The sequence below is a fragment of the Rana temporaria genome, chromosome 6 (genome assembly GCF_905171775.1).
Source record: "Rana temporaria chromosome 6, aRanTem1.1, whole genome shotgun sequence".
Taxonomy (NCBI): Eukaryota; Metazoa; Chordata; class Amphibia; order Anura; family Ranidae; genus Rana; species Rana temporaria.
Window position 1 is genome coordinate 111909588 of NC_053494.1, and position 72089 is coordinate 111981676.

Here is a 72089-nt window from a genome sequence, read left to right on the forward strand (position 1 = left end):
TAATGTGCCACCCAAAACAAATCAGAGGTCCTTCGGGGTAGTGCTACACATAGATGATCATATAATCTCTATTCACAGCTGCATTGGGGGTTTGAAGAGTTGGGGGTTGAGAAACAGTAGTGCAATGATCTTTCAATTAAATGGCTGTTTGGGGGGGGAGGGGGTGTCAGCACAAAAATTTGCCATTGGAGAACAGGCAGGCTGTGCTCCCACTACAGCCAGAAATCTGACCACTCTGAGATGGATGTGATCTCATGCCTAGAGTGGTGATAGGCAAGCAGGGGAACTGGAAGGTAGTTCGCACAAAATTAAGCAATAAAAAGAGAACAGGATAATTTAGAACACAAGTTACCTAGTACAACAGGGTCATAGCAGGAATATGAAATATTGTTGGGATAACATATTCTTTAATGTATCTTTCCTGAGGTGTTTTTTCCTGAAGACCGCAAATCATTGGTTGGTATTTACGTAGAGCCAAATTGACCATAGTTCTCTTAAGAGGGCTATGTATTCCAGGATACTATGGGGATCTCTATCATACTAATGCAGGAATGTTGGTGACAATACTAGAGGGAAATTACTGAAAACACCAGTAAAATAAAAAGTGCCAGTAGCTACCAGGCAGACAGGAACATCAAGGGCAACTAACCGAGAATAGGAAGGTTCTGGAGGGCTTGCTCATCTAGAAATCTTGACAGGGACATAACAAACTAGGCTGTAGCAGTAGACTTTTAAAATCCGCTTTGCCATGGAAAAGTAAACAGGTGTACAAAAACAAGGTGTACAGAAACAAAGGGTACAAAAGTACTGGAATACCAACTGGGAAAGCAACGAATAGGGTTTGGTATGCTCCAAAGATAGGTACAGATAGGTACACAGGCAGACAGATCGATTGGCAGACAGATTGATTGGCAGACAGACAGATGGACAGCCAGATCGATAGGCAGGCAGATATGTGCACAGACAGACAGATAGGTACACAGACAGATCGATAGGCAGACGGACGGACATATCGATAGACAGACAGATCGCTAGGTACACAGACAGACAGATCGCTAGGTACACAGACAGACAGATCGATAGGTACACGGACAGACAGACAGACAGATTGATAGGTACACAGACAGACAGATCGATAGGCAGGCAGATAGGTACACAGACAGGCAGATCGATAGACAGGCAGATCGATAAACAGACCAATCGATAGACAGACCGATCGATAGGCAGACAGATCGATAGGTACACAGACAGACAGATCGATAGGCAGGCAGACAGGTACATAGACAGACAGACTGATTGATAGATAGATAGACAGAGAGAGCGAGAAGAGAGAGGGGGAGAGATAGATAGAGACCTAGTGATGGTGAGGATACACTGTATACAATGGCTGTAGCAGGACACAGTGCTGGGACCCCTCATGGTATACATACAAGAGATCATGTGTCATGAAATGTTCCTGCAGATTGCTGGTCGGAATGGAGGTTAATTCCTGGGAACAGAAGAAGCAGGGCACCCCTCCACCGTCCGATCACTGATCACAGGGTGAGAACATTACAAGGTATGGGGACGGACAGACACTGACATTGTCAGATAACATTACCTTGATTCCTGCTTCATGGAGCTGACTTCCCAATGGCACAGAAACCGGAAGTGACACCGATGCCTGATGAAAGCACCGCCCAAGTTCTATGGCGGTTGCTAATGGTCAGATAGACAGACAGACAGAAGAATAACCCAATCAGAGTGTAGAGGCACTTAGATTTGTGCCACAAAGCAACACAAAATCCCACAAATATAGCGTCTCACCTGCAATCACGGGATTGCATTGGCATGACGCTTTAATAGGACACTGTGTCCGGCGCCCGAACACAGTGAACTTAAAGAACATTTTAATTTTTTTTTAAAGGGACATTTTTTGGTCATTAGCTTTGAGGGGGCAGAGCTCATTCGCCCCCTATGGATGGGCCGCCACTGCAGCACACCTTTATGCATGCATAAAATAGAGCGAGGTAATACGAGAAAGACAGCTTCAGTGCTTTGCTGCTCTGAGTTGATGCTGACATTGGCATCCAGCCAAGAGGAGGCATCCAGGGATGTATCAAACTTTGATTGCCTTCTAGCAGTAATTCATAACTGAACAGGGAAGAGCATTGCATATTGCAGCTGTAGCCTTTGGAAGTGCTTTGTCACTATCAGGAATTTGTCCCATTTGCACTGAACCTCAGCAGAGTAATCAGGATAAAAATAAACTTTCACTCCATTAAACTGTGTAGGCAGTAAACAGTGTACTAATAAACAGCTTCGAGTATTTCACCTAGGGTAGGTTGTGCAGAATCTTCAGTCATGACAGCCTCATCAGCTTGCACCTTAGACTCCAGCACCACCATAGTATCAGGTTCAGATAGGGAGCCCTGAGCCAATAGTGTTTCATGTGGTATTAGTTGGAGGAGCTCATCATCCCCTGGTGTTAGCTGTCCCGAGAGCTTGGAAGCTTTTGTGTATAAAACATCATGTCCCATGATGCTTCCTTCCCCACAGGGTGGGAGATCCTACCTGCTTTACTCACAGGATCCTTAGGCTTCTCCGTGCCTCATGGTGTACGCTGTGGAAAAGCAGGCTGGGTATCATTTTTGTTTTCCAGGGGCACGGCTTTCTCATTCTTTTTTTCTGTTCATCATTGAGGCAGAGAGTGGTGAAAACCCTCTAGGGAGGATCCAGGACACTGAGTGGAGGTAGAGGTAGATGGTAATGCTGCTGATGGAAGGATCAGTACAAGGATAACTAGTGTGAGGCATGGGGCATTTTTGCTGACTTGCCTAGCTTGGCCATGCCCATATTTGACGATAATCAGATTTTTCCTAAATACAGGATCAGAAAGGTCAGTGGCCTTCACTCAAATGTGTTAAGTTACAGACCTCCTAAATTACCTTCCTTCTTAAATAAGAACTACAAGTTTTTTTTTCTTTTTCTAATTTCAACGATTATACAAGGTTTTAGTAATTAGGTCTACATCAATTTTAATGATCTTTTTGCAGGGAGGACTATATTTTCCATTTTGTAGCAAAAGAAATGTATGATTTAAAATGATGTAACTTTAATAGATACATTTCTCCTTCAAGGTAAAGCAGGGTTTAAAATAAAAATATATATAAAAAATGCTGGTAAAAAAAGTTATAGTGCAATGATGCTTAATAATGCTTAATACCACATGCTAAGTAATTAGCATTTAACATTTGGTAAATGAAAAATTATATGTGATACTGAGCATTAATTAAAACCATTACTAAGTCTTCATCAGTGTTTAATGTTCATTTCAAGAAAGAACAGATTTTGAAATCTATGTTAGTTAATTAAAAAACTGTCCAATGCTGATTATGTATTGTTACAGGATTGAACTGGAAGCTCGATTATATTTTGTCTCTGTTTAATTGAGAAAAACAAAAAAGAACAATATGGGCTGGAATTCATACCGTTTTAGGGCTGGGAGTTTCCAGGTCCCTTTAAAGAAGAACTCCAGCTTTTCACAACCCCAGTGTCAGTTTATGTGTAACTTACCTCCTTTAGCTGTATAACGCAGGTTTCTGTGTCTGTGATCTCACTACTCCTTCTGGCTGAATTTCACAGTTCTCTGGCTTCATGTTTCCTTCCTTTTCCAGTCCTGATACTACATGTCTCATGATCCTTTGAGCCTCTACAGTTTCAGGGCAGGAGTTTTATCAGATTTGGCGACCTGTCAGAATTGGTAACGGAAGTGACGTCCCGTCACCGCCATCTTGCTACACCCCGCACTCCTCCATAGTAAGGATACTCTGAGATAGGGAAAGAAGACATCTTGTTACACCCACCGGGGATTTCCATTGTACACTTATTTTTAACTAGAAAGTGAGTTTATATAGTAAAATACAGTGCTTAGAAGTCCATCTGACTGGTTAGATATTGAATTTTAAAAGCAGCAAACTTTTGTCCGATTAGCAAACCTGTGAGATGAGCAGGCTTGCCGCTGCTTTTAAAATTCAACATCAAAACAGTCAGACTGAGTTCTAAGTACTGGATTTCAGTATATAAACTCACTTTACTGTTTAATATAAGTGTAAAAAACAAGACTCTGATGAATGTAACAAGATATCTGTTTTCCCCTTCTCAGAGTATCCTTACAATGGAGAAGTGCAGGGTGTAGCAAGATGGCGGCAACGTAACGTCACTTACGTTACCAATTCTGACGGGACGCCATATCTGATGAAACATTGGCTATGGCAGTCACTTGTACCAGTTCTGGGAGTTGATGTGGGTGGGTCTAATGCCTTGTACACACGATCTGGCTTTTTCCTAGCCAAATCACATTGGAATTCTGACGGAATTCCATCGGGTAAAATAGAACATGTTCTATATCTAAACTCTGATGGAATTCATCAGAATTTGCGATGAAAAAACTCAGATGGGGCTAAACACGATTGGAAATTCCGATCGTGTGTACGTGGCATAAGAGTTACGGTAGGTGTTTTTGGGCCTTCATGTAGGCGGTAAATGGGGAGGAGTGGAATTGTGTTATCATCGCCCACACTTAATTCCTCTCTGCAGCGAATAGGGAACAAGCAGGAAGTGGAACTTTAGTCAGGAAATTAAAGCGGAGGTCCGTTAAAAAAAAAACACTGTAGCTGCTGACTTTTAATAAGGACACTTACCTGTCCTTGTCGCCAGCGATGTCGGCCCCCGCCAAGGCCGATCCTCCATCCTGTCAGTTCCAAGCGCCGCCATCCACAGTAAGGGAAACAGACAGTGAAGCCGTGCGGCTTCACTGCCCGTTTCCTACTGCGCATGCGCGAGCAGGGTGGCGCTTTGTGAATGGGCCGGCTACTTTCTGGGATAAACACAGTTCCCAGAATGCAGTGCGCCCCATTCACAAGAAGAAACCGAGGAAGAGAATCTACCGCGGAAGATGAAGAGGCAGATTCGGCACTTCCGCATAGCAACAGCTATTTTTGGTGTAAAAAAAAAATTCAGGGTGGAACGCCGCTTTAAAGTGATTCTAAAGGCAACAAAATAACAAACATATTCTACTTACCCGCTCTGTGTTATGGTTTGCAGAGAGCAACCCTGATCCTTCTCTTCCCCCACTGCCGCTTGCTAAGAAGGCACTCATGCATGCTCACGCAACCCGCACAGAAAACGCATGGCAATGCCCACCAAACATGTGTGGCTCTCACTGTGCCATTTAAGCTGGGTTTGTATCTGTGTGTTTCTGAATGCATAGCAACCCACATAAGAAACACATGCTTTACTGTGCATTTATAATATGCGCGGCAATGCATGCAGCACTTTCATTACAATTTAGGCTGCGTTCTCATCTGCGTGTTTCCAAACACATGGCAACCCGCAAGAAAACACACGTTTTGCTGTGTGTTTTGAAAACCCATCACATTTGTGTTACCATTCATTTGCATCTGCCTGTTTCTGAATGCACGGCAACCCGCAATAAAAAATACCTGCTTTGCCGCTTTGTGCATTTCAAAAACACATAGCAACATGTGCGTGGTAACCTGGCCAAAAGCATATTTTGCTGCACATTTTAAAAATGCACATCACACTTGCATTACCATTCATTTGCATCTGCACGTTTCAGAATGCACTGCAACTCGCAAGAAAGGCACATTTTGGTGAACGTTTCAAAAATGCGCATCAAGCTCGCTTGCATAACCATTTGTTTGCATCTACGTGTTTCTGAACGTATGGCAACCTGCAATAAAAAATGCACATTTTGCCATGCGTTTGAAAAACAAGCAGCAATGTGTGTCATGTCAGTGTTAAAAACCATAGAAGACAGTTTGGGACAAGTCCTTTATTAAAAAGAAAAAAAAATGTAATCCTGTCTCAAGCAATCCGGAAAAAAAAAATGTCGCTGGGAATGATTCCGCCTCATAGGAGGCGCACGGTGTGACAGTTCTTTTATAGCTGAGGGCGGGACCATCTGTCACATGTGTGGGTGACCCTGCCCCTCTCTGATGCAAGGAGAAAGCCCGGGGTTAACCAATGATGTGTACGAGTGACTCTGCCTCCCCTGGCGCAACGCGGGTTTCCTGTGACGTGCCAGAGGAGGCGGGGTCACCCGTACACATCATTGGGTAACCCCAGGCTTTCTCCTTGTGTCAGAGAGGGGGCGGGGTCACACGCACATGACAGATGGCCCCGCCCTCATAGCTCTCTTATGAGGCAATATCGTTCCTAGCGGCAGTGTTTTTTTTTCCAGATCACTTGAGACAGGATTACATCGTTGGAATCTTATTTTTATTTATTCATTTTTAATAAAGGACTTGTCCCAAACTGTCTCCTGTGGTTTTTAACATTTTGACACTTTTTTTGTGTGAAATTGTAGAGGTACAATGTACCCTGTTACCAATTCACATAAGGGGGGCCAGGATCTGGTGTTCCCCTTTGTTAAAGGGTTGTGTTGATGAGGCCCTTGTCCCCATCAACATGGGGACATCCTCCCTATGTTGAGGGCATGTGGCCTGGCACGGTTCAGAAGGGGGAAGCTTTCTCGTGCCCCTCTCTTTTCTTGCGGCCTGCCAGGTTGTGTGCTCGGATAAGGGTCTGGTATGGATTTTTTGGGGGAACCCCTTGCAATTTTTTTTTAATTTTGGTTCGGGGTTCCTCTTAATATTCATACCAGACGCAAAGGGTCAGAGTCACAAAAGAGATAAGACGGCGTATCTCCTGATACGCCGTCATATCTCTGTTTCTATCTATGCGACTGATTCATAGAATCAGTTACGCATAGATATCCATAAGATCCGACAGGTGTAATTGTTTTACACTGTCAGGTCTTAGGATGCAGTACCGCGGCCGCCGCTGGGGGGAGTTTGCATCATAAACCAGCGCCGGGTATGCAAATTAGGAGTTACCACGGTCCACGATGGATTTTCGCGTTCGCTACGTCGCCGCTAGTCTAGTTTCCCGTTGCAAAGTTAGTCGTCGTTTTTGGTGCCTTAACTCTACACAGCAATCGTATTGCTGTATAAAGTATGGCCGTCGTTCCCGCGTCGAAATTTAAAAATGAACGTCCGGGAATACAGAATTACGCTACGCGTGTCGCCGTTCGAAAAAATGACGTCACTGCGCGCAAAGCACGACGGGAATTGCGAAACGGAGCATGCGCAGTAGGTCCGGCGCGGGAGCGCGCCTAATTTAAATGGCACACGCCCATTTGAATTGGCCCGCCTTGCGCCGGACGTATTTACGATACACCGCCGCAAGTTTCCAGGTAAGTGCTTTGTGGATCGGGCACTAAAACTGGAAACTGGCGGCAGTGTAACGTAAACGGGTTACGTTACACGGCCGCAAATGTATGTGAATCTGGCCCAAAGGGCCTGGTAATGGACTAAGGGGGGAACCCATGCTGTTTTCTTTCAGTGACTTTTATCTGTATTGCCGGGACCCAGCAATTCATTATAGCCGCAAGTTGTTTTAAATGACCTTTTTTCCTTTAGAAATGTCATTTTGTGCAGGGACTTTTCTAAGCATAGGAAACATGCGCTACTTTACAGGCATACTATAGACATTCCCCAGGTACAAAATTTTAAGGAATATTTCACTTTTATTGTTTCACTTTAAGCATTATTAAAATCACTGCTCCCCGAAAAAAGAAAAGAAAAAAAAATCCATTGATGCATGTCCACTGGGGCAGGACCCGGTTCTCCAAACACTTTTTATGACAATAACTTGCATATTAGCCTTTAAAATTAGCACTTTTGATTTTCATGTTCGTGTCCCATAGACTTTAACGGTGTTCGCATGTTTAAACCGAACAGAGGGGTGTTTTGGCTCATTTCTACTCCTTACGCTTTTGGAAATGTAGACAGATGGAGACCTGTTACTGGGCAACACTGTGTGTGTGTGTGTGGGGGGGGGGGTCATGTAAAGGGAGAAATACTGTATGTTGGGGTGATATGTGAAGGTGGCAATACTGTGTGGGGTGATATGTAAAGGGGCAATACTGTGTGGGGGGTATTTGAAGGGGGCAATACTGTGTGGGGGTGATATGTAAAGGGAGCAATATTGTGTGGGGCAATATGTGAAGAGGGGCAATACTGTGTGGGGCGATATGTGAAGGGGCAATACTGTGTGGGGTGATATGTGTGAGTGAACTCTGTTTCTATCGCATTAAACCGAATTGAATTTGTATTGTTTTAAGTATATTCTTGATTTGAAACGACATTCGTTCTTAAAAACGGGGGGGGGGGGGGCGCAGTTTGCCATCTTCGCCCTGGGCACCAAATGTCCTTGTCCCAGCACTGACCCCAAGGCTTATTCAAAGTTAAGTTTAGGCTTTTAAGTTTCATCCTTACAGCAGTGAAAAGGATCCTTGCTAAAGTTTGGAAATCCTTCACCCTTTCACTCACTAAAGTTAAAGTCACCCAAAATCTAGCGATGCTACTTCCATAACTCATAAATAGGAAGGTGCAGCACTAAGAATAATTGAAATGTATAGAATAGATGGCGCATGCGCGGAGGCACCCGTGATGGCTGCTTGAGCCGGGAGCTCCGCACTGACCCGGTCATTTCGCCACCCTAGCACCGGACACACGGCAGCCGACAGCCCAACTTCAGGCTGACAACGTGGGGGAACCTCACAGCTACAGGCCCATGCAAAATAGCTCGGTCCGAGGGGACCAGGGGACCCGTTTTTCGATGGAGGAGACGCCGGTCGAATCCAAAATGGCGACCGCACCTCAGGTACAAGACGCCAGAGCTGGAGGTGAGACAGACAGCAGACAAGCTGTCATACAGAACCCAGTCTCCTACACTGCCTTGGTTCCACACAGCACTCCTCTCCTCATGACCCTCTCACAAATTACCTCAGAATCTCAGTCAGAGAATCCATTACTGCAGCACCCTATCTCTCCCATGGGAACAGCCCCAGCTCACACTGGCGCTATTTTCACCTCAGGAAGCCCTGAATTCACCATACCCCAAAATACAGGGGAACTTTTCTTAAAATTGTCTGAACTGTTGGAGAAGGGTCTGGCTCATACAGCCAATAAAATCACCACTGATATTAGATCCGACTTCCAGAATCTAGGATCCAGAATGGAAATAATAGAACAAAAATTAGACATCACTGTTTCCAGGGCCAACCAGAATACTGACCACATACAGGCTATGCAGGAGCAATTGGATACTGCTATGAATAGAATTGATGACCTTGAAAACCGTTCAAGGAGAGAGAATTTTAGGGTTCGGGGTATCCCAGAATCCATTTTGGATATACCTGCAGCAGTACAAGACCTCATTAAAACCCTAATACCATCAATAAGCTCTCACAAATTAGAACTGGACAGAGCTCACAGGTCCCTGGGTCCTCTCAGGAAGGACGGCTCTCCTAGAGACATTGTGGTAAAACCGCATTACTATGCAACAAAAGAGGAAGTTATGAAAGCTTCACGCCAACAACCCTCCATTTCGTTTCAAGGATTTAATATCCAAATATTCGCAGACATCTCCCCTTTAACAATTCAAAGGCGCAGAGCCCTTAAACCTCTGCTTACTATCCTGACACAAAAGGAAATCAAGTACTGGTGGGCTTTCCCATTTTCTCTGAAATTTTCACTTAAAGGAAAAACATACTCCTTCACATCTCTTCCAGAGGGGGAGAAAATTCTATTATCCCTGAAACTCCTGACAATGGACCCAGCAATGGATACCTCTAACCCACAAGCAGGATCATCTAAACGACCCACACCCACCAGCCCAATCTCACCGCCTTGGAAATCCAACAAAAGCAGGCGCATAAAGGACTGGGCCACAACCTGAACTATTCACAATAATGGATCCTCTTTCCCTTTTTTTTCTTGTTACCTAGGATGTCATACCTAGGGTAACTCACTTCGGGATCTCCCCGCAGTTTCTTGGAGATCTCAGGACCATACGGTCCCAATTCAACCCAAACATTTTATTTTTTCCTCCCTTTTTCTCTTTTTTTTTTTTCTCTCAGGATCGTTTATTCAATATCCTCTTGTTTGCTATATGGTCAATAGACTCAAACAATCCACGTCAAGAACCTCTCCAGTTTAGAGGGTCAGACCTCAAGCAAGAATCCCTTGGAGCTTTTAGATAACCCCCACACCTATTTTAGGACCGCTTGGGTGTTCTATGTTCAGCCATTAACTCATGGTCCCCAAGTAATGATAAGATTATAGATTTTTGCATTGCATATTTTTATTTTTTATTTTCTAAAATGGTTCCATTTTTGACTTATGGGCTTCGGCTGCCCTTGTTCTATATTTATAGAATGTTATAGTTTTCTTTATTGTTTTTCTAGGTATTATATTTCATTAATGCTTGTTAAGCTTTAATCCTCTCAGGGATGGCTATGGCCGGGGCAGACGCCTTGCGCCCACGATCAACCCCCGGCTGTGAATTATCAGCCGATGGGAGTTGGTCTAGTAGCCCCTAGCAAGGGCTACGTGAATGTTTTGTTTGGCGGGAATGGGGTGGGAATTTTTCCCCCCCATTTTCTCCGGTTTAAATTAACTTGCTATGATATATGTATTTTTTTCCTTTTTTTCTGCTCTTCTAATCTTTCTTCTTTAGTTGCCAGACTACAGACACAGCCTCTCTTTTGCCTTCCTCTGGGTCCCGGTCCAGCGTGTGACACTCATTCTCGTATCCCACTCCTCCCATCCTCTGGGGTAAGTTCATGTAACCACAAGATGTTCCTATTCTATAATGGCTATGCCACGTGACTCAAACCCTCCACCGCTTATTAGAGTGGTTTCCCACAACGTCCAAGGTCTAAATTCCCCGGTTAAGAGGAAGAAAGTGTTCCAATCCTATCGTTCCCAAAAACTGGAAGTAGTCCTCCTACAAGAAACCCATTTCCCACAAGTTATTCCCCATCGTTCATTCACACTCATTACCCACAATTCTTCCTAGCAAATGCAGAAGATAAGACTAGAGGGGTTGCAGTTCTTTTTGCCAAGTCTTGCAAGTTTAAATCGCTCTTGGTTCACAGGGATCCAGACGGTAGATTTATTATGGTAAAGGGGTGGATAGATGAACAACTCTTTTCTTTTGTATCATACTACTCTCCAAATAGAGGCCAACTTAAATTTTTTCAATCTATGTTTAATGCCTTAGAAACACTCTTGGAGGGGATAGTCATATTTGGGGGGGACTCCAATGTGGCGTTCGATCAAAGCCTTGACAAGTCCAGACCACTGACATCACAACTGACCCATCCCACCAGAGTTAGCTCGCAAATTGCAAAGTTGGTATTTCAACGAAGTCTAGTGGACATTTGGAGGGAACTTAATCCTTCCAAAAAAGATTATACGCACTTCTCAAACCCACACCGGTCTTACTCTAGGATAGACCACATTCTTGTTTCCTCAAGACATGTCCCTCTGGTCATCAAAGCACAAATAAAAGATACAGTTCTTTCAGATCACTCTATGGTAATCTGCTCCCTACGAGGCCGAATGGGCGATTATCGTCACCCCCCTTTGAAGCTTAACGAAACCCTTCTAAAAAATCCTATTGCCATCTTGGAAATTGAAAAGGCTTTGCAGGAATATTTTAGCATTAATGATGTTGAAGGGATCTCAGCTGAGACCTTGTGGGCCACACACAAGGCCACGATCCGAGGTAAGCTGATTCAAATTGCTTCTAAAATAAAAAAGGACAAAGCCTCGAAAGTCGAAAAATTAGAAAAGGATTTTATAGACTTATGTAAACGGCATAAGAAAGATCAAACTAGAGTCCAGACTTCTCAGCTGGATGCTGCCAGACTGGCCCTAAACTTAGCTCTCACTGTAAAGGCCGAAAGGTCCCTGGATTGGAATGGAGCAAAATTCTATCAACATAAGGACAGAATGAGCACTATGCTAGCCACCAAACTGTCACCGACTTACCGCACATTCTCTCTCCCAAAAATTAAAACTCAGGATGGGACTACAACCCTTAACCCTGAACGCATACTAAAAGCATTCCAGGGATTCTATTCTACATTGTACCGGTCTGATGACTCAGCTGAGATTTCTGAGATTCGCTCCTATATTGACAAATTACCCATTCCTAACCTCCGCACGAGTCATGTTGATCTCATGGAAGACTCCATTTCCACGAAGGAAACCTTGGAAGTAATCAAAAATTTGAAGGGGGGATCGGCACCAGGGCCAGATGGCTTTTCGACCCTGTACTATAAAACTTTCGTGGAGGCACTAGCCCCATACCTCACAAAATTTTTCAACTCCAAAAGAACGGGAGAAGCCCTACATCCTCATTTGAACGAGGCCTTCATATCGGTTATCCCCAAACCCGACAAGGATACGGAACAGGTAGAAAACTACAGGCCCATCTCCTTGATCAATAATGATCTTAAAATTCTCACAAAAATTTTAGCTAACAGAATAAATTCATTTATTACCCATTATATTCATAAAGACCAAGTAGGTTTTATGCCGGGGAGACAGGGCCCAGATCAAATCAGGAGGGCAATTGATATTATTTCGGTATTACAGTCAAGGTGGGATGGGGGTCCATCCCAGGAAGGTTTTCTCCTGTCACTGGACCTTCAGAAAGCCTTCGATTCTATTTCATGGCCATATCTTTTTGAGGTTCTAAAACGATGGGGGTTTGGAAAGAGCTTCCTGGGGCTACTGCATTCCTTATATTCTGGACCACAGGCAAAGGTCAAATTGCAGGGGTATTACTCAGACCCTATTAAGATCACCAGAGGCACCAGACAGGGATGCCCCCTGTCTCCCTTGATCTTTGCCATAGCGATCGAAACCTTGGCTATCGCCATCAGATCCAATCAAGATATTATTGGGGTCTATTGCGGACAGCAAACCCATAAGTGTGCTTTGTTTGCAGACGATGTTCTTCTTTTTGTTGCCTCCCCGGGGACCTCTTTACCCGCCATTTGCAAGGTGCTTGAATCTTTCGGACATGTCTCGGGTTTGAGGGTTAATATGAAAAAATCACAAGCTTTGAACATAACTCTGCAACCTACAATTGTAGAACAACTGAAGACTTTGTTCAAATTCCAGTGGGCTGAATCCTCTATTCGTTACCTTGGGATAAATCTAACTAATAAATTTGAAAACCTTTATCAAGCTAATTTCCCTCCCATGTTTCGCAAACTTGAAACTGACCTACAAACATGGGCTACTCATAAAATCTCCTGGTTAGGACGAATCAATTCTGTCAAAATGACACTCCTACCTAGACTACTTTATTTGTTTAGGTCCCTTCCAATTGCTATAAAAAAGGACCAAATTAAAAAATTCCAGGGCAAAGTAATTAAATTTGTTTGGGGAGGTAAAGGATACAGGCTACCCCAAAATGTACTTTTTAGTCCCATTACCAAAGGGGGTCTAGGTCTCCCTCATCTATTTCGGTACTATCAGGCAGCTAGGTTGGCCCAATTATCGTCTGTCTACTCTGGAAGAGAAAAACCTGATTGGATAGAGATGGAGGGTCGGGCTATTCCTAACCGTCCATTAGATGACCTACTCTGGTGCCCCAAAAAATTAAGACCTGCTATATTGTCTCCGACACTATCTCAGGCCTTTAAGCTTTGGGATGACCTACGGAATTCCCCTGCTTTAATTTCCAATATGCGACCGTTAGCTAACCTCTTTCAAATTCCCCACTTCAACCCGAATATGGACACTAAAATTTTCCATTGGTGGATGGATAAGGGACTCTATAGGATTGGACACTTTCTTTCTTCATCAGGCCCAATCACATTGGGTCATTGTATGGGGACATTAGGGATGCCGGACTCTGAAAGGGATCGGCACTCCCGGATCTCCCAATTCATCTCTTCAATATGGAAAAATAAGCCACACACCCCTGATTTCACTCATTACGAGCGATGGTGCATTCAAACAACGGAACAAAGAGGTGGCATTTCCATCATATATAACTCACTTTCAGAGCCTGCATCCAAATTCTCTTACATGGAGGCGTGGGAGAGAGATCTGCAGATGACCTGGGGCTTGGAGGAGTGGCAAAAGGTAGGGACAAGAGCCTCTAAAGGTCTCATCAACATTTCCTTGATAGAAGCTAACCTTAAGGTTTTCATGAGATGGTACTTGGTCCCCTGTAGATTGGCAGCAATGTTCCCATCTACATCCCCATTATGCTTTCGAAACTGTCAAGCCCAGGGTTCCATGTTGCATATCTGGTGGGAGTGCCCTAAAATCAGGGGTTTTTGGAACAAAATCTTCTCTCTCATCAGGAAGGTGACCGGTATGCTGGCTGAAAAATCTCCACAAATAGCTTTACTAGGGGCCAGAGTTCCACAGACTTCTAAAAATACTCAAAAATTAATAGCCTTCATGCTTACAGGTGCTAAAATTACGTTGACCGGAGCCTGGAAACAACCATCAGCTTCAGTCCAAATGGCCAAGAGGAAAATCTCCTGGATTATGCACCAGGAGAAAATGGTCAGTTTGATACATAATTCATCCCAAACCTTTGAGGCAGTATGGGAACCCTGGGCTAGATATGTAGGCATTTCCATTATATAAAGACGAAGGGAGGCGTGAGGATCTGTCTTTAATTTTTTCCAGGTTCTTCTTTACTTTTTTGTATCGGAAACCGTGGACTAATTTACACAGTCTGTAGTTGGCAACATCAATCTATATTCTCTCTCTTTCTCTTTCTATTTCTGTCTCTTTCTTCCTTCTTTGTTTTTATTTTTATTTTTTCCTACTTTATCTTCATATAAATTTGAAGTATAAGCAGTCAGTCTCATCTTTTTTAATTACATTAGAGATTTCTTGCTTTGTTTTTTTTTCTTTAATACGGTGATGCGACCGCGGGAGATGACGGTCTTCTTATTATTTTTTTCCTTCTGGAGTCTCCGGTCCTCGCCGAGACAGGGTAATGAGTTGGGATTTTCCCTACTCCGAGATTGCCCCACGGCCCAGGAAACCTCAGTCATTCCGGGGCTAGGGGTGCATCCTCGCCTTTATTACAGTTTTTCTCTATTGTTTTGGCTCATTTCTTGAAACAGAAATGACATTCTCAAAACTCTAAGATCATTTGGCAACAGTCTTACAGTTCAGCACAACACTATAACTCACATGCAAAAGCTCATATCTCTCCCAAAACTGTTCACTCATGCTTCAAAACCATATTAATTTCCCATATAAAGAGTCAGTGCCCTCAAAATGGCAAATATTTTTCTCAATTGCTTTGGCTCATTTCTTGATACAGACCGGACGTTCTCAGCTCTCTTGGTACTTTTGCCAAAATAACCCGGATGGTTCGGCACAACACCATGGTTCACCTTCAAAAGTTCATATCTTTCCCAAAACAGTTCACTCATGTGTCAAAACTAAATTTCTTTCTCATTCAAATAGTCAGTGCCCCCAAAATGCTTCATCCCTTTGGCATTGTGTAAGCACTGCAAGTCAAAATGTTTAGATGTTTTGTCTCTATGGCAGAGGACCATTGAAATATCCCTCATGTCCACCTTTCAGTCATAGCCCAGTCCTTCATTAACAATGGTTACTGTACAGTTTTTGTCTAGCTAACTGAATACAATTGTGTATAAAACTGAAAAAAAAAGAAAAGATTTTAGGGTAAGAGTCGCCTCCAAGGTTTGACATCACACACTGCACTCATACTGCCAAGGAAAAATTACTTTACAGTATTGTAACCATTATCATTCACACACAAAGTACCGTATTTATCGGCGTATACCGCGCACTATTTTGCCCTGAAAATCAGGGCAAAATCGTGGGTGCGCGGTATACGCCGATACCCGCTTTCCTGCCATGAGTTTGAATACTGCGCCAGCATATACCGAGCGCAGTACACTCGTGTATCTTCGGGCAGTCTCGGCGCCTCTCGCGCTGACGTCCTGAGCGTACAGGACGTCAGCGCGATAGTTGCCGAGCCTGCCCGACAATACACGAGTGTACTGCGCTCGGTATATGTCGGCGCAGTATTCAAACTCGGCGCAGGAAACGAGCGGGGAGGACGCCGCAGAAGGACGCCGGACTCGACGAAGAGGACACCCGAAGCCGCAGACGGACGCCGGACCCGACGTAGAGGACACCCGAAGCCGCAGAAGGATGCCGGACCCAACGAAGAGGACACCCGAAGCCGCAGACGGACGCCGGACCCAACGAAGAGGACACCGATGGACGCCGCGCAGGACACCAAAACTGTAAGTAAAAAAAATACTTTTTTTCCACAGGATTCGGGGCAACTCTAGTGGTGCGCGGTATACGCGGGAGCGCGTTATACCGCGATAAATACGGTAACTTCCATACTTCAGAGTAAAAAGAAAATGTATACAGCATAATATATACGGAAATATAAATGCACAAACATGAAACAAGGAAAATTACATTTAGCCTACAATGCTGTAAATAAAGCTGAAGTTTTACAACTACTGTAACATCTCTTCACTGGTCGCTGTCCTCGCCCTCCCTCTCCTGTCCACCATCCTCACCCTCCTTCCCATCCACACGCTGCTGTCTGTCTGGCCACAGATTTTCGTCAACATCACAGCGTATATTCTCCCTTGCGATGAAACGAGGGAAGAAACGGTGTGCATGTCCCAACCATCCCCTACACTGATCTCCTGTAATATCCTCACAGGCAGCGTCCATTGTATGGATCAGGGACCTCTGATCTTGAGCCCGATGATCATACACTCTCCACCTCCAAGCGGAGAAAAACTCCTCAATAGTATTGAGGAAAGGAGAGTAAGGAGGTAGGAACACCATATCCATCCTTGGATGAGCAGTGAACCAGGCCCTGATAAGCGGGCCATGGTGAAAATTCACATTGTCCCATACAATTATATTTTGTGGTAGGTGAGGCCCTATGAGACCTCTCTCATTTTCAGGGATCAAATGCAAATGAAGGTGGTCCAAGAAGATGAGGAGCTTCTGTGTATTGTATGGGCCAAGACTGGGGATGTGAGTGGCCACACTATTCTCAGAAATGGCAGCACACATAGTTATATTGCCCCCTCGCTGGCCTGGGACATCCACCGTGGCCCGGTGACCAATAAAATTACGGCCACGTCTTTGGCCCTTGGCCAGGTTGAAGCCAGCCTCATCCACATACACGGGTATGTGAGAGGTCTTGTTTCCTTCCAGTGCCATTATTCTCTACAATAGAGTAAAAAAAGAAAACATCAAATCAGTCATACAGAAGAGTCATACACTAGAGTTACAGACAGCTACATAGGAATGTTCTATGTTCCACAAGTTCAATATACTACTGGCCAGTATTCCAGTGGTTCCAAACCTGGGGTACATGTTCTTCTCAGAATTGGGGACCCAGTCGAATACTGGGGCCCCGCCACAGCTTTAAATGTTCCGGGCCAACATGGTCCCGGAACCAGGAACACCGTGTGGCACGCGGACCCCTGTCTGGTAGGCCATCTCGCCCGGGGGCCGTGTCTGGTCACCCTAAAGGTGGGTGCCACCTCAGGAAAAGAACCCTGCCTCAATGGCGTCTGCTCCAGAAGTACCCTCCCCCAGCATGTCCCGCGAGAGAAACTCCCTCCCGATTGGCTGCTGGCAAGAGGCACCCCAGCCTGGACTCCACTGTCGCCCCGGGGTGGTATGACACCCCAGCAACCACAGAATGGACCCGCAGCACAGCCCAGCCCAGCTGAAACAGAGACCCTTTGTAAAATTGCAATCAGAATCAGAGTCAACTACACTCTGATTATCCCTTAACTTTTACAGTAATAGCACCGGTACTTGGAAGTACACAGGCGCTACATCTACAATATTTTTCTTGTCATTGTTAGTATCATACGTAACATCCCACTGAGGTAAGATACTGTTATACTGTAGGCCTATCACACACACTAAATGAATATGTAAATGAATAAACATATTTGTTGCTCTATGCACAGTGTCCTGTCCTATACATTATATAATTCCATCATTGATTGTGAGGCCATGGTTGATGACATGGTCTATAATTGTGGCCCAAATTTCATCAGGGACAGCATGGTGTCTTCGTGCTCCTCGGCCTCTTCCCCCTATTCCACCACCACGCACCCTTACTCCTCCTCCTCTTCTTCTTCCTCGAGCAGACAGTTGCCATTGTTCATTTACTTGGCCAGGTGACTCCATGTTCAGAAATTGTACTGGTCCTGCATGGTCAAGCTCTATATATACATGTTTGGCAGCATTCACAATCATGGACAGCATCTGTCAGGTACAGTAACTAAACATACTGTTTGATTGGTCATCTGAGACCAACTCCAACTCCTCCTTCGTTAGTCAAGTTCTAGTTGCACCCGACTGTCAATTGCTGTAATCATTTTATCAAATGTTCCAAGAGATTCATATATGGTATTCATGGTATTATGTTCCTAAATAATTTTGACAATTGAACAGACTATTGTGCATGTGATGACTTAAACAATGAAATGACGCTGACACGTTTTGGAGAGAACGACCATTAGACTGAAGAAATGACAATCAGTTTAGATCAACAAGATCTATTCAATTGGAAATTGTGCTAAATGTAGGCTACTTGTACTAAATCATTTGAAAAATGTACTGAGAAAGTGAGACATGTACTGAGACATTTGCAATTTGATGAAATGAATGAGAAATGCCATTCAGTTGTGAACAATTGCGAAGTGGTTTGGATATTTGTCCATGTTGTTTTTGAGAATGTCATTTCTGTTTCAAGAAATGAGCCAAAACAATGGAGAAAAACTGTAAGCACATTCTATGAGCTTAATGTTTTCACTGATTCTTAGGCACAGTGTGACCCCATTGAGGGTGCCGGGAATGCTGTCAGTATTGAGTGCTATTGTTTCTTTTATCTTTATTCTTTTCCGTGTGACAACTTTTTAAAAGTGAAGAAGAATACCCTGTTTTATGTAGAGTAATGTTTCTGCTCTAAGCCGATTGTCTGATTTTGATTTTGAATTGTATGTATATCATTTAGCCCCAGTCTGTTCTGGTGGCTCTTGAAATGCATTGCACTGCTTTTCAATATATTTATTTAAAACCAAAAAAAAAAAAAAAAATGTATAGAATAATTGTGATATGTATAGAAAAATAGCAATGTGATATAATGAAAAAAAATAAAGTACATTGTACACAAACTGTGCTGAATAAAGTCCACTGAGTGCACACTCCGATGAGTACTTGTGAATTCAAAAGCAATCTTCGTATTATACTGTACACAACAAACCACACTGCTTACCAGACCACCTATTATCAAGAATAATATTAGTAAACCAGTCAGCCTGGACACTAATAAGGAAATTTCACTCAGTGACAATCCATGTTATCAGGAATGATATAGAAAAAGGAAAAAGCACACATCATTTAGAATCTACAGTATTATAACATGATTAAGTGAAATCACAAAGTGCCCACTCACAGTTGAAACCAAATTGTTAACCAAACATGCACACACTGCAAAAAGTGACGCTGCAATCAGTGCCTGGATCCAAACTGGATGAGGATGTTCAAAGTCCAGAAACCAAGAAAGTGACCATAAGCTTGTAAATGGTCAAAATCACACTTAAAGTGTTGACACACTTGACTGTGTTCAATCCACAGCATGGGTCTTCAAACTACGGCCCTCCAGTTGTTCAGAAACTACAATTCCCATCATGCCTAGTCATGTCTGTGAATGTCAGTGTGTTACAATGCCTCATGGGATGTGTAGTTCTACAACAGCTGGAGGGCCGTAGTTTGAGGATCCCTGATCCACAGGATACAGACTCCCACTCTGCCCAGCATTAAACAATGTAAGGGAAAGACAAAAAGCATAAGAACATAGGGCGTTATTGTGTAGTTAATGCTATTTTTTAGAAATATAAAGGTGTATACTCACATATGATTAAAGCAGCACTGCCACAATATCTCATAATCCTCCACAAGACAGCATTTATCAGTCGGCATACATGATTAAGTTGAATAATTATATTTTCAGTAGCACAGATTCAGCACAATCCATTGTTAAAGCTGAGCTCCACCCAAAAGGGGAAGTTTGGCTTTAAGTACTCCTCTCCTCGCCCCTGACACTTTTGGCATGTAATTTTTTTTTAAGTTCTCGTCTCCCCCTTTCTCCTTGCAGTCATCCGGGACATGCAGCCCATTCAGGGCACGTAGCATGACTTTGGAATACGCAGTGCACACCCGGCTGTGAACCCGCAAGCTGTCACAGCCGGGTGCCCACAGTTGAAATTCTGGGGCCGGGGAGGGAAAGGGAAAGAAGCAATGACTCTGGTGACCACATGGCTGAATCGTAGACAGGTGAGTGTGTGTTTATTTAAAGTCAGCAGCTACAGTTTTTGTAGCTGCTGACTTTTAATAAACATAGAAATGACTGGAGCTCCTCTTTAATGTATGTGTGTTAAATCTATATTTCTTTTTTTTTAATTTAAGCACACTCCCTTTTCTCAAAACTAGCCAACAAGCACTTGGGCTGGTATCCCCATAGCAAGGGGTTGCAAGCATGCAGCCTGCTACTATGTACATATTAGCCAATTACCATTGGGAAAGGGGTGCTTTAAGCGGAGTTGTACCCCCCCCCCCAAAAAAAAGGGGCCACATTACATCAAATACCATATTTATTGAAGCCTAACAGACATTGATGTCGTGGGGAACTTGCCACTTGTGGCTTTCCAGAGGGCAGTTAGGAGGAGAAGGTTGTTCCCTCTTCTGAGACTCTACTAGAAAAAAAGGGGCACAGCACAACACTGAGGGTCCCTAAAACCAGTTTACAAGACAGGGAGGGTGAGACCACCTACTTGTTCCCTATGTGGGGAAGGTAGGTTGAAAAATACAGCTCCTCTTGCTGGCACCCGGGTACTGAAGACTCCAATGCCCATCAGCAATGTTTAAGGGCATGTGGGCTGGTATCAACATACAGTAGCAGTATGGCTAAACCCTCACTACTCAACTTGCTATGGAAAACCCAGCATGCATGTCTGGTGTGCATGTTTTTTTTTTTTTGGCTCTAAGGAAAAAAGGGGAGATTTTTGTTAACATATGCAGAAAAAATGAATCCCCCTTCTAGTGCTGAAACTGTACAAACAGCTGCATCTTCGGCCTAAGATGCTGGTTGGGTGACTTACAGTACATCTGACGTTCAACAGCCGTTTACTGACTGCTGCATTGACTTGGTGCACATTCATATATGTACAGGGAATTGGTCTGTAGCAAACCAAGTAAATGCCATTAAATGTCTCTTAGATGAAATGCAGTTAATAATTCATTAAAGGGGTTGTAAAGGAAAAAAAAAATTTCATAATAAGCATCCGTTACCTGCAGACATTCCTCTTTTCACTTCCTCATTGTTAGTTTTTGCTCAGAAGTTGCTCCATTTCTTCTCTGTTCTGTTCACTTCCTGCTTGTCTGATTGTTACTCACCACCGTGATGGGAGGCTTTACTGCGGTGGTCAGTAACGTGCTCACCCCCTCCTGGGAACTACATCTGTGCGGCAGGACGCTCTCTACATGTTAGAGACTTCAAGGAGGGGTGAATTACTGGGCGGGCCGCAATTCATACTGGGAAATGTAGTTCTTACCTGAACGAGTGATGCAAACCTGGAAGTGAATGAGAGAACAGAAACTAGAATGCCAGAGGTGATATAGATGAAGGAATTTAATAGGTATTTACTCGTTTTTTAACAGAATCATTACACTATTCTGTCTGTCTACCTTGCAGACATTAATTTTAAGCAAAAAAATGTTTTCCTTTACAACTCCTTTAAGTGAATTCCCAAGTGAGTTATGTTTTTAATATACCCTGTATGTTTTTCACAACAATAGCTGACTAGGAGAATACATTTCTGAACACGAATAAAAACACTCAAATTTAGCACCCAGTTACAATAGTGGTAGATGAATAGTATAATTAAACCAAATACATTTATAAGTAATTTTAACAAAATTAAATAAAAAGTGTAAACTCTGTTTATACTTTGTCAAATGGAATTAACTAACATGCTAAATGAAATTGCAACACATTATTAATAAAGTACTTTGCAATGTTGGACAAGATAATTCAAAGAGCTTTTTTTGTTCTTACATGGGCAGAGCCACCAAAAATACATTTTATATTTAATTGGACAGAAAAATTAATATCTTTTTTTATTTCTCCAGATGGCATTGGCATAAACAGTAGATCGAATTATGTGTGAATATAATGAAGTCTTGAGGTTGCACAGATGGAATGTTGGCTAGTTAAGACCTTAAAACATTGTCCACTGAATAAGAAAACATTTTGTGATAGATAGATAGATAGATAGATAGATAGATAGATAGATAGATAGATAGATAGATAGATAGATAGATAGATAGATATGCATATAACAACTCCATAACTGTGTGCCCAATACTTTAAAACATTTTCAGCATGTATACCTTATTTTCAGGTGTCTTCTGCCTGTGCATCATTTAACCCAAAAGAGGACCAGTGGCCAGTGGTAAAGGAGGACACCAGGCAGTGGTTGCAGCATGCAGTGTGTGAGTGGTACATTGGGAACATTTTTTAACCACCCACAATGTACTGCAGTAGAGCGGCCGCTGTAGGCAAATTACACAGTGGGAGCCTGTTGGCAAGTCCCAGAAAACAAAACAGAGCTCTGTACGAAGGGAGGATCTGTCAGTTTCTCATCCCTGCAAAGCAGGGGCGAGAAACTGAAAGATTGGTTAGTAGAAGCAGCACACTTTACACACATTACACATAGTAAGACACATATTTACCCCTAATCGCCCTAGATGTTAACCCCCAGAGTCATTAGTACGCTGACAGTGCATATTATTAGCACTGATCACTGTATTAATGTCACTGGTGATGTCCGTGTCAGTTAGTTTCCAATTGTCCAGTCCCATTATAAGGCGTTTATCCCCATTATTAGTAGTATAAACAAATAAAAAAATTAATTCCAGTATACTGTATATAATATAGTTTGTAGGTGCTATAACACTCACGCAAAACAATCAATATACACTTTTAGGGAAAATATGTAGCAGAATACATTTTGCCCAAATTTATGAAGAAATTAGTTGTTTTTTTATTGTTTTTATTGAATATGTTTGATAGCAGAAAGTATAACATATTTATTTTTTCAAAATGTTGGGTCTTTTTTAGTTTATATCACATAAAATTTTAAACAAAATGGTGTCAAAAGTGTCCGATGTGTCCACCATAATGTCACAGTGGCGATAAAAATCGGCGATCGCCGCCATTGCTATTAAAAAAAAATTATTAATAAAAATGTCATAAAACTATCCCCCATTGTGTAGGTGCTATAACTTTTGCGCAAACCAATCAATAACAGCTTATTGCGATTTTTTTACCAAAAATATGTAGAAGAATACGTATCGGCCTAAACTGGGGGGAAAAAAAAGTTTTTTTTATATATATTTTTTGGGGATATTTATTATAGGAAAAAAGTAAAAAAATATTATATTTTTTTCAAAATTGTCGCTCTATTTTTGTTTATAGCGCAAAAAATAAAAATGACAGAGGTTATAAAATACCACCAAAAGAATTTGTTCGATTTGTGGGAAAAAAAGGACGTCAATTTTGTTGCACGACCGTGCAATTGTCAGTTAAAGCGACGCAGTGCCGAATCGCAAAAAGTGGCCTGGACTTTGGCCAGCCAAATGGTCCGGGGCTTAAGTGGTTAACTGACAATTGCGCGGTTGTGCAACTCTGTAGCTAAACAAAATTTACATCCTTTTTCCCACATCTAGAGATTTCTTTTGGTGGTATTTGATCACCTCGGACAGATTATTTTGAAAAAAAAGCAATATTTTTTACTTTTTGCTATAATAAATATCCCTCAAAAATATATATAAAAAACTAATTTCTTCCTCAGTATAGACCAATATATATTCTACTATATATTTTTGGGAAAAAAACGCAATAAGCGTATATTGATTGGTTTGCACAAAAGTTATAACGTGAACTTTAATGGCATCCCAGTCTTAGACCATAGGGTTAAAAATTGAGTTGACCCACCCTTTGCAGCTATAACAGCTACAACTCTTCTGCTAAGGCTGTCTGCAAGGTTTAGGAGTGTGTCAATGGGAATGTTTGACCATTCTTCCAGAAGCGGATTTGTGCGGTCAGGCACTGATGATGGATGAGAAGGCCTGGCTTACAGTTTCCAAGCTAAATCATCCCAGAGGTGCTACCAGGTTGAGGTTAGGACTTTGTGCAAGGCCAGTCAAATTCCTCCACCCCAAACTCGCTCATCCATGTCTTTATGTCTTTTTCAGGGGTTGGGCTTCATCCCATAGTTTCAGTGAAGGGAACTCTTAAGGCGTCAGCATACCAAGACATTTTGGCCAATTTAATGCTCCCAACATTGTGGGAATGGCCCCTTCCTGTTCCAAAATGACTGCGCACCAGTGCACAAAGCAAGGTCCATGAAGACATGAATGAGCAAGTTTGGGGGGGGGGCTTAATTGGCCTACACAGAGTCCTTGTCAGGAACCATGAGACAGACGGAGGCATAAAATGTAGTAAAAATCACACCTTTTAATAAAATGGTAAAAATTGTAAAACTGGTAAACGTAGTAAAAACATAGCCAGGGTTCGGTAGCCAAATTGGTTAAGTCAAAACAAGCCAGGAAATCAGGAAGCCAGAGATCAGCGTAGTCATAGGCAGCAGACAGGATCAGGAACCAAAAAAGATGTCAGCCATGCAAGTCTTTAACAGGAACACAGCAGAGCCACTGTGGTACAATGAGTACAGTGTACTTGCAATTTACTGACAGCTGAGCAACCTAAACACAGAGAAGGAAGGGCTAACAGTCCTGACCTCAACCCAGGGATGGACTGGCCATTGTGACTACCGGGAGTTTCCCAGTGGGCCAGTCCATCCCTGGGCCGATGACTCAGTGGGCGGCTTTAAGTGACAGCCTGTCAGGGGTGCAGCCACGATCGCTAAAGGCTGTAGATGAGATCCTGGGATCACACTTGGTGCTGACAGCAGATGTCCCCCATCATTCCTGTGCTCCCATTCCCGAACATCACAAGCGTACCAAGACCCCGGCCCGGGGTGCCGCACATAAGGGGGGTATCAGTCTATCGGTGTGTACAGTGTGAGAGGAGATCGCAGTAGGGCCGTCATAAAGAGCGGGCGCCCCTGCACTTTCCCAGCTTTGTAAGCATCGAATCGGCAGGGGGCCCAGCAGTGCGGAGGAGGGGGCTGCCTATCTCCCCAGTCATCCAACAAACATGGTTAAGTGGAGTGAATAACCCCCAGTGACTTGCATGAGCTGTCATCTGCCTTCTCCTCAGTGATCCAAGACATGAAATCTTCTCCCAATGTAAGGCCCCCCATTGTAATTGGAAAGGGTTGGTGTATTGGAGCACTAGATCTTGTGAGAGAGGCCGATTATCCATGGAAATCAGGCAGACCGGGCAATCTAGAGCATGAGTTTCCAGGGACAAAGAGGTAATTAGAAGAGTCTTATTAATAAAATTCTCAGCGGCTCCAGAATCTACCAAGGCCAGCAGTTCATGAGCCCCGGTCCCAAAGTGAATGACAGTGGGTAAAAGTACACGATTGTCCCCCTGGGGAAATGAAAGCAGACCTAAGGTCTAGGGCACGAACGGAGCATATGACCCTTGAGGCCACAATATAAGAAGAGTCCCATGTTACGCTGGCATGTTCCTGGGCAGATAACCGGGTCGAGCCTAATTGCATAGGTTCTTCCTCAGATCTGGCACTGGAGGAGGAATAGTCAGGTGGCAAGTGAGGTATATAGGTTTCCACAGCCGTAGTTTGTTCTCGTCTCCTCTCTCGCTGGTGGCGGTCAATTCTAATGACTAGACACATGGGTAGAAGAAGTTGACCAGAGCATCCTTAATTGCATGTGAAAGGCCTATTCTAAACTGGCTGCGGAGAGCTGCATCATTCCACCCAGATTCCAGAGCCCATCTGAGCAATACATTTCAGCTGTGGTAGTTCCTTGCTTTAAAGCGAACGGTTAGAAAAAATAAATAGAATAAAAGTCAACAGCTACTAACACTGTAGCTGCTGACTTTTAAAAAGGAGACTTACCTATCCAGGGTTCCCTCGATGAGGGCAGCCGAAGCCGAGCAATCACTCGGGTCTCGGCAGCCCTGACGCCATCCTCAGTGAGGAAATCAGGAAGTGAAGACTTGCGGCTTCACTGTCCGATTCCCTACTGCAAATGCGCGAGCCGCGCGGCGCTACGTGAATGGATGATGTTTCCTGTGACACACACAAGACACCGCTCCACCATTCCACAGGAGGCAGCCGAGGAACAGAAGAAAGAAGACGGACCGCGGATCAGGAAGTGGCAGATTAGAACGATCTGCCTAGCAATGTATGTATACATTTGTTTTTTTTTGCAGCATTTAAAAAAAAAAATTCTTGGTGGAGCTCTGCTTTAAGTTACGAAGGGTTGATTCTGCAGTAGCAGCATGATCTGGATCATCATACAGCAACCCAATGGCTTAAAAAAAGGCATTTACTGGTTTGGTTACAGGTTAAAGGCCCAAGCCTGAGGGTCACCCTGTAGTAGAGAGATAATGATTTGAACCCTCTGAGTTTCAGGGCCAGACGAGGATAGCCTTAACTTAAAATATAATTTTGCAGCTGTTCTTAAAGTTGCAAAACTCTATATGGTGACCAGAAAACCGGTCAGACAAAGGAATTTTTGGTTCAGATGGAGTTTTTATAGCGATGGTAGTAGAAGGATATTGCACCTTGGTGAGTTTTGTGGCCATTTCCTAAACTTGGTGGGATAAACAGCAAAGTTCATGTGCAAACAACTGAGCCTGCTCAAAATCCATGATAGGTTTCCTTTTTTATGTATGGCTCGTGATAATGTCAGGCTAGGAGCAGATAACAGGTAACAGTTCAGGTGTGCTGGTTATGCAAAGAGTTCAAAGAACAAGAGCACATACCATGAGCATAGAATAAACATAAAAAAAGACCTGTATGTGTTACCAACATCCCTGGGTTGAATCAAAAGAAAGAAAACCCCCCAAGTGGGACTTTCCGGGTAACAACTCAAAATACAAAAAGTAGTAATAATAATTTATTCATAGTGGATAGGATATTACCGCACTACAAAAGAGGAGGGGAGGGGGGGAGGGGTTAGGAGGGGGAGGGGGGAGGCAAAAGAAAAGGGGGGAGGGGAGGATAAATATAGAAAGGGAACATTGCTGCAACACTGAAGGTGTATCAAACCCAAAATTGTTAAAATTAATACTTTATTTAAAATAATTTATTCATATTTGAACACATATACAAAAATGAATAAAACCACATTATTTGTGCATAGGTGCATAACTTTCCCATGAGGATCCAATAGGACCCAACGTGTTTCGGGACCGCATCCCTTTCCTCAGGGGCTAATATCCAGATGGGATCACACTATATAATGCAAATAACATAATTTTAAAATATTATACATTGATGCATTGAATATCTGTATATACAAACATTAAGAGAACATGGTGATTACACAGTATCCAGATCATACCCATCACTACACTATATAGGCTCTTGGCTGAACTGACGCATCCCCCAGTGAAGGCAAAGATAACCCCCAATAATAATAATACCATGAGCAGGTCTAAGCAGAGCAGGTCAGCTGGGACTTGTAGTTTACCGCTGAAGATGAGGGTAGATGTTAGTGTAGCACTACCCCTGCTGGTTTAGATTTGGGCCTGCCATTACCTTACTGTTCCATATGCTCGTTTCATGGGTTGTCCTTGAAGAGTTGTCCATAAGAATGTATGCACCAACACAAAGTCTCTTTCAAGGGTTTTATTAACAAAGTTCTCCAACAGAAGGGTAGAGGGACAGGGAAAGACTCAGGCACCTTTGCTTTGCGGATCACGGGTACCACTTAGATCCAGAGGATTAACTCAGCTCCACACTGGATTGTAGCAACCACCAGATAGGCCCACTCTTACCGACCTAGCAGCTGATGCAAAGCTCGTCAAAGTCTCTGCCACAGACTTGACAAGTGTCGTCAGGCCATCTCACGATCTTCTGCCACAAGATCATGTAACCGACTGCACACTCGATATAGTACCAACAAAAGTTAGACGACTCACGGTGCCAATAATCTTTTAGCTGCACCGGCAGCACAGTGAGGTAAATCCGCCAGGGTACGTCCTTCAATTGAATCCTATGAACATATTCACCAGCACACCACAGACCATACAAAACGTTCAAAAGTTTTAATGCAATGAAAACATCACAAGGATTGCAACGTTTCGAGACTATGAAGGACCTCTTCGTCAGGCAAGTGATAAAAAGTCAGTGCAACACCATTAAATTTATAGAAACAGCCACCAATGAGAACATGTGAAAAAAATTAACATAGACACACCCTCCTCCTCCCCACCCCATACCTCCCCCCTCTCTTTGTGACGTCATGCAGCGTCAGCACTAGGTACGAACAAAAAGTAAGTGAATCAAACAGTAAAAGCTCACTCACCTAGGGGCAATCAATGTGTACACAGTGGCACAATGTGCCATCACCTGTCCATGCGAGCACAGTACAGGCACAGCGGCGTGGAGTCATTGTAAAATAAACCCCACCATAGCCGAGTAAATCCTCTATCCCCTATGCTGCCTTAGTACACTCCCCCAGCGCTGCCCCGGCCGCGACCAATGCCACGTGTCTCGCACATGCGCCCGAGACACTGCAGGGGATCGTGGAGGATGCCAGCGTGCGTGCCGCCATCATCACGGCAACCAGTGACGTACAGGCGCCACACTAGGCGAATCGGTGGGCATGAGGAAATGTGGCAGCGAGGCTTGAGAAGCAAGCTGCTAACCAGGAAGAGGAAGAAAAATGAAAGACAAAAGGAAAACCCAAAAGAGTGTGAAGCGAGGCTATCTCAGAAAGAAAAGGAAACCATGCCAAAGAGAAAAAAAAGGTTATGAAAAAAAGAGAAGAAAAGAAAGTATGAAAAAAAGGAATCAATAGAGAAAAAGGAAAAGAAAATTCAAAAAATGCAAAAAAAAGTAAAAAAGGAAAGAAAAAAAGGAAAAACAAAAACAAAATAAAATTGTAAGAAAAATAAATATAGATGTGAAAATAAATGAAAAATGAATTAACTAAAAAATAAAATAAAAATGATAAAAATAAAAAGTAAAAAGAAAGAAAGAATAAGAAAAACAAAAAGACTAGAATGAAAATTAAATAAAATAAAATAAAATCAACATAAAAATAAAAAAAAACAGAAATATGAGAAATAAATAAAATAAAACTAAGAAAGAATAGAAAGAAAAAAAATACAAAAAAACATGAGCATAAATAAAATCAAAATACAAAACAACAACATAAACATAAAATAAATCAAAATACAAAAAAGAAAGAAAAAGAAAATGAAGAAAAAGAAGAAAAAAGAAAAAAACAAATAGATATTGAGATAAACACCTTATCGAGTACAAAGCGCTGTATGTAGCTATCACACCAAAGGCTCTGGCTATTCTCAAAAATGATTAAAATCTTTTACGCTCAAAAAAAGCTATAACAATCAATGCCTATATGTTTCATATTGCTGGGACCTGACAAAAAGCCTAGGTCTCTTTAATCACCAGCCATATTGAGCAAAAGTGTCATAAATACACTTTCAGCATAGAAGAAAAGAAAGAAAACAGAAAAAAAAAATTACATGGTATAAAATCATACCCGATGGGGTTTCACTCAAACTGGACATTGGCAATAAATAGAAATGCTTACTGGATACAGTTAACCCTACATACACGTGTTATCAGTGTGTTATCGTATACGATCAAGGAGAAAATCCTCAATAAAACATGTGAGAGATAGATTGGTGTTAAGACCTCCAGGTTGTACCGTACCTAAAGTATACAGTATATCCAATACACCTCACGGCGGAGGAGTAATCGATCACGATCGCCCCCCCCTATTAGGTGATTTGACATGTTCAATTACCATACCACATAATTCATGCACCTGATGTTTAGCTGCCACAAAATGTAAGGCTACTGGTTTGTTAGGATCCGCCTGTTCACCTTTCTCGGTCTTAGTCAGTGCTACTCTGATGTCACTTCTATGTTTCTGAAAACGCTTTTTGAAAGGGCCAATGGTCTTACCGACATACGTCAGTGCACAAGGGTACTTTAAAATGTAAACACAAAAATCAGTGTTACAGTTAAAGTATTCCCGTATAGGATATCGACCTCCCATGCGTGGGTGTGAGAAATACTCACCACAAATAAGCGAATTGCACACATTGCAATTATAGCACTTAAAACACCCAGTTTTCTGAGATATCTTAGGCACGATTTTAGCATACTTATGCTGAGGATCTGCCTGTACCAAATGGTCACGCAGTGTCCTTCCTCGTTTATACGCCATCATCGGTCTGGTTTTAATCACAGATCCCAAGTACTTATCTGATTGCAATATGTTAAGATTACGTTCAGTGGCACGTTTGATAGTACCATCAATTGAATCCCACTGGTTCAGCTTCCTTCCATAGACAAGGTAGCAAAAGACCATCCCTGAATCAGTAAGCCCCAGAAACTCCTGAGCCTACTCTCAGTTTGCTAGCTCAACATCCCTGAGGCCAGGAAGGCCCTCAGGTCAGGATCGGAAGACAAACCCCGCTAAACAGCATCTGTCTCTTAAGTACCCCTCCCCAGAATGCACAGTGGGTTGACCACGCCCCCTAAGCCTCTTCTGAAAGAGATATACCCTATACATCCAGCTTGTTGCTTTTACAACCGTGACCTGCGGTGACAGCGACACCCACCGTCAGGGGGAAACTTGAGCAACCCAGCCGAACTGAACAGTCTGAATAATCATTCTGAGCCAAAACTACTGCTCAGGCAACTATAATTTGACACATAGTGCCCACTCAATGGGAGCAGGGCGCTACATTAGCTGGTGCTTGTAGTTCACCTCTGCAGATGAAGGTGAATGTTATCTGGTGCTTGTACTTCACCGCTGCAGATGAAGGTACAACAGTAGAATCAGGCAAAGCATAGTCTAGGCACGCTGTGTCATACACAGGTAGATCAGAGTTCAAACGGTACCGAATCAAAAGCGAGCAAGCAGGGTCAAACGAGCCGGGTCACACACGAAATACACAGAGCAGATATCAGCTGAATCAAACAGTAGCACACAAAAGTAACAACTCTATCATGATCACAGATTGAATGCTGATACAGATGATTTAAAGGTGAGCTGGCCAATCACTGTTGTTTCCCAGGCAAAGGCTGTGTCAGGTGAGTTGTGCTGGGTCCTAAAGGGATCCTAGTACTGACACGCCATAGAGAGCAAGACAAAATCTCCTGCTTTTGCGAACTGGATGTGGAGATTCTGCATCCAATTCACAATGGTGTGAACCCAGCCTTGCAGTTGGGTCACAGACACTGACTGCTGTATTTGACCATTTGTTCTTCATTTGTTTTGTTGTGCATTTTCAGTTTTTAAGGCATATTGCCTTAAGGTTTCTAACTTGACGCTCTGATGACTTCCTTGGTCTACCTGTATGCTTCCCTTTAACCTCCCTGGCGGTATGATTCTTTCAGAAAAAAAGTGCTGAAAGCGGTACCATTATTTGCAAGGAAATTTGGCGTTTTATACTGTAGGCCTGGAATTCTTAGGAATAACTCACTTAAATCTGACCAAACAAGAGTCTAATAGGCATCCCGGGTATGACATTTTTTTAAAAACAAAATAATAAATTATAATATAATAAATAATTATAAATAATTATAACAAATAATAATATAATTATAATAAAACGTATTCAATAATGTAATCAAATCAAAATCACTGAAATTTGCTCAGTTGCAGAATTGTTGCTGTCATTTTTTTTTTTATGACAAATTTTCCCACAAATCGCTATCGCTCAATTCTGCAAGTGATTATAATTTATTATCGCTGTTTTCTAGCTGATCTAAAACCATTTTTGACATAAAGGGACACTTTTGGTTGCTATGGACAATATACAGTTTGCAGGGAGAAAGAACAGTTTTTATTATATAAAAGAACATGTAGGGCACTGGACAGACCACTAGGGACAAGGGGGTGTGTATTTTTTACATACAGTACTGTAATCTATAAGATTACAGTATACTGTATGTATAGTGTTTGTTTACTTTTTTAAATTTGGTGCCGATCTCCGCCCCCGTACGTCGTAACGTTGCAGGGAACGGAGATCGACGGCACACGGGGACACTGTGTGAATCGAGCGAGGTCCCGCTCACTCACACAGCGCGGATGCATCGCTGGATCCAGGAACAAGGTAAGCCAGCGCGCGCTGCAGGCTCTGCATAGCTACCCCGAGCGTGACTCGGGGATACCGATTTTAGCACAAAAAATCCACCCCGAGTCACGCTTGGGAATACCGCCAGGGGGGTTAACAACCTTCTTATTTGATTTGTACTAACGAAAACCATAATTAACACCTAAATAGGGATGAGCCGAACACCCGCAGAACCTGCGAACAGACCAAAAGTTTGTGTGAACTTTAGAACCCCGTTAAAGTCTATGGCACCCGAACGTTTGAAATCTAAAGTGCTAATTTTAAAGGCTAATATGCAATTTATTGTCCTAAAAAGTGTATCAATGCAAAAAAAGTTTTAAAACGGCAGTTTTTTCGGGAGCAGTGATTTTAATAATGCTTAAAGTGAAACAATAAAATTGAAATATTCCGTTAAATTTCGTACCGGGGGGGTGTATAGTATGCCTGTAAAGTAGCGCTCATTTCCTATGCTTAGAACTGCCCCTGCACAAAATGTATTTTCTGAAGGAAAAAAGTCATTTAAAATCACTCGTGGCTATAATGAATTGTCGGCTCCCGGCAATACAGAGGAAAGTCATTCATAAAAAAAAATGTGTGGGGGTCCCCCCAAATACAATTACCAGGTCCTTCTGGTCTGGTGTGGATATTAAGGGGAACCCTGCATCAAATAAAAAAAAAATGATGTGGGGTTTGCCCCAAATATCCATTCCAGACCCTTCAGGCCCATGCCCTTAACATTGGGAGGATGCTTTGGGGGTCTGTGGCCCCCTCAAAGCACCATGTCCCCATGTTGATGGGGACAAGGGCCTCATCCCCACAACCCTTGCCTGGTGGTTTTGGGGGTCTGCGGGCGGGGGGCTTTTCGGAATCTGGAAGACCCCTTTAACAAAGGGGACCCCCATATCCCGACCCCCCCTATGTGAATTGGTAATGGGGTACATTGTACCTCTACCATTTAGCAAAGAAAGTGTAACAATTGTAAAAAAAAACACACAGACACCGTTGGGAAAGACTTTTATAAAAAAAAAATAAAGATTCCAGAGGTGGTAATCCACTCTCGGTCTCCGCTCCAATGCTGTCGGTATCCTGCGATGGGTGATCTCCTCTCCGGAAGTCCAGCGATGAGAAGATTTTCTCTTCATCCAGGTCCAGGATCCAGCGATGAGATGTCCATCCAGCGCAGCGCATTACCTGTCTCCATCAGGGACAGCCCGGGAAGGACGCGGCTTTAGTCAGTGACAGCTCTTATGTACCTGCGTTACATCAGAGGGGGCGGGGTCACTCGCACATCACTGGGATAGCCTGGGCTTTCCCTTGCACCAGAGGGGGACGGGGTCACGTGACGGGTGGCCCCGCCCTCACCTACATAAGAGCTGTCACTGGCTGAAGCAGCATCATTACCGGCTGTCTCCGGTGGAGACAGGTGATGAGTGCGCTGGATGGACATCTCATTGATGGATCCTGGACCTAAATGAAGAGGAGATCTTCTCATCGCTAGACCCCGGAGAGGAGATCACCCATCGCAGGATACCGACAGCGCTGGAGCGGAGACCGAGAGTGGATTACCACCGCTGGAATTGTTACACTTTCTTTGTGAAATGGTAGAGGTACAATGTACCCCATTACCAATTCACATAGGGCGGGCTGGGATCTGGGGGTCCCCTTTGTTAAAGGGGGTCTTTCAGATTCTGATAAGACCCCCGCCTGTAGACCCCCACAACCACCGGGCAAGGGTTGTGGGAATGAGGCCCTTGTCCCCATCAACATAGGGACATGGTGCTTTGAGGGGTCACAGACCCCCAAAGTATCCTCCCAATGTTGAGGGCATATGGCCTGGTATGGTTCAGGAGGGGGGGTGCTCTCTCGTCCCCCCCTCTTTTCCTGCGGCCTGCCAGGTTGCGTGCATGGATAAAGGATCTGGTGTGGATTTTTTGGGGGAACTCCACGCCATTTTTTTTACATTTGGGGTGTAGTTTTGCTTTAAAATCCATACCAGACCTGAAGGGTCTGGAATGGATATTTGGGGGGAACCCCACGTCATTTTTTTTAATTTGACGTGGGGTTCCCCTTAATATGCATACAAGACCTGAAGGGCCTGGTAATTGAATTTGGGGGACCCCCAAGCATTTATTTTTATTTTTTATGAATGACTTGTCTTTGTATTGCAATTCATTATAGCCGGGAGTGATTTAAAATGACTTTTGTTTCCTTCAGAAATGACACTTTGTGCAGGGACAGTTCTAAGCACGGGAAACATGTGCTACTTTACAGGAATACTATACACCCCCCCAGGTACAAAATTTAAAGGAATATTTCACTTTAAAGGAATATTGTTTCACTTTAAGCATTATTAAAATCACTGCTCCCGAAAAAAAATTATTTTTTGTTGCATTGATACATGTCCCCTGGGGCAGGACCCAGGTCCCCAAACACTTTTTTTTTTTTTACTTTCAAGTAAACAATTTGGTGATGTCTGGGGGGAAAATCTGGTGTAGGCGTTGGGGTGTATAATACCAGCGAGTGTAGAATTTAAGCGCTGTCTCCCTAAATGATAGTGAAACTGTACTTTGACGAAGATTCAGCCAGTTCCTCTTCCAATCCTCCAGCTCATATTCCAAGCCCAAATCAGATTCCCATTTGGTCATATACTTCAATTTGTCCCGGTTACGATCACCGGATAGAACATTATACAGTAGGGAGATCAGACCCCTCTGTCTAGGACCAGACCTGCAAATCGACTCAAAGGATGAGCAAGAGGGAGAGAGGGTCAGCGAATAATGAGTCAAAAAGAAGTGTCTAATCTGCATAAACCTATAGAACTCACTAACTGGGGCCCCCTTAGTAGCTTGCAGGTGAGTAAAAGAGATGAATGCATCATTATGTTGAAAATCCTCTAGAGTTGTCAGGCCGGAGGAAATCCACCAATCAAATGACTCAGGGTTCAAAAAAGCAGAAGGCAGTCTGGGGTCCCCCAGAAAGGAAGATCCCGGGGGAGCAGCTGAGGCCAAAGAAAGAGAGGAGCAATACCGTCTCCAAAGATTCAAACCCTGAGCCACCAAAAGATTGCGATCCGTCAACTCCGGAGGCCGCGGGCCCGAAAACCACAAAAGGCCCGGTAAGTATAAGGGATGGATAGAGTCATGTTCGAACCTGACCCAAGGGACTCTAGGTCTTCTAATGGACCATTGTGCTTGCTGGGAGAACCAACTTGCCAAATAGTAAAGCCACAACTGTGGGACTCCCAAACCTCCGAGTTCACCAGATCTATAAAGAACCTCCCTTGAGAACCTAGCCGGTTTGTCACCCCAGATAAATCTGTTGATATAGGATTGAAACTTAAGGATAAATATTTTAGGGACCGGAGAGGGAAGGGCACGGAATAGGTATAATAGCTTGGGGAGGATGGTCATTTTGACAGCCGTAATTTTACCCATAAAGGAGATATTATTAAGGGACCAGGATTTCAGCAATTTTTTAAGGGAGGTAATCAGAGGGGGATAGTTAAGGTTGAACAATTCACTATAATCTCCAGATAGCTTTATTCCGAGGTAGGGGAGGGCAGGTCCGGCCCAAGAGAAAGGGAACGATTGTTTAATAGGAGTCAATTCCGCCTGGGAGAAACCCACCGGGAGGGCCAATGACTTAGAAACGTTGACTGTAAGACCTGAGATGCCCGCAAAAATAGAGAGGGTCTCCAGAAGGTTCGGCAGTGTTACTTCAGGGTTGGTCAAGAAAAGCAGCACATCGTCTGCATACATACAGAGTTTATATTCCGAACCTGCCTTGGTGTAACCAGAAATTAAAGGGTGACTCAATATTGCAACAGCTAATGGCTCAATTGCAAGGGCAAAGATTAAAGGGGAAAGTGGACACCCCTGTCTTGTACCTCTACCAAGCTGGAAGAATTTGGAATTGCACCCGGGAATCCTAATTCTAGTGCAGGGGTTGGAATAAAGGGCTCTAAACACATTAAGAAATTCCCCTTTGAAGCCGAAACGTTGTAGTAAAAGAGAGACATAGTTCCAAGAAACACAGTCAAAGGCCTTATTTATATCTAGACTTAACATGAATAATTTCCTAGAATTGAGGTTGGCATCTTGTAAAATATTTGTGGTTAAACGAATGTTATCAGTGATAAATCTATGGGGAATAAAACCTGCCTGATAGGGAGAAATCAAAGACGAAATAATAGAACCTAATCTATCTGCCATAATTCTACTGAAAATTTTCACATCATTATTCGTAACCGAGATAGGTCTGTAGTTTTGGGGCATAGTATGGTCTCTATTGGGCTTAGGAATCAGGGACATGTTTGCCAAAAGCATTTCGTCGGGAAAGGAGCCACCCTTTAAGATTGAATTAAAGAGGCGTGCCAGTCTGGGGGAGAGGAGGGCTGAAAATTTCTTATAATATGGGGCAGAGAATCCATCGGGGCCTGGACAGGAAGAATTCTTGAGGGAACTAATCACAGTGAGGACCTCAGTGATCGATATTGGGTCATTAAGCTTCTGTAGTTGTGCAGGGGAAAGAGAGGGTAATGGGAGATCTCTGAACCAAGAGAGGGAGGGTTCTGAAGGGGGAGAGTGTTGAGGGCCCAACAAAGAGGAGTAAAAAATCTTGAAAAATAGCCAAGACCTCTTGAGGATGGGAAACCATCCCACCGGAAGGGGAAGATAATTTATAACTATGGGGGGGCCTATAAGATTGGTTCAATTTTCTTGCAAACATAGTGGATGCCGCATTACTATGGAGCAAAAACTTGGCTTTAGACCACCGTAAGGACTTTTCAGTTTTGGCCGAAAGTAGAGCATCCAACTCCAACCTCTTCTGTTCAATTAGGGCCCTCGTAGATTCTGATAGTAAGGAGGTGGGGTTTTTATATTATTTATCCAGTTCCGAAGAAAGTTGTACAATCTGGAGCTTATTCATATTGTTACGAGCCGTGGCTAATTTGATTAGGACCCCCATGAGCACCGCCTTATGCGCGACCCAGAGAGTAGGAATTGGAGTCTCGGGAATATCATTGATGGAAAAGTAGGACTCAATGGCCTTGGTGACCTCGCATTCGACCATTGGATCGGAGAGAAGGGCTTCGTTCAACCGCCATGTGAACGCCGAGGGAGGGAGCCTAATAAATTCCGTAGAGAAGGAGGTGATGTGATGGTCTGACCATACACAATTATGTATACTGGCAGAGCTAGATTTGGCAAGAATAACTGGGGTAGAAAAGATATAGTCTAGCCTAGCATAACTACGGTGTGGATGAGAAAAAAATGTATATTCCCTAGCCCCTACGTTAAGGGCGCGCCAGGTGTCAATAAGTTGTAAATCAGTCAGTTTGCGAGCAAGAGTTTTGGGAAAGGCCTTAGAAAAAGGGGAGACATGGCTCCTATCCAGGGAGGGAGTAGAGACTAAGTTAAAGTCCCCACCAACAATCATATGGGGGGACAAAAACTTTTCCAGGACTGCAAAAAATGAAGAAAAAAAAGAGGCGGGAGCCTCATTAGGGGCATAAACGCTAGCAATTGTACATTCCCTATTGTGGAGAAGGCCCTTAATAATAACAAATCTACTGTCCTTATCTCTATACGTGTGTTGAACATCAAAATGGAGAGAGGAGTGTAAAAATATAGCCGCACCCCTGCATTTAGTAGTGTGAAGGGAGTAATAAGCCTGGGAGAAATGCCTGTTAAAAAACTTCGGGTGGGATGCCTGCGAGAAGTGGGTCTCCTGCAATAGAATAATTTTCGCTCCGAGTTGTTTGTATTGGGAGAACGCCTTCTTGCGTTTCAGAGGGGAATTGAATCTCTTAACATTATGTGATATACATTTAATCGCCATAGCAATTAATGGTTAAAAAATATAACAAAAAAAATAAATAAAAAGAAGAGGCAACCAGATAGGTCCGGAGGTCAACCAGACCCAGAAGCCCCAAACTAGAACCCCTCCAGGCAGGCACCCCATCCCCATCCAACAAATCTCCTCGCATCGAAAATTCAAGGCTAAGCACAGTATGTTGCATTAGGGGTACAAAGTTAAAACCAAGGATCGTGGTGATCAATGTAGAGACACCAAGATGTTGGCATGAGAGCAAATTCACTTGACAATGACATAGAGAAAATAAAAAAAACATAATAATATAAAATAAATGACAACCAGAGGCTATTCAGCCGTGGAAGCAAAAATGCACAAAAAAAATGTAAAGAAAAGAAAAATTGGAAAAAAGAGAGCAGAGTCATCAAAAAATGGATCAGGAAAAGAATAACTCCTGACAAAAGAAAACCGAAATTCTGAGACATTCACGTCTCACCTCCAGGCAATCGCAGCCAGCAGTCCAAAAAACAAGGAGCTGCAACCACAGATCTAGATGCAGTCACTGGGATCACCGGAGGGGGGGGGAAACATGCCTTGGCGCTATGGAGCGGAAAAATATAGTGTAAATAAATCCCGAGTCAGGGAGCCATAAGTCGGGAAGAAAAACAGAACACAGTAAATCACTTTTACCAGGGAGCCCATTTTAGCAAATTCAAAGCGAAGGGCATAAACTTCAGCAACCGAGAGGGACTCTAATAACAAAGCCGAGAGAGTCAGAGTCGAGGGCCAGAGCAAGGGCTAATCAGTTCCTAGGAGAACCTTCACCGTAACGAATCCTCCTCCTGTCACGTCTAGAAGGTGGCGTCTGCCAGATCTGAGAAGGGCGAGGTGTTAAGGGAGGACGGCGAATCTCTTCAGCATCCAGCAGGCCCAGCTTGACTAGGATCTCCTTCCCCTCAAATACCGAGGTGGCAACATACGTAGTTCCATTGTGGGGGATGGACAATTTAAATGGGAACCCCCAACGGTAGCGAATCCGCGCAGCTTGCAGGACAGCCGTGACTTCTTTCATCCCCCGTCATCTATCCAGAGTGGCGGGGGACAGGTCCGGGAAGATTTGCACCGTGAATTCATCCAGGGTGATCCTCTGAGTATTTCTGGCAGCTCTAAGAATTTCTTCTTTAACAAGAAAGTCTTTAAGGCACAGGACTATGTCCCTAGGAGGCTTGTCATCAGGGGGTTTAGGTCTCAGGGCCCTATGGATCCTATCGCACGTAAAAGCTGCGGCCTTCCTGTCAGGGAGTAGGGATTTAAAGAGTCTGATGACCGCCGGGATCAGATCCATAACCGTTTCAGGGATCCCCCTCAGACGCAAATTATGGCGGCGATTCCGATTGTCGAGATCCTCGACTTGTGATTGTAAGTGATTAAATGCCGCAGCCAGGCTTTCATGTTCCCTGCTTAGGTCGCTGTATGCTAAGGCGAGCTCATCGTGCTTCGTCTCGAGCAGGTCCGTACGGGAGCCCAGGGAGGAGATCTCCTGAGATAGAGTGTGTGAGGTCTTGTTCAGTTCCGATTGGAACTTCGAGGCTAGTCGAGTGTACATGGCCTCAAGGCTTGCGTCCAGATCAGCTTTAGAGAGCGTTGCAGGGTACTCACAGTTGGTGGGGTGTGGAGAGGAGCTCAGCTCGGGAGGCAAGGCCGGAGCCGCAGCGCCATTTTGGGACATGTTGCACTGCTCCCGCGTACGGAGAAGATAATGGGTGAGAGAGGATTGGGCCGCTCCCTTGTTCTTTTTCTTCGTCGCCGACATGCACCGAGGTAACTGGGGTCGGGGGGTGGTAGTCTGGAGGATCGGCAGAAAGATTATAGCCCCCGAAAGGAAGAATTAGTTCCGCCGCGCCAGGAGCAGGTCTAACAGGCGTCCATCTACATTCGCGCCGCGCATGCGCCCCCCCCAAACACTTTTTATGACAATAACTTGCATATTAGCCTTTAAAATTAGCACTTTAGATTTCAAAGGTTCAAGTCCCATAAACTTTAACGGGGTTCTAAAGTTCACACAAACTACCTGCGAACACCCCAAATTGTTCACTGTTCGGCGAACAGGCAATGTTCGAGTCGAACATGAGTTCGACTCGAACTCAAAGCTCATCCCTACACCTTAACAGAAAAAACAGAGGTTACAGTAGGCTAAAGGAAATCAATCATGGACTGTGTATGACTGAGATATTCAGTGATGAATTCTGAATCTGCATTGGGCAGGGTGATGATGCTGGAACTTTTGTTTGGTGCCATTCCAATGAAATGTATGAAGCCGACTGCCTGAAGAAAACTTCTACAATCATTAACGATATGGGGTTGCATGTCAGATAAAGGTACGGGGTAGATGACAGTCATGAAATCTTCAATAAATGCCCAAGTTTATATTGAGATTTTGGACACTTTTCTTATTCCATCAATTGATAGGATGTTTGGTGATGACATAATTTTTGAGGATGTAATCTGATGCAGATGTTTGTTTTAGAAAGTAGATGAGTATTCCATAATATTTTCCTCAGAATTGAGTGATTCCATATTTTTCCCTCTGCTTGATCTTCAAAAAACATTTGCAACTGACTACAGTTTTCTTTCTTTTTTTTTAACTGTTTCTTAAAGCCAAAAGGTTGAAATGAAAATAGTTTTGAGGCATGTCTGTGACTAGTTTTTTTTCTACAGAATCAAACAATTGACTGAATATTTTCCAAGAGTGGTGATTCCATACTTTTTGCCAGTAGTTGTATAATAAACCTATAATAACTGGTATTATATAAAAAATATTACAATAAATATAACATTGTTGTTAATCAGAATGCTCACAAAATTTAACCACCACCAAAGCATCTAATTTTAAAAGGATTTTTACATTCATACTGGAGGGTCAATACAAAAAATAATAATAATGATCAATCTAAAAAATAATGAATTAAATACCCCACTATGCCTTCAAAGATCTTTTTTCAAATATTTTATTTCTTAAAGCGGATGTCCGCCGAAAAAAAAAATTATTAAAAGCCAGCAGCTAAAAAATACTGCAGCTGTTGACTTTTAATATTAGGACACTTACCTGTCCTGGAGTCCAGTGCTGTCCGCAGCAGAGGACGAGCGATCGCTCGTCACTCTGCTGCCCCCCGACATCCTCGGTGAGGGAACCAGGAAATGAAGCGCTCCGGGTTCACTGCCCAGTTCCCTACGGCGCACTGCCCAGTTCCATACGGTGCAGAGTGTTCCCAGAACACAACGGGGGGGGAGGCGGGAGGTGACGTCATGCCTGCAGTTTACCCGAGACTGTGTGGCCGGAAGTGGGTGCAAATATCTGTCTTGAGACAGGTATCTGCACCCCCTCCCCCCCTGAAAGTTGTCAAATGTGACACCGGAGGGGGGAGGGTTCCGATCAGAGGGAGTTCCGCGTGGAGCTCCGCTTTAACCCTCAAATGCGAGTCTAGGTTCTCACAACAGTCATATACACACAATGGCCTGGATTCACAGACACTGGCGCATATTTATGCCGCTGTAGCGTATCTCCTTTACGCTACGCCGACGCAGCGCAGAGAGGCAAGCACTGAATTCACAAAGCACTTCCTCCCAAATCTGCGCTGGGTTTCCCATCGTAAGTCGGCGTAAGTGGAAGTGGGCGTGAGCCATGCTAATGAGGCGTGACCCCATGCAAATGATGGGCCGAGCGCCAGACAGATACGTATCGCCAACTGCGCATGCGCCGTCCCGTGGGCACATCTCAGTGTGCATGCTCACAATCACATCAGAACAACTGCCAAAGATACGTCGGATCACTGCCTACAGCGTGAACGTAACCTACGCATAGTCATATTCACGTCCTACGTAAAATACGTCGGCTTGTGTTCCCTGGTGCAGCCCTTTGCATGGATGCTGCTGAGTTACACCTCCTTTATGGGGCATAACTTTACGCCGGACGTATGACTTTACGCGCACTGCGTCGGACGGACGTACGTTCGTGAATCGGCGTATCTCCCTCATTTGCATATGTAAATAGAAAATCAATGGGAGCGCCAAATACGTCCAGTGTAAATATGTGCCCACTCTACGCCGGCGTAGGCAAGTTACGTCGGTCGGATGAAGCCTATTTTCGGGTCTATCTTAGTTTCTGAGTCAGGCGCATAGATACGACGGCACATATTTGCACTTACGCGGCGTATCTCGAGATACGTCGGCGCAAGTGCTTTGTGAATCCGGGCCAATAACTTTAACAGATATATTCAAGGAAATAGAACAATAGTCCATAAATAGAAATAGAAACAGATCATTCATAGCACCCTCAATACACATCCAGTGAGAATTAAAACAGCCGATATTTTAGCTACCACAGGGAACACCCCGAGTCAATATACCCGGGGTCGCCCTGTTTTCCAGAAATATATATTATGTAAACTATTATCAAAAGAAAGAAAGGGAGAGAAACAAATTTAATAAATATACCCACAACTAATACATACATAACTAAGAGGAATACAAAATAAAGTTGTTGGGGGAGCATGGGGGAACCAAATGGTGGTGCTGATTTCCACTCCTGAAGCTAAAACAAGCTCTTTCCCCTTTGGACCTATAAGTCCTACCTTGGTTATCTTTCTCACATTGACCACCCCTAACTTCCTTTCTCTTCCTGGGCCAACACCTCGTTTCCCTTTTGAACAGATTTATTACCCCACATGGGTTATCTCATCAACCAGACCCTTTGACACCTATCTTTGATAATCCAATCCATCTTTTGAATCTGAACTTCAGACTGCCAAAGTAGTGTTTTTATCTTTGAAAGATTGGCCCTAATTGTGTCATTTTTAGCCTGCCTGTACTTGGGCCCTGCCTCATTTTCCTTCATCCTTACCTTGTAGTCACCAATGGTTTCCCCTGACCCAACTTGCAAGCTTTATTTATATATTAAGAACCTGGCCCCAGATGCCACTCCCATAAAAAAATCTTTTTTAATTTTCATGCATAAACTTTCCATATCCTGTTATTTTCAGGAAATAAGCTATACGTTAGTATCCCTATAGTACTGGCACAGCATACTCTGTCTGACTTTGTTGATTTGTTTTTGTAGTTTAATGTTTATGTAATGTATATTTATTTCATGTATTTATTTTTTGTTGTTCTCTTGCTCTCCTTGTAAGGTGACCTTGGGTGTTCTGAAAGGCACATATAAATAAAATGTGTTGTTATTATTATTACTATTATCATTGGTAGCATATTTTAATAACTGTACATTATTTGTTTATTTTGTTATTGAAAACAGCATTCTCACTAAAGGATGTATTATACTGTCCAGCTGAATTTACCTTCAAACAAAACCCCTGTTTACAGGGAAAACTTGAGAATATATTTTTAATATATTTATAACAATGTTTTATTATCAGTAATAATTATTCTGGGGTAGCAGTACCAAAGATTAAATACGTTGTTGGTATTTTTGGCAGACAGTATAAAAATGTTAGCATTATGTTTACACTAATACATTTTTGTTCCCTTCGCTTTAGTCTATGTTCTATAATAAATAGCACAAAAAAAGTGTTCAGGCTGGTTATCAAGTCTTGTGAAGTACATGCAGTTCTTCACAAGTATAATATACCTCAAGGTGAATCTCCTATATTTCATAAAATAATTCTTTAGATTAAATCTGGCATGCCATAAATTAATAACATATCTTCTCTCTTAGTTCATGTAAAATGCAAGCGATGCAGGTTCCCTCAATATGTCTTGCAGATGCTCCACAAACACAAGAGGGTCAATATAAAGGGGAGCTATTGCTGCTGGCATTTAATCAGGAGTCAGCTGCCTTTCTTGCCATGATGATTGGAAAATGATAGCTCATATTTCATTGATTGGTTGGTTAGATGGAACTATTGACTGATAAGGCAGTAGTACTGTTCATTATGTGCTCTATTTTTCATAATGTATGTCCACCCAGCTCAAATCTACTAACCTTGGGATGCAAAACAAATCTCCCTCTGCTGAGTTGCAATTTGCTTTTTAGAGAAATTTGCTTTTCAATGTCAATAATAACCGGATAATTATAAAAATTAATACTGAATAGCTGTCTTAAAAATATTAACTTAAAATGGAAACATGCACTGTAGGTTTTAGCAGATAAACCAAGTGTATGTTATTATATTCTGTAGAAACAAAGACAGGCGCAGAAAAAATTCTCTAAACATTAGAAGATGTGGTTGTTTTACTAAAGGCAAATAGGCAGTTGCACTCTGGAAGTAAAGTTGCTCCAGAGCTTAGTAAATAAGCAGAAGCTCTGCTGACTTCCATCATCCAATCACGTACAAGCAAAAATGCTTTTTATTTTAATTTTCCTTCCATGTGATTGGGTATGCTTTGCAAACTAAAGCTTTACCTAATTTCCTAAGCTCTGGAGCAAAGAAATTGTATAGATAAAGCATATACCGTATATACTCGAGTATAAGCTGACCCGAATATAAGCTGAGGCACCTAATTTTACCACAAAAAAATGGGAAAACGTATTGACTCGAGTATAAGCCTAGGGTGTCCATCTGCATGCCTCACTGTGCCTCACTTTGCCTCACTGTGTCCATGTGCATGCCTTACTGTCACGATCAGGCATCGGGCTTGAAGACCAGTAGCAATAGTAGTTGCAGAACAGGTATAGAGTCAGTAACTTTTGGCAGATGACACAGGCTCCCCTGAGGTGCGGAGTCTAAGTACTAGCTGGTTTTCCCTAGAGCTCCTGATGGTGGAGATGGATTTAGCTGCAAGCTAGTACCAGGTCGCGGTCCTCAAGTTTGCCCCACCAGGGTGTGAGCAAGCCGGGGTCCAATAGCGGATAAACAGACAAGGATGAAATAGCAGGGTGGTCAGTAAACAACATAAGAGATCAATAACGAGTGGCTGCAGGTTGGGATCAAGCAGTAGAGTAGTCAAAGAACAGGCCGAGGGTCAAACACGGGTGTTTGCAGATTGGGATCAGGCAGATGCGTAGTCCAGGAACAGGCCGAGGGTCAAACACAGGTAGTTGCAGGAACAAATTGCAGCAGAAAAGACAACAGCAAGGAACTGGCAGGGAAGGCACAATAACCTAGCAAAGAGGAAGTGTTGAGACAAGGCTTTTATAGGAAGTTCATGGGAGGAGCAAGGGGTTCAAGGTTCAGCTGCAATCAATACATCAAGCAGAGTAGTCTAATGGATCATATAGGTTTATCCAGCAGATCAGGCAGGGAACTATCCAGCATCCCAGATAGCTCAGCGGGAAGAGACAATGCCAGACACAGAAGAGGTCACAGGTTCAAGCCCAGGTCCTGACACTCTCTATGCCCATGCCTCACTGTGTCCATGACTAGACTGACGTTTAACATGGAAGGGGTGCCCGGCTTTGAAAAATTGGTGCTCCCCAGCTGTAGGTCCCCCAAGCAACAACCTTTGCACACTTATAGTGGAGAAATGGGGCTATATATGTGGCAAGTTCCAGGTTCAGGGGACCTATGACCGGCCAGTACCGGGTCCCCAAAACCACCAGAGAAATTACTGTATAACATGGGAGTCTATGGAAGGGACACCCAGCTTTGAAAATAGGTGAACAAATCTGCTGTTTCCTGGACATCTTAAAGGGGTTGTAAAGGTTCGTATTTTATTTTCTAAATAGGTTCCTTCAAGCTAGTGCATTGTTGGTTCACTTACCTTTTCCTTTGATTTCCCTTCTAAATGTTTTTTTTCTTTGTTTGAATTTCTCACTTCCTGGTTCTCCTCAGTAAGCTTTCCACCATCATCCGAGTGGTGAAAAGTCATTTAGAACAGCTTACTGAACACCTTACTGAGGAGGAACAGGAAGTGAGAAATTCAGACAAAGAAAACAAAGAAAAAAAACATTTAGAAGGGAAATGGAAGGAAAAGGAAAGTGAACCAACAATGCACTTGCGCTTAAAGCAACCTATTTAGAAAATAAAAAACAAACCTTTACAACCCCTTTAACATTCCATCTTGGAGCCTACAATTTACAGCCTACCCCAATGTGCCCGCTGACAGATATTAAGAGTGGGCTCTCCCTTGGATCCTGCATGCTTCTCCCTGGGTACCCCTTTTTCCCTGCATGTCTGGTAAATACCCAGTGTGCTGCCACCAGAGAAAACCTCTGGCATTACATTGGTAGAGAAGGTTTGATAAGATTCCCTTATCATTAGTATCAAGCTATTTGGTAATATTTATAAGATATAAGAGATAGTTTGCAACACAGCTTTAGGACATTTACTAAACTTTTATGGCTGCGCTTTTTGCAGCAGCAAATTTTAAGGTCACCCTTTAATATTGTAATCCTCTGGTTCCTCCTGGGGGGTTTTGCAGTTGTTGAGCGGGGGGGAGTGCCTCTCACCTGTGCCGACAGCCGGGGCCACAGACTGTCATTAGCCCAGCTGTCGGCTTTCTTCCCTTCAGCAGCCACAGTCCTCCACACACCGCTACGGTTCCTCCTGCTTCCGTGCTGCCTCCTCTTGCAGTGCTGAAAAATTAACCTTTTTGCGGGACTGCGGGAAGAATCCGTGCGTGTTGGGAGGTATGCGCAGGGCTGCCATCAGGAATTTTGGGGCCCCTTACTAGGGTTGCCACCTGTCCATGAATCCCCCGGACAGTTCGGGTTTGGGATCTAGTGTCCGGGTTTCAGTCTGCCTGAAACCCGGACACATTATTTAGACTGGGCTGTGGCTCCCCAAGTAACTGAGGTAGTCACACGAAAATCTGTTGCCATTCGGGAGATGCGGGCCGCTGTCTGGGGGCAGGTTTGGCATCACTGAGGGGGAGCCATGATGTCAACAAGAGCAGTTTGGCCACACCCACTGTTTGCCGCAGCGTGCTGCATTACCACTCTCCTTGAGGCACCCAAAGGTGCCCCAGGTCTTTTATAATCCTATTGTGTATACTACGAAAAAAATGTGCCCTGTGCTGCTAAAGTGTTCGGGGTTTGGTGGCAACTCTACCCCTTACACAGCTTAAGGCATGGGCCCCCTGCAGCAGGGAACCGGGGGGGGGGGGGTGCTGCCGCCTGAAATTGAGAAGCGGGGGGGCTGCCACAAATTGAGAAGCGGGGGGGCCTTTACAAAACAAATAAGAAATGAAGAAAAATATATATACAGTACAGACCAAAAGTTTGGACACCCCTTCTCATTCAAAGAGTTTTCTTTATTTTCATGACTATGAAAATTGTAGATTCACACTGAAGGCATGAAAACTATGAAGTAACACATGTGGAATTATACAGAACAAAAAAGTGTGAAACAACTGAAAATATATTTCATATTCCACCTTTTGCAGCAGACACATCTCTAGAACTGTTAAGAGGAGACTGTGTGAATCAGGCCTTCATGGTAGAATATCTGCTAGGAAACCACTGCTAAAGAAAGGCAACAAGCAAAAGAGACTTGTTTGGGATAAAGAACACAAGGGATGGACATTAGACCAGTGGAAATCTGTGCTTTGGTCTGATGAGTCCAAACTTGAGATGTTTGGTTCCAACCCCTGTGTCTTTGTGCGACGCAGAAAAGGTGAACGGATGGACTCTACATGCCTGGTTCCCACCGTGAAGCATGGAGGAGGTGTGATGGTGTGGGGGTGCTTTGCTGGTGACACTGTTGGGGATTTATTCAAAATTGAAGGCATACTGAACCAGCATGGCTACCACAGCATCTTGCAGCGGCATGCTATTCCATCCGGTTTGCGTTTAGTTGGACCATCATTTATTTTTCAACAGGAGTGGACAATGACCCCAAACACACCTCCAGGCGGGGGAAGGGCTATTTGACCAAGAAGGAGAGTAATGGGGTGCTGCGCCAGGTGACTACCTCTTGAAGCTCATCAAGAGAATGCCAAGAGTGTGCCAAGCAGTAATCAAAGCAAAAGGTGGCTACTTTGAAGAACCTAGAATATGAAATATATTTTCAGTTGTTTCACACTTTTTTGTTCTGTATAATTCCACATGTGTTACTTCATAGTTTTCATGCCTTCAGTGTGAATCTACAATTTTCATAGGCATCAAAATAAAGAAAACTCTTTGAATGAGAAGGTGTGTCCAAACTTTTGGTCTGTACTGTATATATAAAAAAAGGGGGTAGCCATCTGGGGCCCTGGGTACCTCTGGGCCCTTTAATAAAAAGAAAAAAGAAACCTCTGGGCCCTTTAATAAAAAATAAAAAAAATAAAATAAACATTTATAAAAAATACATAAAAAAAGAGAGGTTGCCATCTGCCATTTTTTTAAAAAAAACATTTTTTTTAATAAAAAATAAATAAAAAAAGGGGGGTTGCCGTCCGGGGCCCGGGGGACCTTCGGGCCCCTAAAAAAAAGGGGGGGGCCTTTAATCCTTTAATAATAATAATAATAATAATAATAGTAATAAATATATATATATATATATATATATATATATATATATATATATATATATATATATATATATATTTATGGTCGTTACCCTCTGAGAGAGAGATGTGGATCACATAAACACGCGACAAGACTTACAACATAAATAGACCTGAAGTGTGCCTTGGTGGTCTGGTCAGTATGCCAAGAAAATGGGGCATACCCAAGGTAAGTAATGGGTAGTTAATTGAAGAAGGATATGCTGAGAAGTGCCCTGAAAAAGGGAAGGGCGGGAGGGTGTCGAATGAGATTGAATGCGCAGACTCACGGACATGAGGTGAGCTGGGAAGAGTCGGCCCAGTGACGTGTAGTACCGCACACTGAACCGACAAAGAGCATGTGTGAGTGGGCTGCTTAAATACCCTCCGGGCTCCTCCCATAAACTCAGGCCACCATACTGGCCTTCTTATTTATGGTCGTTACCCTCTGAGAGAGAGATGTGGATCACATAAACACGCGACAAGACTTACAACATAAATAGACCTGAAGTGTGCCTTGGTGGTCTGGTCAGTATGCCAAGAAAAGGGGGCAAAAGACTCAGATAGGGAAATAGTTTATATTGATTTCTTGTATTTATTGAGCCAGCTTGGTAAAGGCTTGTGCCATTCCTTCATGAGGATTTGGGATGTATGTGGCAAAACAAGGAGACTTCCATCAGCCTGGTATCTTGATTACGTAGTCTGGTACTCCCTGTTGGGAGGCAATTGAGGCTGCTCCAATTCGGAAAGAATGTCCAGAGAACTGACTGGGGTTTGAAGCACAAGTTACTTAGGAGGATTCTGACATGCTTAACACACTGGCTGACACTCAGGGAGCTGGTTTAGAAAGGGTAGCAACGAGCTACCATCAGATTGGCTGGGTAGATGGAGCAGTAGTGGGTCGAGCACCGTCACTGGGCGTCAGGCGTTGTCAGTCTGAAACAGGTTGATGTCAACCCCAGGGGCTGGTTTGTTGCGTTTGCAGACTGTGAGAGTGTAGTGGTTCGAAAGCGAGTCGGGTGGCGTCGGAGCAGTGTGTGACTGCCGGAGCTGACTAAATTCACTAGGTTGTAGGGAACCGTAGAAGGCCTGGTAGATGGCTGTTTGGGTGACTAGTCTGGGCAAAGCCCTAAACAGGGAACGAGAAAGGATTTTAGACATGTCCCTAAAGAGGGGACTCTTGAAGGGTAGGCGCTTGCCACTGACTACAGGTTGGTGCTTCTGTATGCCCTGTAGGAGGGACTTGACTGCATGGGCTCGAGAATACTGATGGTTTACTGGGGTCCTGCAGGGACAGGAAATGCTGGATGCCATCTAGATATGGCGTGATAGTATTGAGAAATGGTCAGCTGCATGTGGCAATACGATATGAAGGCTAGGATGTGTCCAACGTTGCCTATTGCTGCTCCGGGGCAAGGGGCCAAAAATTTGCGATTAGTGTTCCAAGCAGTGCGATAGGCCTTCAGTGTGTTGTGTGCCAAGGAGTGGTAAATAAGTTGGATTGCGTTGGTGAGATGCGACTTCAGTCCATCGTCAGCAATGTCCGTGGTGGGACAGGGATAGTTGTTGGGTCGGCTCCAGGCTCTTGCTGGAAAAAAACATCCATTCCAAGGTTGGAATAGGAAAGCGCATCAGCTGCTTTTTGCATTTGCCTGGAAAAGATCTACATAAGATATTAACTGGTGACGGAGTGACAGCTGCGCGAGCCTGCGCAGGAAGTGATGGGGAGTGACTTAGATCTACCTTAATTGATGATGTCGGCTGTGGCCTGATTGTCTGTGGTGAAGAACAGTGTCTGTCCTGTTCAAGTGTGGTCCCAGACCTGGGCAGCTGCCACGATGGGGTGCAGCACGAGGTGTGATGAAGACTGGGTGAAGCAAAAATTTAAGAGAATTTCTGGGGGCCAAGTTTTAGAGAACCAGTGGCGGCCTAAAAATGGCTGCAAAAGCCTTTGGTGGCTCGGCTGACACTGCCGGGATGAAGATTGAAATGCTTTTCTATCAGGTGGGGAAGTTGTCCCACATAGCTAAGTCTGCTACTGATGCTTGGTCTAGTTTGAGAACTTGGACTGGATCTTGCATTGGTGTGAGAAAATCAAGACAATACACAGGTGCTCAACAAGACGATATACATGCACTCGCAGGCCAACGTGCACTCACAGGCCAACGTGCACTCGCTGGTGCTGGATGAAAACCTGAACTAACCGCAGGGAAAAAACACAGAGAAAATATGAGTGGCCCGCGTGCCACTGAAGATGAATGGCCAACTGGGTGCCACTGTGTGTTTGTGTGGCTGATTGTTTGTCACTGAGGTGTGTTTGCAAGTTTAGTTTGTATTCGGGTTTGCACGTAGGTGCCTGCCGCAAAGTGTTTTATACTACTGCAGACAATATTGTGCGGTTGCAAGGGTGTCAGTGAGTGTCAGGTTGCTTGGACGATATTGTGTGGTTGCAGGGGCCTTGAGTATGAAGGTTTGTTTTGAGACGGCATTGCGTGTTTGCAAGGGTCTCAGTCTGGTTTGCCGAGATGGTATTGCGTGGTTGCAAGGGTCTCAGTCTGGTTTGCTGAGACGATATTGCGTGGTTGCAAAGGTCTCGATGATTATAAGGTTTGTTTTGAGATGGCATTGTGTGGTTGCCACGACTTTGTATGGCTGCAAAGGTCTGAACGGGTGTCAGGTTTCTGAGATGAGATTGTGTGGTTGCAAAGGTCTAGACGGGTGTGAGGTAGCTGAGATTGCATTTAGCAAGGGTCTCAAATGAGTGTCAAGTTGCTGAGACAATATTCCCCATTATTTTTATTTTTTTATGAAAACGACTGTGAATGAAACACTGGTAAACATGAGTTACCGCATCTGGCAGTGTTTACAAGCTGTTACAGGCATTGGCGTTTCGAATGCATTTCGAATGCCTCTGAACATCCGTCTGAACCCATTTATTTATTTTTTTACCAACAGCAGTGTACATGAGGCCAAAGATGATTTGTCTGGCTGCAAGGGTCTTAATGAATGCCAGGTTGCTGGGGCGAGACTGCATGGTCACAAAGGTCTTTGACGAGTGGGAGGTTGCTCAAGACAGTATTGCGTGGTTGCAAGGGTCTCGATGAGTGTGGCGCTGCTGAGACGGTATTGTGTTTGCAAGGCACTCAACAATGGTGTGAGGCTGCTGAGACAGTATTGCGTGGTTGCAAGAGTCTTGATGAGTGTGGGGCTGCTGAGACGGTATTGCGTTTGCAAGGGTCTGAACTATGGTGTGAGGCTGCTGAGATGGTATTCCGTGGTTGCAAGGGCCTTGATGAGTGTGGGGCTGCTGAGACGGTATTGCGTTTGCAAGGGTCTGAACTATGGTGTAAGGCTGCTGAGACGGTATTGCGTGGTTGCAAGGGTCTCGATGAGTGTGGGGCTGCTGAGACGGTATTGCGTTTGCAAGGGTCTCAACAATGGTGTGAGGCTGCTGAGACGGTATTGCGTGGTTGCAAGGGTCTTGATGAGTGTAGGGCTGCTGAGATGGTATTGCGTTTGCATGGGTCTCAACAATGGTGTGAGGCTACTGAGATGGTATTGCGTGGTTGCAAGAGTCTTGATGAGTGTAGGGCTGCTGAGACGGTATTGCGTTTGCAAGGGTCTCAACAATGGTGTGAGGCTGCTGAGACGATTTTGCATGGTTGCAATGGTCTCAACAGGTGTCAGGTTGCTGGGCCGAGATTGTGTGGTGACAATTTTTTTTTCTGCATTTTTTATATTTCTTTTTGCGTTTTTTTATTATTTTTTTTGCTTTTTTTTTGCGTTTTGTAAGGGTCATGTGTTGCAAGGGTCTTAACAAGGGTGTCAGGCTGCTGAGACAATTTTGTGTGCTTGCAAGAGTCTCCATGAGTGTGGGGCTGCTGAGACGGTATTGCGTTTGCAAGGGTCTCAACAAGGGTGTCAGGCTGCAGAGACTAATTGTGCGTGCTTTCCAAGAGTCTCCATGAGTGTGGGGCTGCTGAGACGGTATTGCGTTTGCAAGGGTCTTAACAAGGGTGTCAGGCTGCTGAGACAATTATGTGCTTGCAAGAGTCTCCATGAGTGTGGGGCTGCTGAGACGGTATTGCGTTTGCAAGGGTCTCAACAAGGGTGTCAGGCTGCGGAGACGAATTTTGCGTCGTTGCAACGGTCTCAACAGGTGTCAGGTTGCGGGGCTGAGATTGTGTGGTGGCAATTTTTTTTTTCTGCACTTTTATATTTATTTTTGCTTTTTTTTTTTTTTCCCATTTTTTTTGTGTTTTTAATTTTTTTTGCGTTTTTTTATCATTTTTTTTTTTTGTAAGGGTCATGTGTTGCAAGGGTCTTAACAAGGGTGTCAGGCTGCTGAGATGATTTTGTGTGGTTGCAAGAGTCTCGATGAGTGTGGGGCTGCTGAGACGGTATTGCGTTTGCAAGGGTCTCAACAAGGGTGTCAGGCTGTGGAGACGAATTTTGCGTCGTTGCAACGGTCTCAACAGGTGTCAGGTTGCTGGGCTGAGATTACGTGGCGGCAATTGTTTTTTTTTTTTTTCTTTGCGTTTTATATATTTTTTTCCTTTTTGCGTTTTTTTTTTTTTTTTTTTGCATTTTGTAAGGGTCATGTGTTGCAGGGGTCTCAGCAAGGGTATCAGACTGCTGAGATGATTTGCATGGTTGCAAGGTCTCAATCAATAAGAATTGGGTTACTGAGATAGGATAGAAACACCTGGTTTGTTTGTACCTTAAGCAAGCAGTATAAGGTAGAAGGACAACGCCTGTTTGAACCGTAGGTTCCGCAGGGGCCACTAATGAACGATATAGGAGACAACGAATGGTAGCAAATTGATAAGACATAAAGAATGTAATAACAAATCTTACTTGCGACAGTGGGCCATGCGAGTGAGTTTGCGGCGGACTGTGGCTGGAGTGAAACATGTCGGGAACGTGTAGCGTGATGCCGTGCATGGGGCAAAACAACGAGGTTCGGTGTAGAAAATAGAACACGGGAAGTGCGAATCAATGCTTTGTAAGCTCCACTGCGGGAACCAAACATATGGTACAGGTGACACCATGAGTGGCCACGAATTTGACATGACAAACAAGCTAACGAATCCTACCTGGGACAGTGAACGTGCGACTGGGTTTGCTTTGGACTGGAGTGGATGTGCAACACATCCCAAGAGTGTGGTGTGGCGCCATGCATGACACACAGGCAATAACTTTGGTAAATAAATGAGAGAGAAGAGCCGTGTACAAGCAATTCGTAAGTTCCGCTGCGGGAACTAAAACACACGACATGGGGGAAACAATGAATGACAACGGTAGAAAGTATGCAATGTATCTGATACAAAATGGTTGTAAAATGCATTAAATGAATCCGATATGAATTGATAGTAAGGAGTATTGAACGAATCTGATACGAATTGGTTGTAGAGTGTATGCTACCCCTTGCTTTGAAACCGAACACCTACCAACCACCCATCCCCCCAGGCTAATCAAGTGCAGACAAGGCACCATGTGAGTCCAATTACCACCTCAATCTGCCAAAGAACCCATACAAACACATGTCAATCTCCAAATGGATTTACAAATGAATCGTATGTTTGGCAGAAGGAAGTTACAAATGTACTACGCCTGAGCCAAATGATGTTGAAACATGAGCAAAAGTAACTCAGAGGCAGATTTTTTCCCAAAAGGGATGCGGGATAGGAAGCATAACGAATTGCAAGATTGCACAAGATACGAAAAGGTTTGAATCCTACCTGCGACAGTAAGCGGGAACCGCCGGCGAAGACCATGAAGGGAGAAGCCGCAAAGCGCTTGCGATGTTGAATGCGATTGAATGCGCAGACTCACGGACATGAGGTGAGCTGGGAAGAGTCGGCCCAGTGACGTGTAGTACCGCACACTGAACCGACAAAGAGCATGTGAGTGGGCTGCTAAAATACCCTCCGGGCTCCTCCCATAAACTCAGGCCACCATACTGGCCTTCTTATATATATATATAATTTTTTTTTTATATATATATATATATATAAAAAATATATATAAAAAAAAATGTGATAAAAAATAAATAAAAAAAGGGGGGTTGCTGTCCGGGGCCCGGGGGACCTTCAGACCCCTAAAAAAAAAGGGGGGCCCTTTAATAATAATAATAAAAAAAAAATATATATATATATATATATATATATATATATATATATATTTTATATATATAAAATATATATATAAAAAAAAATGTAATAAAAAATAAATAAAAAAAGGGGGTTTGCCGTCCGTGGCCCGGGGGGCCTCCGGACCTCTAAAGGGGGCCCCCTATTGGGCGGGGCCCATGGGCTTGAGCCCAGTCAAGCCCAATGGTAAGTCCGGCCCTGCCGACAGGTGTAATTGTTTTACACTGTCGGAACTTAGGATGCAGTACCGCGGCCGCCGCTGGGGGGAGTTTGCGTCGTAAACCAGCGTCGGGTATGCAAATTAGGAGTTACAGCGATTCCCGACGGATTTTCGCGTTCGCTACGTCGCCGCTAGTCTAGTTTCCCGTCGCAAAGTTAGTCGTTATTTGACCTGCCTTAACTTTACACAGCAATCGTATTGCTGTATAAAGTATGGCCGTCTTTCCCGCGTCAAAATTTAAAAATGAACGTCGGTTGCGTAAGCAGTCCGGGAATACGGAATTACGATACGCGCGTCGCCGTTCGAAAAAATGACGTCACTGCGTGCAAAGCACGACGGGAGTTGCGAAACGGAGCATGCGCAGTAGGTCCAGCGCGGGAGCGCGCCTAATTTAAATGGCACACGCCCATTTAAATTACGCGGGCTTACGCTGGAGCCTGCCAGCGTAGTTTTCATCGCAAGTGCTTTGTGAATCAGGCACTTGCGATGAAAACTTGCGGCGGTGTAACGTATCTATGATACGTTACGCCGCCGCGATTCTACGTGAATCTGGCCCTTTGAGGTGAAATGTAGGATTGACCCTGCAGAACTTGCAACTTGACAGGGCCTGATCACAGGAATATACTGGAAATTTTGAGGTGCAGGATTTAGTAATGGTAATGATGGCAGGCAAGCGGCAGTTGCAGGAAATGGTAATGCTGTAAGGCAGTGGTCTCCAAACTGGGGCCCCAGGGCCAGATGCGCCCCTTTGCTTGCTATTATTTTGCCCTTGTAATACTATTTCATCCACTGATACCAACAGTAGAACAATGGGGCATAACTCCCCACCAACTGACCCCAATGTAGGGGAACAATTCCTCCCAAGACACCAATAATGGGCAAAATTCCTCTCAATACCACCAATAATAGGGCACAACTCCTCCCACTGACACTGATAGGGCACAATTCCACCGAATGTCAGCAACGATAGCGCAGAATTCCTCCCAATAACACCAACAATAGGGCACAATTTCTCCCAATGACACCAACAATAGGGCCCAATGACTCCAATAATGGAAAACAATTCCTCCCAATGACACCAAAGATAGGGCACAATTTCTCCCAATGATACTAAAATTGGAAACCAATGACTCCAATGATGGGACACAATTCCTTCAAATGACACTAATGACAGGGCACAATTTCTCCCAACACCAACAATGGGGCCTAATGACACCATTGATTGGGCACAATTCCCCACTGACACCAATAAAGGGGCACATTTCCTCCCACTGACACCAAAGATGGGGCATTGTTTTTTCCCACTGACATTGTGACCTTTTCTACTCCCAATGGCCATAGTCTGGCCCCCAAAAAGTCTGAAGAACAGTAAACTGACACTTTGTTTAGAAAGTTTGGAGACCCCTGCTGTAAGGTGTATTATTATTTTTGAGTCCAAGAAAAACATGTGTTCATTTAAATCATTAGAATCAGCTGAGTTTTGTACTCATTGCTGATGCAGCACTGGTTTAATATTTATGAAACTGAACTTGTCAACTGTGTCAGGGGACAGGCAGATTTTTTTATTTGTCACAAAAGTTTCTGCTGTGCTGAATGCCCTCTCTGACAGCACATAGACTGCAGGACAGGCCATAAGCTCAATTACATAATGGGAAGCTCTGATCAGTGGTCCAACATGGGCACCCAAAAGTCTAGGTCCTTGGTTTGAATGTTGTTTGCATCCTTCCCAGTGCGCTTCTTCCGATTGCTGCTGCTTCACGTGAATTTAATAGATCCTTTATTTTTTATTTCTCCCACACGTTTTTAAAGTAAACACAGCTTGCAAGATCCGCTTAGCAGTGTGAAATCACATTTGCCTTTCAAATAGTCCCAGTCAGCACTTACCTACTTGGGTGGATAAATAAATGCGAATCACACCCACATTCTAGACCTTACTTTAGCCCCCTTTCTTCACATATTCCAAAAAGATTGTGAAACCTGACAAAAATCCAAATTTTCTTGGTTCAGCAGATGCAACACTCTCAAAATGAACAATCTATCTATTTTTTTTATAGATCTCCCAGTCCTGACCCCACAGAGCTTTCTTAAAACCCTTACGATCACTGGTTCATCAAAAGTATATGGGCAGGAGTTGTATAACATATTTAAAAAATATTCTGCTCTTACCCAAATCTAAGGAAGCAAACGACTTTCCTGAACCAGTTCTCTACTGCGCTGTGGTTCACTTCACACCTATATTAGACTGGTGTTGCCATTGGAATACCAAGCTCTAGGTCACCATAGAACACAAACTCCTTCAATTTTCATTCATGGGAACACCCTAGGTGGGTAAGTCTCTCTTAGTAAAGCCGCCATCCACTGATTCTGCCTACTTTGCACATGTTTCACAGAATCTAACAAAACATGGGGAATGGCACATTGTCCCTTACTGATCTTGTCAATTTTAGGCCACCCTAAAAGTTTCTAGCTAGTCAGTCATACAGACTTATGCCGCGTACACACGATCGGACATTCCGATAACAAAGCCATGGATTTTTTTCTGACGGAATGTTGGTTCAAACTTGTCTTGCATACACACGGTCACACAATTGTTGTCGGAAATCCGAACGTCAAGAACGCGGTCACGTACAACACTACAACGAGCCAATAAAAATGAAGTTCAATGATTCCGAGCATGCGTCTAATTGATTCTGAGCATGCGTAGGATTTTTGTGCGTTGGAATTGGCTACAGACGATCAGAATTTCTGACAAGAACTTTTGTTGTCAGAAAAATTGAGAACCAGCTCTCAAACATTTGTTGTCAGAAATTCCGACAGAAAATGTCCGATAGACACACAGTCGGAATAGCCGACCAAAAGCTCACATCGAACATTTGTTGTCAGAAATTCAGACCGTGTGTACGCAGCATAAGTCTTTCACTTGTGGGTGCAAAGTAACACGTTTAGAGCACATTTCACTTTCTTTTTTGTTTGGCACATACCCAACCCATTTGGATCAAATCCAGAGATACTACAACTGTTGGAGACACTCTCGAATTCTCATGTTTTTCACTCCTTACCAGATTACAGGGCATTCCTTCATCCACTTACTTACTTCGAAGAAATCTGTTCCCAATCAATGCCCATGAGAGGGACACTTTCCACATCTTATTAACTTCTCCTGGTAAATTGCAAATTACCACTGGAAGTGGGAAAAGGGCATTACTACACTACTTTTTCTTTGCAACAGATTTTGTGAATTATTCACTTCTCATACCATGCTCCTATTAGCAACAAATATCAGGAAATCAACTAATATAAAATAATGATGAGATGGTATAGAACTCACTTCCATATATCTAGGCAAATGACCAGGGGCGCTCTCATGCATACTGTATATCCTGGGACTGTCCCAAGATTAATTCATTTTGATCAATGGACATTGATGCCCATCTCTGGACCATCCCTAAATCCAGGTACTCTAATAGTGCATCTTCTCGAAGTGCAACCAAAGCTTGCATTTAAGTCACATGAAAGGAAATGTCACAATCTATGCTTACTCACTGGTTCACAAGAGACATGTCCCTGTAAAAAGAAATTAATATGAAAGCATTGTCTGGAGAAGTTGTGTTAAATCTTTTTGAGAAGCAACACTTTAGTTAGCATGAATGCACTTATCATGAGAAAATACATTAGCAATGATTGCTTTAAATCCAAAATGAAAATTAAGAACATTTAATAAACAAAATAAAGTAGAATTATCCTTAAATAAAATTAAATAAAAATAAATAAAAAGGCTTATTGGTAACTTGGTTGTGGGATTTTATTTTATCACAGGCTTATCATTATGGGCCAGATCCAGAGAGCAAGTACGCCGGCGTATCTACTGATACGCCGGTGTACTTTTTAAATTTCCCACGTCGTATCTTTAGTTTGAATCCTCAAACCAAGATACGACGGCATTTGGGTAAGATCCGACAGGCGTACGGCTTCGGATCTTAGATGCAATACTTCGGTGCCCGCTGGGTGGAGTTTGCGTTGTTTTCCGCTTCGGGTATGCAAATTAGCGATTTACGATGATCCATGAACGTACGCGCGGCCGTCGCATTTTCTAACGTCGTCTGTAGTCGGCTTTTTCCGGCGTATAGTTAAAGCTGGTATTTTGCGGCGTATAGATAGACTTGCCATGTTAAGTATGGCCGTCTTTCCCGCGTCGAAATTTGAATTTTTATTTTATTTTGCGTAAGTCGTCCGTGAATAGGGATGGATGTAACTCACGTCTAAGTTAAAAAAATTACGTCCTAGCGACGTCATTTAGCGCAATGCACGGCGGGAAATTTCGGGACGACGCATGCGCAGTTTATTCGGCGCGGGGACGCGATTCATTTAAATGAAACCCGCCCCCAACCCGCCCAATTTCAAATCTGCCGCCAGAAATACACTACGCTGCCGTAACTTACGGCGCAAACTCGCTGAGGATTCGAATATACGCCAGGTAAGGTATGGCGGCGTAGTGTATCTCTGATACGCTGCGCCGATCTAAATGTATGTGGATCTGGCCCTTTATGTCTAATGCCGCGTACACACGATCGGTTCGTCTGATAAAAACGGTCTGATGGACCGTTTTCATCAGACGAACCGATTATGTGTGGGCCCCATCGATTTTTTATCCATCGGTGAAAAAACTAGGAACTTGTTTTAAAATTATCTGATGGTTAAAAAACAGATCGTCTGTGGGTACGTCCATCGGTTAAAAATCCATGCATGCTCAGAATCAAGTCGACGCATGCTCGGAAGCATTGAACTTAATTTTTCTCAGCACGTCGTTGTGTTTTACGTCACCGCGTTCTGAAACTATCGTTTTTTAACTGATGGTGTGTAGGCACGACTGATGAAAGTCAGCTTCATCGGATATCTGATGAAAAAATCCATCAGACCGTTTTCATCGGATGTACAGGACATGAAATTGTTCTCTCTTATAATATAAGTATCAAAATAATTTTTTTAGAACACTAAAAAAAAGTATTCATGATAACAATATTTTCATAAATATACTATAAAAATAATATTTTTTTGTTGTTAATATGGTGTCATATTTTTAAATGTATCTAAATGACTATAATAAAATAATTCATTCTTTTATTATGAGTTATTGCTGTACATCGTTATGTTATCTATTCATTTGGGACCACATGATTATTTTTTCATTTTATTTTTATGGATGCAGCATACTGTACTTATTTCCCATGTAAAACCACATTATTATTTTTTCAACCAGAGATAAATACTATTTTACTAGTGAAGGTCTGGGTTTAGCTCTTAATGGGTTCATTTGCATTATACTCTTTGAAAATCTGGATTTTATCACCCCTTTATGGATGAAATAAACTGTATTTTTTCCATTAAAAAAGTCAGAATACTTATTTTATTGAGGACTCCATTTCCTTTCCAGTTCTCCTTGGCCCCAGAGAATGTCCTTTCACCACTGAATTTCCTCATGTAGCTTTTCATATTCGGTGTCAGGGTTCTTAATGTCCCATATAGAGTACAAGATTAGAAACACAAAATAAGAAATTATGTAATCTTATGGAAAATGCTTAAATGTTGGAGCACATTTATTTTTTCGTGATTATGGAGAATTATGTAAAATACTAGGGGCCAGCATCACAGAAGAGATACGACGGCGTATCTCCTGATACGCCGTCGTATCTCTGTGATCCGCCCATCCTAACTATGCGGCTGATTCATAGAATCAGTTAGGCATAGATAGCCCTAAGATCCGACAGGTGTAATTGACTTACACCGTCGGATCTTAGGATGCAATGTTCGTCGCAATCTCGTATGTTGTCGCTAGTCGGTTTTTCCTGTCGCAAAGTTACACCTGCTTTAACATGGCTTATCTTTAGAACAGCCATGTTAAAGTATGGCCGTCGTTCCCGCGTCGAATTTAAATTTTTTTTTTTGCGTAAGACGTCCAGGAATACGAAACGCCGTAACGCACGTCACAGTTTAAAAAAACGTTGGGGCGCCGTAATTTCGCGCAAAGCACGTCGGGAAATTTTAACACGGAGCATGCGCAGAACGTTCGGCTCGGAAATGCGCCTAATTTAAATGGTGCCCGCCGGATTTACGTTACACCGCCGCAAGTTTACAGGTAAGAGCTTTGTGAATCAGGCACTTAAGCTGTAAACCTGCGGCGGTGTAACGTAAATGGGATACGTTACGCCGCCGCGGAGTAACGTAATTGTACCTGAATCTAGCCCTAGTTACTTTGTTGCCAAAATATAATGTTTCTTCCATATTGCCCATTGGTTGATTGAAAGAAAGGGGTGGTTTGCTTCTATCCATTTCTGGTGGAGACTGTTAATGAAAATTATTACTTTTTACTAGCTATTGCAATCAGCTTAAATGTATTGTTCCAAAATTGCATATCCCGTTATTCTGGTAATTAATTTTTTTTTTTTTAATCTTTGCTTCAGTTTGTTAAATAAAGTATTGATAATCAAAACTGGTATTAAATCTTCAATCTTCCAGAGGAGATTTAAGTTTCCTGTATCTTTATTTCCCAGCCTTACATACACTATATTGTCAAAAGTATTGTGACACCTGCCATTATACACACATGAACTTTTATGGCATCCCAGTCTTAGTCCGCAGGGTTCAATATTCAGTTGGCCCCACCCTTTGCACATATAACAGCTGAAACTCTTCTAGGAAGGCTGTCCACAAGGTTTAGGAATGTGTATATGGGAATGTTTGGGCACATATATCTGTAGTGTTTTCCTATCTCTTGTCAAAGCACTAAGTCCAGTGGCTTACTCCTGCTCCATTCTTCTGTTATCAGCCTGCATCCTGTGTTAGGATGGATGCTATAAATAGATTAGCAAGCAGATGGTCAATTCACAGCACAGCTCTGCATTGTTTCTTCCTTTTTCTGCCTATGTGGAGAGGAGGTGTGTGCTATCACGATGCTACTGATGTGAGCCCACAGACGAGCAGATGACACGGTATCCCTCAGGGCGTGGAATCTAAGGGCCAGTCGGTATTCTGCCAGGGACCCCCTCACGAGGGTTTGGGCTTAGCTGTGTGCTGACTCCAGGTCACGACCCCCAGGTTCACCCTGCTCACAAGGAGAGTACTAGAAGACACTGTCAGACATGGATGGATGGATGAATGAAGCAAAGGAGAGCCGGATAGCGAGCCAATGTCATAACGGGCAGCAGACAACGTAATCAGGAGAACTAGCCGAGTTGGTACACAAGAGATCAGTTCACGAGAGGTCAGGTTAAACAGGTTACACAAAGGGTGCTCAAGAACAAGTGTTGCTCAAGCAACCAGAAACTGGTCTCAGATGCACATAGGAGGCTGGACAGGGAGTAGCAGGAAGGAAGGATATAAAAGGCAACAGGTGAAGCCGGTGACACCCATAGCTTCTGAGTCCAGAAGGAGCTGAACACAAGCTTGTAGAACCAGAGTACCCAGCCGACCTACAGCAGTAATAGGTAAGACACAGATCAGCACCGCATCTGATCTGTGACACGTGACTTTCCTCCAATCAGCTGTCTCACAGTGTATGGCAAGAATCCATACCTACAGGTAAATCAGGAAGAGAACATTTTAACAGGACGTGCACATTCTAAAGAGTATATAAAGCTGAAGACAGCATTTATACATGTAAAACTTATATAGGGGGATTTGTTTTATCTATGTGGATCATCTGAGGCTATTCACTTCACTGGGTATATGTGAGGGTTTACTTCCACTTTAAGTAATCATAAATTTATTGCAGGTCCATATAAGAAATAAAAAAATGTCTCTGGTCTATAGGGGTGTACAAGTGTGAGAGGAGAAGTGGTTAACCACTTCAGCCCCGGAAGATTTGGCTGCTCAATGACCAGGCCATTTTTTGCGGTACGCCAGTGCGTCACTTTAACTGACAATTGCGCAGTCATGGGAAGCTTTACTCAAACAAAATTGACATCAATTTTCCCCCCACAAATAGCACTTTCTTTTGGTGGTATTTGATCACCTCTGCGGTTTTTAATCTTTGTGCTATAAACAAAAGAAGAGTGACAATTTGGAAAAAGCACAATGGGCCAGATTCACAAAGCACGTACGCCGACATATCTAGAGATGCGCGGCGTAATTGAAAAATGCGCTGAGCGTATTTTTGCGCCTGATTCTCAAAACGAAATACGCCTGAAAACCATTTTTTTATGTCCTACCTAAAACGATTACACTGGCGCATATTAGAGCGCAAAATACGCTAGACACACCATTGTTTTGCTAGGCAAAGATGCAAATGAGGGAGATAAGGCGATCCACAAAATTAAGTGTGTGCGGCGTAGGCTACGCCCTGTGCGCATCTGTTAGTTTCCCGGCGGGAAGTTACACTTTATAAAAGGTGCCTTAACTTTGCTCCAGCCGTGTAAAGGTCAGCTAAAGCAACACCATTAAGGAAGAGCTGAGCACACACACTTGCCGGACTACAATCTGTATGCCACCATGCCAGGGGCATCCATGCTCATAACTATACTAGTGACTTTAGAGGCGCAAAGAAGGAGGAGGGAACAGAGGAGGAGGAGGGCACAGGAGAGGGTATACCGCAGACGCCTAGTTGTCTTTGGCATGACTGCTTCTGAGGTGTATCGCAACTTCAGATTCAGCCGTGAAGCCATTATGGAATTAACCACAATCCTGCAGGATGATCTCACCAGCCCAACACATCGCTCACATGCAGTGCAGCCACTGATCAAGGTCCTGGCAACACTCCATTTCCTTGCCACTGGCTCTTTTCAGCGCACAAGTGGAGGTGTGGCTGGGATGTCACAATCCTCCATTAGCAGATGTGTGCACCAGGTTGTCCCTGCAATCCTCAGACGCATGGCCAACCAAATCATCAAACCCACCCAGGAGGTCCAGCGAATGAACACAATGACAGATTTTTACAAAATTGCCAGATTCCCACGCACCGTGGGGGCCATTTATTGCACACATGTGGCACTACAGCCCCCCCATGAGACAGAGCACATGTACCGCAATAGGAAGCATTGGCTTTCAATCAATGTCCAGGTGATAGTGGATGCCCAATGCCTTATATGGCATGTCCGTGCCAAACACCCAGGATCCAGCCATGACAGCTACATATACCGTCAGAGCAACATCTCAAGAGAATTTGAACAGAACGTGTATGGGGACAGCTGGCTGGTTGGTGAGTGACATGGGTGTCAGGTATGACTGTCCCCCCCCATGATGCAGACATCACGAGGGGCACATGCACGACTAACATTCTCCTGTCTTTTCCCTTCCAGGTGACTCTGCATATGCACTGGGACCCCATCTCATGACTCCATTCCGGAACCCCCAAACCCCAGGAGAGGAAAGATACAATGCTGCACACATACTTACCCGTACAGTGGTGGAACGCACATTTGGCCTCCTGAAGTCACGCTTCCGATGCCTGGATAAGTCTGGGGGTACCCTGTTGTATTCCCCAGACTTTGTGTGCCAGATCATCGGTGCATGTTGCATGCTGCACAACTTCGCAGTGAGAAGGGGCCTGCAGATTGACATACGTGATGACCTGACCCCTGAACCAGACATTCCCCCCCCAGGGTACCCCCTCTTCTGAGGGAAGAGCAGCCAGGAGACGCCTCGCAGAAGGCATCTTTGCACGTTAAACACACACATTAAACATGGCACAATGAGAATGCATGCATGCACACCCACTGTGGTCCCTAGCAAACACACCCCACATGCACATCGAATTGGATTAGACCCAAGTAAACCAAATGGTATTAGGGAGCAGCAACGCCACGCCACGGCTTCAATTATGTCACTGTGCATTCATACACCATTCACATGGACCTGGGATCACTTCTCCCTGGTCCTGGGGATCCCTACTCCACCAAAAATGAGGGTGACACCCTTTTTCACCAGGAATGTCACCCCCACATTCACACATCATTCACACACATAAAACAAATCATAATCACACTAGAAAATCATATTAAAAAAATACCAAAAGAACATCCCAACATATCAATGTCGGCGTGAGCTACGTCTGGGCCGGCAGTGAGGGCTGCCGTATTGGCCTGGAGAGCCTGGGTGTTGTCCCGGACAGCCTGGGTCAGGGCTGTCACCTCAAGGGCCACGCCTGTTGTGGCGGCCTGCAGCTCAGAAAAACAATTTATAAGTGCAACAGTATTTGTACCCACGTCACTGACTGACTCCTTGATGGAGGCCAGGCTCTCCTCCATCTGGGCCAAAGTCCGGCTGACCTGACCCAGATGTTGTGTCTGACAGGCCTGGTCCCTCTGCAGATTTGCAGGCAGGAACTCGGCCACCCCCTGGTCTTCTGGGTGGCCTTCCTGCCTGCAGTTGAGTCTTGTGGCCTTTGAGCAGGGGAGACCCATGGGGGGGCCTGTTAGGGGAGGAGTGGGAGGGACTACCCCTGATGGTGGCCTGACTGCTGTCAGCCACAAGGGAATCCTGATCCCAACACTCCATAACTTCTCGGGCAATGTCCATCCGGTCATCCACATCCTCCCCCCCCTCATCCTCCTCCCCCTGAACCTCCTCATGAGGGGAGTTGTGGCCACTCCCCTGCCCTGGGGACTCCGGACTTTCTGGTGGCTCCTCAGCAGCCTGTTGTCCTGGGGGTGGTGCAGCCTGGCCTGATGGCCCAGCAACCTCCTGGCCTGATGGCCCAGCAATCTCCTGGCCATCTGTGGAGGACACAAAACATACACAGGTTGGAGGATCCACACACTTGGCACATATTCCCTTCCCCCACCCACACATGCTACTCACCAGATGGAAATAAAAAACAAACTTACCTGTCCTCACAGGATCATCAGATTCAAAGCCAGGCAGGCCCACCACTTGCTGTCTGTGGAAGCAACGGGCCCCCGCAAGTTCCTCCTCAGTCCACCTTACGGTGCAGGGTGGGCCTCCTCCAGTGCCCCTGGCATGGGCTGTTTGCTTGGCCAGCTTATCCCGGACCAGGCTCCTAAGATCGTTGATCTTCTTGGAAATCCCACTTGGGGTCCTCGTCTCCCCCCCCCTCCGCATTGATCTGATCCGTAATCTCTTGGATTATTGTCCTCTTCCTGGTCAGGGTGATGTCCCGGCTGTCAGGGCCATGCAAAAATCGCCCAAATTGGGTGATCGCCCTGGCCAGTAAGTGCTTCTCACGCACTGAGAAGTTTAGCTTCCTTCTCTTAGGTGCCATCTCACCACACAGCACTCAGCAACAAACAGACACTAAATTCAAACAGAACAAACAAACACAAAAACACACAGAACAAACACAAAAAGACACAGAACAAACACACACAAAAATCAGACAGCAAAAACCAAACACCAAAAAAGAAAAAACACAAGCAGACAGCTAATACAAATTCAGACAAAAAACACAGAAGAAACAGACACAAAAAACACTCAGAAAATACAAACACCTACTACAACCTCCTACTACAATAAATCTTTAATCCAACAATACTACACTAACCAACAAACAGCCACAAACAGAACAAAAGCACCTTACTTTAGGAAGGGAAACACAGGGATGTACTTTTGCAATGGAAGTGCGTTTGTCTGGGGCTATTTAAGCACAGGGCGATTCTCACACTAAGTATGCTTGGCCTTTTTCCTATCTCACTGATTGCGCCGAGCCGAGTTCTGCACATGCCCAGTGAGGTGCAGATTTGTGCGCGCATGCGCAGTACGGCCGGCCCTTCATTTGCATGGGGTCACGGCTCATTTCAATGGAGCACGCCCACTTCCTTCCCACTTGCAATAACCCCGCCTTACGCCTCAGTATTTATGTCGCGCTGGCACAAATTTGGGCGCAAATGCTCTGTGGATACGGCACTTACGTCACAAAATTCAGCCGCCTTAACTTAAATGACATACGTTAGGACAAACTAAATTTGCGCCGCTCTACGTGAATCTGGCCCAATATCTTTTAGTTTTTGCTATAATAAATATCTACAATTTTTTTTTTTTTTTTTTTCTCAGTTTAGGTCGATATGTATTCTTCTATATATCTTTGGTAAAAAAAGAATTCAATAAGAGTATATTAATTGGTTTTCACAAAAATTATAGCGTGTACAAAATAGGGGATAGATTTATGGCATTTTTATTATATATTTTTTTACTAGTAATGGTGGTGATCTGTGATTTTTTATCTGAACTGTGAAATTGCGGTGGACGGATCGGACACTTTTGACACATTTTTGGGACCAGTGACAATTATACAGCGATCAGCGCTGTAAAAATGCACTGATTACTGTAAAAATGTCACTGGTAGGAAAGGGATTTACACCAGGGAGCGATCAAGGGGTTAACTGTGTTCCCTAGGTGTGTTTTAATTGTGGGGGGATGGGACTGACTAGGAGGAGAGAGAAATCGGTGTTCCTATTATCATGTGTACGTTCTTCTAGGTGACATAGATGGAAAATATATTGAAACCATTGAAAGGAATTTGTCTTTGTTTGTTAGACCTCTTTGGTCACTTGTACAATGAAACAAGACTGACCATAGGTCGTTGTGTATCTTGTATCCCTGAATGGTGGTAATCAGTGATAATGCAGTAGTTCAGTATTGGCATATGATAGCGCATTGCCATCAGATATGGACATGCGTGGTGGGCATTCCACAGTTCCTCCAGCATTGGGAAGAAGCTTAAGAAAATATTTGGTGCAGTTTATCAGGAGCAGAGTTAGCCATTTCTAATTAACCTTTGCCATTTTTGAGGAAATAGAAGATATGTGTGGTAATTGTAAAACCTTATCTTTTTTGTTCATCTGTGAGGCATTCTTGTAGATCAATATTCTAGGATAATGTACTGTATATTTCCTATAAGAGTTTTATATAAAAACTCAAAAAAGCGTAATGGAATTGGGAGCCAGAGCTGGCTGGAGATGTATACTATAACCCTTGCCTTTCGGCATACTAATTTTTCCAATACCTCGCCCTTCAAACTAGGGCTGCAACTAAAGATTATTATTTTCAGAATCGATTAGTTGGACGATTATTGTTTTGATTAATCGGCTAAAAACCTCAAAAAAAGTTTGGTGTATAATTTAGTTATTATGTAAAGTTTAAAAAAGACAATATATTCTTGAATATCTATATTCAGCAGTAACACTAAATAACCAGCTATATGGTTATGGAACAATATATCAAATTCACTCTGAGAATTACAGACACAGAAGAGGTTTAATATGGTACATACTGTATCATCAGACTCAGAGATCAACATGTTTAATTAGGAAAAAAATAAAAGACCTAAAATTCTGTGTTGCAGATTTTTCAAACAGGACTGTAATATAATATTATTAAAGAGGAAGTAACCCCCCCCCCTTAAAAACGAAAAAAAAAAAAACCTGCAAGAGAAAGGCATAATGAGCTCATTATGTGCCACTTACCTGAGATCGCAGCCCCCAAAGTCCTCCTCGTCCCCCTCAGCCCCCGCCGATATGTCCCCTCGCATCTTCTTCCTGTTATTGCCGCTCCGGCGCTGTGATTGGCCGGAGCAGCAATGACGTCACTCCCGCGCATCCACGCAGGACCGGTAGGTCCCCGTGCATGCATGGAAATACAGCATTAACCCAAATAATGGCATTATCAAAAGCGGCACTCTCAGTGCGCCTGCACTGTTGTCTACAGCGTGCATGCGCCATAGACATCGGCGCCTGTCATTACTGTAAATATCTCCTAAATCGTCCAGGTTTAGGAGATATTTCTTGCACCTACAGGTAAGCCTTAATCTAGGCTTACCTGTAGGTGCAAGTTGTGTGGTTGGTTTTACAACCACTTCAACCACTTCAATACTGGGCATTTTCACCCCCTTCCTGCCCAGACCAATTTTTAGTTTTCAGCGCTGTCACACTTTGAGTGACAATTGCGCGGTCATGCGACGTAGCTCCCAAACGAAATTGACGCCCTTTTTTTTACCACAAATAGAGCTTTCTTTTGTTGGTATTTGATCACCTCTGCGTTTTTTATTTTTTGCGTTATAAACAAAAGAATAGTGACAATTTTGAAAAAAAAACCACAATATCTTTTACTTTTTGATTTAATAAATATCATAATTTAAAAAAAAATAAAAAAAATCTCAGTTTAGACATATTCTTCTACATATTTTTGGTAAAAAAAAAAACGCAATAAGCATATTTGATCGGTTTGCGCAAAAGTTCTAGCATCTACAAAATAGGGAATAGAATTATGGCATTTTTTTTTTTTTACTAGTAATGGCGGCGATCTGCGATTTTTATTGTGACCGTGACATTGCGGCGGCCATATCGGACACTTTTGACACATTTTTGGGACCATTCACATTTATACAGCGATAAGTGCTATAAAACTGCACTGTTTACTGTCTAAATGTGACTGGCAGGGAAGGTGTTAACACTAGGGGCGAGGAAGGGGTTAATATGTTCCCTAAAGTGTGTTCTAACTGTAGGGGGAGGGGGACTCACTAGGGGAGGAGACCGATGTGTGTTCCTCTGTACTGGGAACACACATCGGTCTCCTCACCGCTGACAGGACATGGATCTGTGTGTTTACACACACAGATCCATGGTCCTGCCGTGCCGTGATTGCGGGCAATCGCGGGTGGCTGGCGGACATCGTGGCTGCGCATGCCCCCTAGCTGCCAGGGAATGCAAGGACGTCATATGACGTCCACTCTGAGGGAGGGAGGGTTCCCGCTGACGTCATTTTACAATGACTCTGTAGGGAACGAGTTAATGACAGACTCCCTTGTCATAGACCGGTAGCTTGATACAAGCTACCTGCACCTGCTGTCACTTATGCTGGCCATACACAAACACATGTTGTAAAGGTTTGTTTTTTATTTTCTAAATAGGTTCCTTTAAGCTAGTGCATTGTTGTTTCACTTACCTTTTCCTTCGATTTCCCTTCTAAATGTTTTTTTTCTTTGTCTGAATTTCTCACTTCTTGTTTCTCCTCAGTAAGCTTGCCCCCGTCATCTGAGCCGTTCTTGGCTGGGGGTTAGTCAGCCAGAATAGCTTACCGAGGAGGAACAGGAAGTGAGAAATTCAGACAAAGAAAACAAAGAAAAAAAAATTAGAAGGGAAATCGAAGGAAAGGGTTAGTGAACCAACAACCCACTAGCTTAAAGGAACCTGTTATTAAAATAAAAACCAACCCTTTAAGAACATTCCTTTTTGACCACAGTGACAAGAAAATTTGAAGAAGCCGAATAGAAAACTTTTCTTGATTGAACAATTTTTGGACTGTGTATGTGGTTTTTGTTCAGAAATTACATTAATTTAAAAATGTAATGTTAAAAGCAAGTACATTTTTCGAAATGAGATCCGTTCATTTATTTGTATGAATATTTTCATTCAAAAATCGATATTTGTATGGCCAGCGGAAGACATTTAATAGCAGCAGCAATATTTTTTTATCACCTGTCATGATGGGGTTAAAAAAACTAAAATTAGCCCTTTATAGTACAAAAACAGCAATGGGATTGCAAAGAGCAGCCCTGATTCTCCTCTCCTAGGGTCCTCTTCTGGCTCCTTCTGCCTTCAGAGTGCCCCTATAGCAAGCTGCAATGTAAAGTATAGAGCAGAGGCGGACTGACAAGTGATGGGGCCCTCGGGCAATAGGAGATTATGGGACCCCAGGGCAATAGGAGATTATGGAGCCACACAGTACTGGATATACACACACACACACACACACACACACACACACACACAGTATACATACACAGTATACACACACACAGACACACAATATACACACAGTATACACACACAGTATACATACACACAAAATACACATACAGACAGACAGTACACACATACACACACACACACACACAGAATACACACACTGAGATGGTACTGGAGAGGTGGGACAGCTATAATCTTGGGATTTCTAGACCAAAGGGATGTCGGTAAGGGACATTTCAGGGACAGATGTAAAAAAAAAAGATTTTTACGTACTGTTCCTGGTTTTACTGAGGCTGGCAACCCTGATTGGGTCCCCTAGTGACATGGAGCCCTCGAGCAGTGCCCGAGTGCCTGAATGGTCAGTCCACCCCTGGTATAGAGTGCCTCTATAGCAAAGTAAAAAAAGTCTGCTTTTTGAATCACTTTAAATCACATCCCTTTCATGCAGAGGACTATAGTCTCACAAGGCATTACTCCTCACACATTCATAAGTTCTCAGGCACTTACTGACATGTATGGACAGTGCACTAAGCTGTATGTGTGCTGCACTGTATTTTCTGATATGTAAATAATGAATTCTGTATGCAGGCCAACTAATAAGCTGACTAATCAAAAACAGAAAATAGTTGACTGTTATTTTCATAATTGATTGTAATTGATTATGTTGATTAGTTGTTTCAGTCATACTTCCTACCATCCTTGGTGGTGGTCAACCTGCTCGTATTACTATTATCTCGGAAGTAAAAATCCCCTTGAGTTAATAAGTTATTTAAAATAATTAAAAACTAGGTTCAGACAGCTCCACTGCACCTTATTATAAGAAATTCTTCTCTTCTATCTCCTCACCTAACCTATTATTTTGATACCTTCAAGACAGGTGCTCAACTGTCACCTTACAAGCACACATTTCCACATTCAAGCCTCCGAAGAGGCCCACGGCCCCTAAAAATGTTTCTCTATCTCTCTGTCTAATGTAGATCTGAAGTTTCAAAATTATTGACAGACACCCTCAACCCCTTGTTGATAGGGACCAGGTAGGATTTGTTCCTGGATATCAGGCCAGCATTGTTTAAAAGGTGATCCACCTCATACATCTATAACACCAACATATAACCTTTAAAAAGCATTTGATTTCATATCCCTGGATTATTTGTGTCAAATACTACAGACATGGGGCTTTGGGAACTCTATTTTATCAATTATATTATGGGTCTTATTCCAATCCTTCAGTCATAGTTCAATATGGAAAATAAAAATCAGGGAAAAGATGACACCAGGCCCTTTCAGGCAAAGCCAACCTGCCCCAAAGACCCCCCCATGTTGAGGGCATGTGGCCTGGTATGGCTCGCCCCCCCCCCTTTCCTGACCCGCCAGACTGCGTGCTTAGATAAGGCTCAGGTATGGATTTAGCGGGGACAGCCCCATATCATTTCTAAAAAAAAATGGTGTGGGGGTTCCCCTTAAAATCCATACCAAAACTAACGGTCTGGTATGAGTTTTGGGGGACCCAACCCTTTTTTTTCATTATAAGGCTGG